The sequence below is a fragment of the Argopecten irradians genome, chromosome 14 (genome assembly GCF_041381155.1).
Source record: "Argopecten irradians isolate NY chromosome 14, Ai_NY, whole genome shotgun sequence".
NCBI classification, from domain to species: Eukaryota; Metazoa; Mollusca; class Bivalvia; order Pectinida; family Pectinidae; genus Argopecten; species Argopecten irradians.
In genome coordinates this window covers 10,715,930-10,788,018 of record NC_091147.1, presented here as the reverse complement: position 1 = coordinate 10,788,018, position 72,089 = coordinate 10,715,930, and the positions used below count along the sequence as shown (strand labels likewise).

Here is a 72,089-nt window from a genome sequence, read left to right as displayed (position 1 = left end):
TTAAACCATTTCAGAAACAAATTAATAGTTCTAAATGCACTGTGTGTACATCTACAACAGCAAGGCAATTTCACTTGGTAATTAAAGGTATTCTCAATCTGTAACAGATGTCAATGCATATGTGAATAGGGTAACACACTGGAATATCCATCACTGCACATCCTATATGATATTTTGGAAATTACTGTTTCATGATGTATCTAAATATTTGACTGATACACTGTTCGTGTAGTATGTCCGTCGCTGACCAATATTTTACATTTGCTGGATTTTCCTGTCAGAAAGGAATAAAGGTCCCTTGGAATCTATGGAACATATTTCTTCAGATTAACATTGCGGTGTGGGCAGCTATCGATGTCCTCTGGCGCAACCTTTCCTGGAATTTTCCCTCAGGTGGTGATACAATGTATCTGATGAGGTAGCTCTCGACAATGAGGTTGTGTGTCACACTTGGAACTCACACTAGCTGGAGCTTTTTACCTTTACTAAGTCCATAGCATACACTGAGTCAGTACAGAAGGATTAACTTTCACAGCTGGCTCACTGTCTGTGTCATCACTGAAGACTTGGACTTCTGTGGTATCACGTCAGCTGATGATTCCTGTTTACATGTATTTACGGTACAACTGTCCAGAGCTAAAACTAGCCCTTTCCATACATTTCTTTAAATGTGTGTTTCTCCATTTCTCGGCTCTCTGTCTATCATGCCGTTTCTGAGATGGGGATTTGGAGTGTTTAGGTTTTTTAAAATTCCGACGTTCTTTAAATGTACCTTGCACTTTGTTTTGTAGAGGATGTTGAATGGCATCGCCGTTTTTCAGGTTTTTCCCATGTGATATTAAGAGTTACCTCCCCTTCATTATCATGGAGCGAAAACGAGCATTTCAAATTTGGAAAGTCCAAATCAAAGGCCTCTAAAATCCTCAGTACATTATTAGGAATCATTATGAATTCAAGTGTTCAGATAAAATATTCAAATGTTAATAGTGAACAACCATTGCATAAACTAAAGCATCTTCATATCTGCCATTTCCACGCCACGTGGTCGACCTATGGGCGGCCACATACAAAACGATTACTGCACAACAGTCACATATTTGGATCAAACACCTACATGTACTTGAAATGTAAGTAAAACGAGTCCGAGTTTGGATTCTCAACCATGTTATGGTCTTATTTCATTGTTGACTCGGGGAATTGTTAAATGTATGTCGTCGCTTGGCTGCGAGGTAGAACACAGGCCATCTTCTTCTCATGTCATAACTTATTAGAGTGCTTCACATAAGGGGAGATAAACACATATGAACTAAAACTGTGAACAGCAGACAAAGGGAGACAACACATCACGATACAATAACATTTACACACGTGGATGGTTCTACAAATAAATATATATATCATATATATAACAGTCATCTTTTTCTTTGCTCATGGCAAATTTATGTATTGTAAAGACATTCTTAATATAATTTTTTAGTTATCTATAAAAGAATTCCAATGGAAGTAATACACAACTATAAAGACTAAATAAATGTATAATAATAAAAACTAAGTAGATATATATTTATTTAATTTGGTATTCTAAAGAAGTAATAAAGAACTAAACGTAAAGCTATCAAATGTGCAGAAAACAATCAACCATCAAACTTAAGATTTAATTAGATTTATCCCTTTATGCTAATCATCATATGACGTCCTTGTTTTCCCATTCAATTAAACTGAATAGTCGGGGAAAGAAATGCATTGGCCATTCAATAGTCCTTACAGATCAACACGACGGTCCAATAATGCTTACGTTGTACAGTTTTGACAATTGAAGTTATGGAAAGGCCCCATCTTGCATATCTATGAAATAACTGTTTGAAAACGAGGCTGTGCGGAAGTGACAACACGGACATAGCCAGCCGGAAGGACATGTTAGGATTCCTACAACATACACTGACTTCTCAAAGTTATTATGACAGGAAACTTTATTTTTTCTATTTCATAAGAAATTATACTGGATATATTAACACCATTTTTACCGATTTAGCCTTCCTTTGCCCGACTATTTACTTTAACCCATTTCATAAATTATGTTTATTTCACACGTGTAATATAATCCATCTCCATTGTGATTGGTTGATTTCGGCGAATGGGACGTATTTTTACGCATGGGGAATGACCTTTGTTTTTACTACAACTATTTACTACGAAACGATGAATAGCGCTCATCGGCTGCATATTTTGTCGTTAGGTGGCGCGCGTAATGTTCAAAAAAGACCGAAGAGTTTCAGAACACATGTTGGTAGCTATGCCAAACGGTACACGTTTTATTTAGGTTAATTTGCAATGCCGTAAGGCTACTACTTTTGTGTTCCCGGTTGCAAATCGGATGGACGTGGTCATACATTCCCTTCCTAAGCACTTGTTCAGTACTTATATTTAAAAACATTCCGGGAATCAATGAAGAAAACTAAAAATGTATCAAACTAAAAATTGTTGTTGATTATGTATATATATGGGAAAGTCTAAAATTAATAATAATATTTCAGAAATGTTGATAAACTCAAAGAAAAAGGAATTGTATCAATTTATCATGATCAGAATATTTTTATTAACTCAGTTAAATTTAAGAATTGATATTTGAACTACAGAATACGGAGATATATTCAGATTGAAAGAAATGTAATAAATGAGCATTGTATGATTTTTTCACATAAATAATGTATCGCAAATGCAATGGATGATATTTCGAATGAATAGGTGAAGTATTTGAATGTTATAGAATATATTGAAATATAAATTTATGAATGTTGAATGAGTATTTAGATATGGTATGTTGTTATAGGTGTATTATATATATATGTTTGTCATCTATCTATTACCGTAAACCGACATTTCTTGGCGTGCGATTTATTTTCGCGAATTTCTGTCATTTTTTTTTCTTTTGTGCTCAGATATTGGCTCATTACACCTGTATCTAATCTCATTCATATAGTCTCAGGCGTATATAAAACAAGTATTATATTTTCCGTTTTTACTCTTGGATTTTACACATTCATTTCCAATACAATTCTTATACATAAATCACGGCATGCTCTCTACTTATCTCTCTCCTCTCATCCCAACTAACATCTCGTACATGTATCAACCACCATCTCACCATTTCATTCTTTTCATCTCGTCTCATCCGCAATATAACTCCACCATCTTGTCTCACCTGCTATCTTGTTGTCATTTGTAATTAATTTATTTTTACGAATCTGGTGATCAAAATAAATTTTCGAAATTTCATCTCTGCGAATTGATATGTTCCATAACTCATGCATAATTAAATCCGCGAAACTAAATTTTCGTGAAAATGTTTTGAAATGGAAATTGCAAAATTTAGTAGCCACGAAAGAAAGTTGATTTACAGTAAAACAATAAACAATAAAATTGTTGTCATTTGTTGTAAATTTGTGGTACAACAAATAAAAACTAGTCATTAAAATATATCAAGATTGTTGAATATGAAATTTATTTCACACGAGTGAGTTTTCTTTTCTGAAAGTTACATAATACACTAGTTTTAGCAAGTGTCTTTTGTTACTTTAAAAAAAGACTTACAAGTGTGAAATAAATTCCATATCCAATAAGCCGGAGTTGTGTTACCTGTTTTTACCACAATGGAATCTTCTACAACATGGCCAAAATAATATTACGTTATTTGTCGAAAAAGGTGTAATGATAGCATCATAAGCAAATAGCAAATGATTTTAATTATGAACAACTGTTCCATGCATTCCTATTCACCGAACGTCTTTTTGAATCTAGATTTCTATACGTACTTGAACAATAAACTAATCATTGTCGAACTACTTTCGGACATGTTTACAGGAAAGTGACATCTGCTTCCCACCAAATAATCAACAAACCATTGTAACTAAGTTAGCTCTTTAAACTGGTTAGTTTGCACGAGGGGAGAGTGACATAAAATATGGCATTAAGGTTTGAAGACTCCTAATTACTATGATTAGTTATTAAGGATAAAACGTTTTAATACACTTTGTATCAAGTGTGCCATGGTACATCTATTGACTAAATTTCAACGAAATTGATCAACATTTATAGCAAACCTGTCATTAACTTTTCTTTGCTACATCTATATTTTGTTGAAATTAGTCATCATATACTGTTTGTAGAAATTGAAAACAAATCGGAAGTCAGATTTAAAAGTTCCTCATGAATATGCGAGATTTATGATTTTGCAAAAGAGCTACGGGTAATTCAACGTGATCTACAGTATCCCACATCTACTGGTCATATTATGTTGAAAACACACATTACTTAGTACCCCCGTTTCGGTGAAAACAACAGTGAGAGATTATGGCGATTTTATCAGCGTATTCAGGAGTATAAGATGAGTATAGGTACTGTTAAATGTGACTGTAAAAGTGATATATGATATAACGAATATCTAAAAAGTCTTATGTATGGTTATTCCTTACCGAGGGTTTCTGCCTGACATATAAAAGGCTTCGATATGTAACAGCCCCTTTCGACATAAGTCGACTCCAGGTCATGTAACATGTAACACGCTTCACTAGATCTATATGTAGGAACAGGATTATACCCAGAACTCAGACCAGCGTAGTCATCTTGCCAAAGTGGCTGTTCCGACCTCATCTTGTGTAAACCGATCCACATGGTGGGTCTGTAAGATATAAGTTATATATAGAGGGATAAGATTACACTGGTATTTGGAGAAAGGTTTTGTTGTAATATTATATTAAACACAATAACTTCAGATAAAAAGACACGTTCAGTTGATAATATGAGGGATATTTCGAGTTCTCCTTTTCCAACTTAGGGATATTTCAAGTTCTACGTTTCCATATTAGTGTATTTCGAGTTCTACTTTTCCATATTAGTGATATTTCGAGTTCTACGTTTCCATATTAGTGATATTTCGAGTTCTAATATTTTCCATATTAGTGATATTTCGAGTTCTAGGTTTCCGAATTAGTGATATTTCGAGTTCTACTTTTCCATATTAGTGATATTTCGAGCTCTACGTTTCCGTTTTTGTGATATTTTGAGTTCTTCTCTTCCATATTAGGGATATTTCGAGTTCTACGTTTCCGTATTAGTGATATTTCGAGTTCTACTCTTCCATATTAGGGATATTTTGAGTTCTACTTTTCCATATTAGGGATACTTTCAGTTTAACGTTTCCATATTAGGTATATTATCCGAGTTCTTCTTCTCGAGTTTCTAATCTAGCAAAAATGTTCAATTCGAATAATATTGTTTTCGTATCTCAAAGATGTTCGCTTTGTGGGTTATTTTTTATTACCAGTGTTGTAACGGATTAGTTCTGCCCTAGCATTCTTTGTATCCCATACCCTCAGAGTATTACTACTAAAGCTATACATGTATATACTAAAGATATGCTTTTATGTTCTACTTGTATGTTTCTACTGAAGCTATACTTGTATATACTAAAGATATGCTTTTATGTTCTACTTGTATGTTACTACTAAAGCTATACTTGTACGTTTTTACTTAAAGTTTTACTTGCATGTTTCTACTTAATTTATTTTTGTATGTTTCTACTAAAGCTATACTTATATGTTTCTACTAAAGCTATACTTGCAAAAGCAAATCTTATTTTTAAAAAAGCTGAGAAATGTTCCGTCAGCAATTATCGACCAATATCCATTCTTCCTGTTTTATCAAAACTTTTAGAAAAACATGTCGTCCACTTTTTATGAATTTTTAAACAAATATAACCTTCTCCTTGAGAATCAGTCAGGATTTCGTATTATGCACTCTTGTCAGACTGCCTTAACTGCTCTCACAAACAAATGGTATGATGAGCTGGACAAAGGTAATCTGATAGGAGTTATGTTTATTGATTTCCGCAAGGCTTTTGACCTAGTCAATTACAAGCTATTACTTCAGAAAATGAAACTATATGGCTGTTCTGAAAATGCTATAAAAAATTTTCTATTCCTACTTAACACATCGATGTCAGAAGGTATCTTTTAGTAATGTTCTTAGCAATCCCCTAGAAATCAAATCTGGTGTTCCCCAAGGATTATGTTTATTGATTTCTAGGGCCCTTAATGTTTTTAGTGTATGTTAATGATCTCCCTCTCTGCTCCAAACAATGTCAACTTTTTATGTATGCAGATGATACTTCTATGCAAAAAGCAGATAAACACTGAAATATCATTAAAACATGTCTACAAAATAATTTTAATAATGTTAAAAACTGGTGTAATGATAATAAAATGGTAATAAACACTGAAAAAACCAAAACCATATTGGTACAATGTAGTAAACAGAAGAAGCACAGACTTACAGAGGAACTAAGTATAACAGTATTATCAGTTACAAAATGTCAAGAAAGAAAAGCTTTTAGGTGTGATTATCGATGACCATCTATCTTGGGATATACAAGTGCAAGGTGTCTTGAAAAAAATAAATTCTAAACTTTATCAACTGTGCAGAATCAATAAATTCCTACCAATGTCGGCTAGAATAACTTACCACAATTGTTTTATTTTTCCATATATTGATTATTGTTCCAACATGTGGGGACACTGTTCACAGAAATTTGTTAAAAAACTTGAACGAATCCAGAAAAGGACACTACGAATTATTCTAGATGTAGATTATAGTGTTCCAGGTGAACAACTGTTTGTCAAATTGAAATGGCTGCCTTTCACTCACAGGGTTGAATACAACGAATGTGTCTTGATGTACAAAATTATGAATAATTTATGTCCTGCCTACCTAAATTGTAACATCTTAGTCAGTAATGTACATCCCATTCAAACTAGATCTTCCACAATGGGAAAAATTGTTTTACCACGGCATAAAACATTGGAATAACCTTCCTGCAAGAGTCACGGCTAAACCGTCTCTTAACACCTTCAAGTTCGAATGCAGAATGCATTTCTTCGAAGTTTATAATAATAAAAATAATCATTGATTTTATGTATGGACTACAACTGAAATTTCTTTATCCGCAGCTTATTATGTGATGATTTTTAAAACCTTCTTTTAGTATTTCATGTTATCAAATAACATTCACTTCTTGTTTTAATGTATACTATATTAGTGTATAATCTGTCAAATTTTATTTTTTTGCCATATTGGCATATATGTATACAAGACAATTATTTGTGTTTATTATTTCATTATATATAATTGCAGCATGAGATTTTATGTTTGCATGGCTTTTATGCGTAAATTATAGCAATTTTCTAGACTGTGATATTATGATTTTGTTTTTGTGAAATGATAATTTAATCTGTGATATGATTTACTTATTCTGTGATATCTTTGATTTCATTTTATATAATTACTGTATGTTTATTAACTATGCTGTAAATACTGTACATTTTATATGTTCGACCACATGTGAGAAGAGTCTTTGACTCAATGTGCAATCGAATGAAAATAAAGTCAATTATTATTATTATTATATGTTTATACTAAAGCTACACTTGTATGTCTATACTAAAGCTACACTTGTATGCTTCTACTAAAGCTACACTTGCATGTTTTTACTAAAGCTACACTTGCATGTTTATACTAAAGCTAAAGTATACTTGCATTGTTTTTATACTAAAGCTACATTTGCATGTTTATACTAAAGCTATACTTGTATGTTTTTACTAAAGCTACACTTGTATGTTTTTACTAAAGCTATACTTGCATGTTTCTACTAAAGCTACACTTGCATGTTTATACTAAAGCTACACTTGTATGTTTCGACTAAAGCTATACTTGTATGTTTATACCAATATCTACTTGTATGTTTCTACTAAAGCTATACTTGTATGTTTATACCAATATTACTTGTATGTTTCTACTAAAGCTATACTTGCATTTTCTACTAAAACTTACTTTTATGTTTATACTAAAGCTATACTTGTATGTTTCGAAAGGTTTGTATTGCGATTTCAACGTTGCTATGTGTTAGTAGAATCGGTCCTGATTCGAAAATGATGATACATGTGCAAGAATAAATATGTTTGAAAATATGTTTTAATTATAAAACTGTTTGATTCCATTGTCAGAGTTGAAGTCATAACAACATCTGATACCCTAGAGGATATGCGTAGATAGCTGGTAGACTGTTCCGAATCAGCGATGCAAGGTAGTCATGCTGTGATTGGTTGTTGATGTGGGCCAATTCCATTGTCTGATTGTTCTGTCGACATATATCTTGTGCCTCGTGCCAGGACCTTGGGTCAGTGTAGATCCGATACCAGCACCATCTATAATCTAAAGCATACATGACATAGAATCGAAGTTGATCTCTGAAACCTAAAATGTTTTGTACACCACTTTCTGTTAAATTAGTAGATATCACGGTGTAACTGTGAGCATCAACGTTTCATATCAGGATGAATCCTGCAATGCTGACGTATCAGCTACAGAATGTGTCTGATTTCAGTGAAATTAATATATGGGGCTTATGGGATGGTACTCTGTCGAAAAGCTCCGTTACCAAAGTAACGAAATAAATCTCTCTGATTAGTCATTATTCAGATATTAGGATATTTAGTGACTTTTAAGGATGTCGAATGCCGCTACTTTCTAGAAAATATGGTGATTTTGTTTTTGTTTTTGAAATAGCGGTTTATGATTGGTAAAAAATGAGCAATCACTAAAGACGAATGAAATTAGATGTATGAGAGTTTTTTACTGACGAATTGCCGAGACCAATCGTTAGACTATGGGGTTGTTTGGTCACATATTATAACGCTTGTTTGTACTGTTTCAGTTTGGCATATAAATAGTGTAATTAACGATCATATTAGTATTTAATAAAGAGTCATGAAAATATATTACCACTAAATGATATTTCATTGAAAGTTTGTAACGTTAAGACATTGAAGTACCAATGTTTGTATCGTTAAGATATTAAAGTACCAATGTTTGTAACGTTAAGACATTGAAGTACCAATGTTTGTAACGTTAAGACATTGAAGTACCAATGTTTTGTAACGTTAAGACATTGAAGTACCAATGTTTGTAACGTTAAGACCTTAATGTACCAATGTTTGTAACGTTAAGACTAAAAGTACCAATGTTTGTAACGTTAAGACATTGAAGTACCAATGTTTGTAACGTTAAGACATTGAAGTACCAATGTTTGTAACGTTAAGACATTGAAGTACCAATGTTTGTAACGTTAAGACATTGAAGTACCAATGTTTGTAACGTTAAGACATTTGAAGTACCAATGTTTGTAACGTTAAGACTTAAGTACCATGTTAACGTAAGACATTGAAGTACCAATGTTTGTAACGTTAAGACATTGAAAGTACCAATGTTTGTAACGTTAACTTAAGTACCAATGTTGTACGTTAGACATTGAAGTACCAATGTTTGTAACGTTAAGACATTGAAGTACCAATGTTTGTAACGTTAAGACATTGAAGTACCAATGTTTGTAACGTTAAGACATTGAAGTACCAATGTTTGTAACGTTAAGACATTGAAGTACCAATGTTTGTAACGTTAAGACATTGAAGTACCAATGTTTGTAACGTTAAGACATTGAAGTACCAATGTTTGTAACGTTAAGACATTGAAGTACCAATGTTTGTAACGTTAAGACATTGAAGTACCAATGTTTGTAACGTTAAGACATTGAAGTACCAATGTTTGTAACGTTAAGACATTGAAGTACCAATGTTTGTAACGTTAAGACATTGAAATACCAATGTTTGTATCGTTAAGACATTGAAGTACCAATGTTTGTAACGTTAAGACATTGAAGTACCAATGTTTGTAACGTTAAGACATTGAAGTACCAATGTTTGTAACGTTAAGACATTGAAGTACCAATGTTTGTAACGTTAAGACATTGAAGTACCAATGTTTGTAACGTTAAGACATTGAAGTACCAATGTTTGTAACGTTAAGACATTGAAGTACCAATGTTTGTAACGTTAAGACATTGAAGTACCAATGTTTGTAACGTTAAGACATTGAAGTACCAATGTTGTAACGTTAAGACATTGAAGTACCAATGTTTGTAACGTTAAGACATTGAAGTACCAATGTTTGTAACGTTAAGACATTGAAGTACCAATGTTTGTAACGTTAAGACATTGAAGTACCAATGTTTGTAACGTTAAAGACATTGAAGTACCAATGTTTGTAACGTTAAGACATTGAAGTACCAATGTTTGTAACGTTAAGACATTGAAGTACCAATGTTTGTAACGTTAAGACATTGAAGTACAATGTTTGTAACTAAACATTGAAGTACCAATGTTTGTAACGTTAAGACATTGAATACCAATGTTTGTAACGTTAAGACATTGAAGTACCAATGTTTGTAACGTTAAGACATTGAAGTACCAATGTTTGTAACGTTAAGACATTGAAGTACCAATGTTGTAACGTTAAACATTGAAGTACCAATGTTTGTAACGTTAAGACATTGAAGTACCAATGTTTGTAACGTTAAGACATTGAAGTACCAATGTTTGTAACGTTAAGACATTGAAGTACCAATGTTGTAACGTTAAGACATTGAAGTACCAATGTTTGTAACGTTAAGACATTGAGTACCAATGTTGTAACGTTAAGACATTGAAGTACCAATGTTTGTAACGTTAAGACATTGAAGTACCAATGATTGTAACGTTAAGACATTGAAGTACCAATGTTTGTAACGTTAAGGCATTGAAGTACCAATGTTTGTAACGTCAAGACATTGAAGTACCAATGTTTGTAACGTTAATGACATTGAAGTACCCAATGATTGTAACGTTAAGATATTGAAGTACCAATGTTTGTAACGTTAAGATATCGAAGTACCAATGTTTGTAAGGTTAAGACTTTGAAGTTCCAATGTTTGTAACGTTAAGACATTGAAGTACCAATGTTTGTAACGTTAAGACATTGAAGTACCAATGTTGGTAACGTTAAGACATTGAAGCTTGGCGTCTTTCATCTTGCAGTAAAAACTATTTGTTAATTACCTTGGGATATCGCCAGTCCACTAAGGTTGAGGGCCAGTGTTAGAAAAGCCAACTGTGGCCAAACGGTCATCTGAAACATGTTGAGAAACCGTTTTATTCCCTTCTACCTTCTTAAATACAGCAGATTCTTCAACGTCTGGTGCTACAATGTACTAATTACAAGACCCCCAAAGTTGGAAGTTATTAGTGTTTCTCCACTTCGTCTTCTTGATGTCCAACATTCCGTATTTGCATATTACAGAGTTATCTGCCCTTGCGGGTAGGTATTGATTGTGATGTCATGTGTTTTCGAGCGTAACGTCATACTTTTCGGAGAAAATGACGTTAATTGCGCTCACAAAATAATGACGTAACAATCGATACCTACCCGCAAGGGAGCTAACTCTGTAATATGCAAAGACGGAATACGATCCGGGCAAATACTGTGTAGCGTAAAATCGGTGGGTCCATATTTCACGGTTACTAAACAAAACCTATTCATGAGTTTCATATTTCACGGTAACTAAACAGAACCTTTTCACGGGTCCATATTTCATGGTTTCGTAATAACCACATCTCTTTCGAAGGGTCCATACAATGTATCTCACGGTGTCGTAAACTTAACCTTTTGGTGGGTCTATATTTCTCGGTTATTAAACAGACCTATTTACGAGGTCAACGTTTCACTGTTTCGTAAACAGAACCTGTTCGCAGGGTCCATATTTCATATTTTTAGATGGCTGTCTGGTCTGCTTGCTACTGATTGGCTGAAACTACACTACTTAATATCGGGGAGAGGGGCTACTCAATATCATGAAGAGGAGATGCATGCATATATGTACATATGCCCCTATATAGTCAATGAGAGGGGAATACAAACCCAGTGCAGGAGACTAATTCTAGGTCACACTTCGATATTCGATAAGACTTCGGGTAATATGATTATCTAAATAAGCTTTAATTGCTGAGTTTAATTGTTACCTTTTCCCAGTTTTCTCGTAATAAGTTGACGAATTTAAAAACAACTGTAGTTGTTATTAGATCCAAATAATATGTATTTGACATTAAAACAGAATATGTGTTCAAACACTGTTACTGTAATAAAAACAACTGTGACCTTGTAAACGACCAATAGGTTAACAGATCAAGTACACCATGCAAACTTTTTTCTAACATCCATTTCGATTTTAGAATATATATATATAGCTATTAATGACAATGAGAATTGGGCAACAAGCAACATGCCTATACACGCCCTCAGCTTACATATAATATATATAAATATAAATTAATGTCGATCACTATTGTATCAAATGATGATGATAGCCTAAGGCATTAAACTAGACTTTGATAAACATCATACCATGCAAAAAGTCTCGTAATTTATATATTCATTACTTATAGAAAAAAAAAATTATGCATTGTATTGAACTAAATTAACGAAATATATCGGTATCCCTGACAAAGTACTGAACTTTATCCAATATAACTTCATTATTATTAATACATTGTCTTTCAGATCCATGCAAAATGTTTGTATGGTCAGTAGTTTATCATTATCAAGTATCAAAATAGAATTAAAAAGGAGCAGTCTTGGGTTGACGTACATTTGTATAAAGGACATCATAAAAAGTAGTGTTCACAATCTTCGTTTAGAAAACCACACAAGCAGATGGACTGTCACTGAGACGACCATTAACGAAATCTGAATTAAGGTCAATAGCACAATTGCTCAACTGACATTAAAAATATTTAACATACGATCACAAGTATATTTAAAAATATCGGAGCAATGAGTTAGATGATGGATCTAACAGATGACATTGATAGAAGTGGACAGGACGGCTGTTTCCACTCGGACATAATAGAAGGAACGAAACAGGTTTTATATTAACTGGATTCTATCAGTAGCAGGAACATTAAGTTATATGTAATAGATATGCGAAGGGCATTTTTTTAAAAAGATATGTTAGTTATGTTTCGATGCAGATGTCTTCGTTTAATAAGTGGTACTATACATTTGAATAAAGATCGAATCAATGTTTGACTTTAGCTTGGTCACGACAAAGATCGAGCGGGTTAGCGAACGAGTGACTACTGCGCTACATTGAATATGTCTGTATCCAGCTGCGTTCAAACCACGTTTAATGAAATCAAAACACTGTTCAATCTCTATATGTACTTAAGAATTTTGCGATACAATGGTTGAATGTTCATGTCAATTTGTAAGACAGGGACGGTTTAAGCCTTCCAATGCCAAAGCTGAAGCAATCATAGATTTTACAACTTCTGGAAACAAGAAAGAGCTGATGATGTTTTCTGGTATGACTGGAACTGTAGACATTATGGCAAATCTGTATTATCACTAATACCGGTACCACCATCGAGAAGTTGGAACTTCTTAATTGACTTCAAAATGAAATTATTAAAAACAATAAATTACGTCCCGAAAAATGCCGTAGAATTATGTCTTGTATTATGTCTTATATGAAATGAAGAATTGATTACGCATGCACCAAAAACAAAAGACATTATTTTGTATTAGGTTTGTGTTAATAAGACATATGTATAAACGATTAAACCCAATAACTGTTACAATAATGGGTATCGTTTATACTCTGTCGGCGATGAAACATATTTAATTTATATTATTATCTAATATGTGTATACTTAAAATAGTTTAAAGCTATAACGTTTATGTAACTGAATATTATATTGTGTGGAACGAAGTTTTCTTTAGTTTATTTTATAAAAAAGTTGTCTCCCCTGGCTTAAAATTTGCATAACAAACAAAATGCTGAAAATTAATTTAATACAAATCAAATTATTTATGTTGCAAGGATGTGAATGAATGGGGTGTAAAACAGTGTAAATGCGGATCATATCTGTAATAAAGTGAAAGTGTTGTATGTTTGTGTTCAGAATTAAAATGATTAAACCATTAAATTATTCGTATGGCTAATTAAATGAATAGATATATCATTTGCTGCTCTACCTTCACGATAATACGAAATATTGATTCAGAATAGAAATGTCAATTTACAACAAAATACCGTCACATATATATAAATAATTCACACATGTTGAGGAGGCTACTATGTAAATTGACATGTACTTCCCGTCAACAATCTGCCACGATAGGGATCTACTATTCAACTCTCAATGTATCAAATGAATATTGCAAACGTTGAATAAAAGTAAGTGTATGAAAAGAATCATCGCGTTTTCATTGACTGAAAGAGTTAATCGCTTTTTGTGGTGTTAATTCACTATTTGTCACTAGCAATGAAATCACTAAGCAAATGACGGAATACAACAAGTCATTTAATGACTGTTACAACCGAACATGAGATGTGGAACACGTCACAGTGTCAAACCAACAGTATAAAATCGACCCTTAATATCAATACCCAGTATTATCGGTACAGTGGCGTACTATTTATTTGGACAAATCTCGTGATCATTGATGGGACATGAACTTGATCAAAACTGGTATTTATTATAATGAGGGCAATAAATGATACAATTATACCTCATGTTTATAACAGTGTCTGTGATTAGTTGAAACACATCGCATGACAGGGAAATGAAACGTCGTATTTACCTCGGGGAAAATAAACCCTGAGGCGCGTGCCCCTATGTTATTCATAGCAAATTTAAGTAATATTTAACCCAAAGTAGCTGACACTGGACTTCAAACTGAATAACGAAAAACGATCTAAGGATGTGTTTTAAGGTATTCAAGTCTGTAACAATTTATCGAGGTATTTAGGGTTTTTTGTGGGTTTTTTTGAGGCTATGAAATTATGTTTTTATCTGTTTTTTGTGTTTTTAAATTGTTACTTATTTTGTATTTTTGAATAATGAATAATGTGCTTTTATTCGAATCCCGAATCCGATGCTAACGTCGCATTGCCTTTTGATAGGGGTCACTGACATTATACCTTTATTTGATTAAGCAATAAACTAGAAATTTGGAATTGCAAGGTAACTTCACTCATACATGCGGTGTTTTACAGTGGTGGGGTGATACGGATATATATTATTTTAATTAAAGTATATACATATTCAGGCGAGTCATAAGCAAATATTTACATTTGATTATGTAATTATGGGCCCACCAGAGTGCCCTGTGACTCTTTTTAGGCGTTTAATGGGTCTAGATCAAAAATCGGTAAAAATCATATTCTACATATTACTACATACGTGAGGGATGGAAAGCGCCCGAACTCAACACTTCTAAACCAACTAGCTTTAGCGGCTAAAAACCACGTTTCTAACACATCTTCATAAAAACGGTTACTACTGTTAGAAACACTGGATAACACTGTTAAGATAATTGTTTCTAAATAAAAGTATAAGAAATTTGAACATTTGCGATATTTGAATTTAATGATGAACTTTTTTTCGTCTCTCGTTGTAGACTTGCCATTTCTGAGACTAACACAAATTTTAATACAAAAAAATACAATTGAATTGAAATATAAGGATTGAATATTGATTTTCTCGATTTCATTAGGTGATGAATTGAGTTCCTCTTGAAATAAATTCAACAAGAACTGCGAAATAAATTCAACATGACATGTTAAATTTATGGACACGATATCGTTTTTCCAATAATTTACGGGAGTTAAATTTATACAGTTTTCGAATCTGGTAATATGGCTTTAAAAGAATATTTTTCAAACATGTGTGATTCGTCATTAGTATATATACATTTATAAATAAATAGATAATAAATCGTGTTTCTGATAACCAATACCTGTTAAGATGAAAACAGAAAACATATCTATTGAGTTGTTTCATAATTACTCCATTAGATCACTGTTTACATAAGCCGTACGTACTATTTTAAAAAAGTTTTCTTCGACTAAGCAAAATTAAAGCCTATACACCGTTTACTTAGTAAGCATTGTATTTTTCGAAACGTAAGTAAATTTAGATTGTGAAATAATAAAATGTACTAAACATTCTTGATTCAATAGTATGGATTTACGGTACGTGTACATTATAGTTGTGTCTGCCTTACTGCTAGTAAGTGTGCAAACATGTTATTTTGTGTCTTCTGTAATTCATTGAAAACCGTCAGTTTTGATGAATTAAGCTATGGAAATCATTCAAAGGCACAGAAAAACATATAAGTTATAAACATTCTTGCGCTGTGAAAGTTATTTTATGCTTTATGTCTGTTACATGAAACATATCTGCTGATGAGGCACTCTAAAATTTAAAAAATCTGCAGATAAGTTACTTTACAATTACTGATATGAGAAAGTGTAGGCCATTGACAAAAATCCAATGATGTTTTGTGCCATAATTCATTTTGAGCTCTTATTTGTTTATATAAATTAAAACTTATGCGCTATAAGTATTATATACTCCAAATGTTGATAACGTTTAATTGATGGTGAATCACACATGAATAACACATGATAGTATGAAAATTACGGCACATATAATTTAAATGTTACTTTTAAGACTGAACACAATGACGTATTTTACAGCATATAAAAATGGCGTGATGTTTAATCCAAAATGTTTCAAAAGTATTTATTTGTAGACTAATCTGCAGGCAAAAAAACTGCAAAGGAAACATTATTTTTACTCTTATATTCAATTAATTAGGACTTACACAATAAGAACATACACTTTCACGATTTGAACTTTGGATTTTGAACTTACCATGGGCACAGAGTTCTGAAAATCATCCGATATGCAGCTGACTCTAACGTACACGTATATTGATTAGTTTGTTTATATCCGAGTGGCCGATCAACGGCCCTCATTTTTTAACTAAGACTACGAAATAATATGCAGTGTATAAGTATACATACACATATATTAACTACATAATATTATATTTAAGATGACATCATATATCTCAGCAACGCCAATAAACATCCATTCGCCTGAAGACGCCTGGGAAGGCAGAAAGGCCTGGCGACAAAGTCTAGTGTTTCTTCTTTTTTATATGTATACCTTCACAAGGTACATTCTTTTTTTTTTTGCTATATTAACTACATATATATATATATATATATACATACCGTACAAACAACAAACAATTGATCGAAGACATTGATCATCAAGAGCAATTTTATGTCAAGCTCCTTTATGCTGTTTTCACGTTGAGAATAGTTAAGTAAAATAAACGTTTGGAAAAACTACCAATTCTATAGGTGTAGATATAATACATTTGTAACTTACCTTTTTGACCTGCTTATACTCTTTAAAAACACCTCAGCTTGGTAAATGTGAGGAATTGCTGAAATTAAGCACAATTAATCCATTCCTTATTTAGTGAACGATACAGATGTTAAATGATCGTATGTCATAACAAATTAAGCAACTATCAGTTAATGGAACATGTAACACAATGGATTGTGATGTTGATAAATGTGTTGTTACATATAATGTCAAGCCTCTTGTCGTCAGGTATATGGCTTCATTGTAAGCATCTAGCTAGGGCAACAAAACTAATGGGCAGATCAATGGATACTGTATTCGAGTATTTTTTTCGCGAGGTGGAATTTTACGCTGATTTAACGAAGTCTAGTGTCCCGAGTGTAACCGATTACACTACATCAGAGGTGTATTATGAGCAGTTACATATACATAAAACTTTACACAAAAACAAGCAATGGTTCATCCTAAATCAATTCTACAGTTTGAAGAGTTTGCAATAAATATTCGCAGAATAAAAATAAAATCATAATTTTTTTGAAACCTTTTGAAATTACTGAAGGTTGATATATATAGCATATCAACTCAGTGCGTTAAACTGCACATAACGGTACACACCAATTACATTGTATGTATGTCTATGTCTAAACTGACTACCATTTATATCTGGACATTGGATATAGATGCACGTCTGCTCCATGATCAGTATGTGATGGTATATTGCATAAAACATGGTGATATTTAACCTCTGTGTGCTATCAAAGGTTATAAGAAAAGTTCAATACATTACAAACATCTTGTATTAACCATGATTCTTAATGATAAACTTGTTTCGTGCTCATTATAGACCTGTTTAACTATGTAGTATACCATATCAATATATCATACTGTATAACATAAAATGGACAATTTTACCAATTTTACACCTTTTGTGTTTGGAATCATTATTTTTTTAGTCAATTCAGCTGCGTAAGAAAATAATTGCAATTATCATGAATAATACGAAAATTCTGCATTCAATTTGGAAAAATTCCATGTTAAACAAGTATCATTTATCAAACAAAACCTGAGAAAAACATTCTAGTCAAACACATTCCATAGATCACTGTGGACAATCGTACTTTTCGCTCGGTTCCCTCCACACATTTACACATTTGTTGTAAAACCATTCCATGTTGCAACTCTTACCGTCATATTTGTCCATATGCAGGCTCTTGGAAGATACAGTATTGTTTATCCGACTCTATGCTGTGTTCTCTCTCCAACAAAATGTAATTTCAATATGAAATATATTTAGAGAAAAAATGTCCAATTTCTGCGCTGATCTAAGCTTGTGAAAACCATGGTAACTGCATCAAATTCCCCGACAATTAGCAAAATATTACAATATTTGGAAAAAAAGCAGGAAATTTTTAACAATTTATGTCATTAAACCAACCTTAAATTAAGGGTTTCTATCACGATGGTATATTAAGTCAATTATTGTATAGGTCAATATCACATATTGAATTTTCAATATTAATTGTTTTGTCTTAATCAGCATTGCCAGTCAAGAAGCACTTCCGATGGATTCCAAAGTTGTAATTTCTAACCCATATTAGTGGCATATTTTTATTTAAAATTAAAGGTATTGAATGCATCAATTTCAAAATATTTTATTTTTATGTTTTAGGTTGAAAACAGACTTCTCGTCCAAGTGAGGTAGACACTAGGTTATGTCCCCTTGCCGAGACACACAATAGCGTTCAGCATTTAGGAAGTGGAATGACTGTTGTGCCCTTATTATGACAATTTTTTAACATTTGTGTGAAGAAGAAAAATCATAATCTATAGAAATTATGTTTGCAATCCAGATATTCAACTACTACGGCGGCGTATTAGGGCCACTATATAATTTGATTTATCTTGTACGTACAAGTTAGTATCTTGTACGTACAACTTAGTATCTTGTACGTACAAGTTATTATCTTGTACGTGTAACCCTGGTCAATACTAGCCGCAATATATCGCTCGGCTAGAGAGAACTTCTCTTTAGCTCGATCGGTTGAGCGTCAGACTAGTAATCCAGAGGTCCCGAGTTCGATCCCTGGCAGAGGCAGGTATTAAATTTATTGTAAATCCTGCACCCTGTTACATTGGCGCCCATGTAGGGACTCGGGAATGATACTTCACGATACCTGCGAAGGAATCGTTGTGACCCCTGGAAACTCGAGGACGAGTTGATTCCTGGAGGGGGAGTATGTAACCCTGGTCAATACTAGCCGCAATATATCGCTCGGCTAGAGAGAACTTCTCTTTAGCTCGATTGGTTGAGCGTCAGACTAGTAATCCAGAGGTCCCGAGTTCGATCCCTGGCAGAGGCAGGTATTAAATTTATTGTAAATCCTGCACCCTGTTACATACGTAAATGTTACTATCTTGTACGTACAAGTTTTTATCTTGTACGTACAAGTTACTATCTTGTACGTACAACTTATAGTATCTTGTACGTACAAGATAGTATCTTGTACGTACAACTTAGTATCTTGTACATACAAGTTGAGTTGAACTGCTGTTCATCACCGCAGAATTGAGTCACCCGCCTGATATTTTTCGTAATTAAAGATAGTCTGTCTACTTTGCATTGCTTCAAGCACGATCACAGGTTCATTAACTTATTTGACAATATTAAAAATATAAATATATATTAATGAGGACAATATCTTTTTCACAATCGTAATTTGAAATTGAAATATGAGTTGAAACTGTATAGTCACTTGCATTATTTTGAAACTGACACTGTATAGTTCCTTTCGAGGAAACTGTATAGTCGCTTGTTTTATAGATAAGATATATTTAGTGATAAAATGGATATGATACATCTCCGATGAATGATAAGTTTTATCTATTAAAAAGAGGAGAAAACAAATTCGTAATTTTCTTCAGTAATTAAAGTTAAATACTTCACACTGGTGCCATTATTGGAAATGTTGGAGCATTTATTTTACTTCAGAATAGTAGTATTTAAAATAGTTAACTGCCTCCGAAAAATATCATAGGCATTATGCCCTAATTCGAACGAGTTAATGATTGCACTGACAACAAAAGCAAAACAAATTATTTCATATGTGTTTTTGTGTTTATTAGACATAATGACACACATCAATTATTGTCCAAATGATGATCATAGTCAATACTCCGTTATAAACATTTACATGTATATGTTCGGAAACTTATCACAGCATCACAACTCCACAAAATGTCGCATCACAACTCCACAAAATGTCGCAAGGTATTCTTTTTTTCCCATTTGGCTTAAACAAAGGGTACGTAATATACGTATAGCTTCATGCGATGCCATTGTGACAGTAAACCAGTCACAGCCTTTAATACCGAGAGTTTCAACATTATACTATCTTGTACGTACAAGATAGTAACTTGTACGTACAAGATACTAACTTGTACGTACAAGATACTAACTTGTACGTACAAGATATTAACTTGTACGTACAAGATACTAACTTGTACGTACAAGATACTATCTTGTACGTACAAGATACTAAGTTGTACGTACAAGATACTAACTTGTACGTACAAGATACTAACTTGTACGTACAAGATACTAAGTTGTACGTACAAGATACTAAGTTGTACGTACAAGATACTAAGTTGTACGTACAAGATACTAAGTTGTACGTACAAGATAAATTAAATTATATAGGGGCTCTAATACGCCGCCGTAAACTACAATCTGAAAAGTATCATGTTATTTTCATACATCATTTAGCCACTGACGCCCAATTATATCAATCCTATTCCCTTCTAATTTACTTCATTTTTTCGTGACGTCCTATATTCGTATATTATCACGCGATCCTGTATCCACTCATATTGACGTGTGAACCCAACCGTTCAGCAATAAATGATAATTAAAATAACATTTTAATGTACTTTATACATGCTAGGAGTTGTCGTTAAACGTAATCGTAAAGAAAGTTTTTTTTTTTTTTTTTTTTTTTTTTTAACATAAAAGTTTATTCATAATAGGCATGTTATCATGATACATTTAGTGTCCTCTCACAGGAGGAGATCCATTCACCATTCCCACTTTCATACATAGCTAGGCCTAGAACCTACAGATTTATGTCGTGATACCTTATATTAAGGGAGGTAACTCTTAATACCACCCGGAAGTCAGTAATTTCACGCGAAACACATGTACGGTATCCACATGTTGGCGTCTACACGTGGTCCACTAAGCTAGCTATAGTCTACACTTGGGTGGTAAAGATAAACAGTTGTCTACTATTTCAGGTAAGTGAACTGCTTAATTTATATTATTATAAAAAAGACCATTTTTCCAAATACATTTTTGTATTGTTATTACCATTTCTAGCACAGGGTCCTGGGAGTCTAGTAAACTTACACTCTAGCCCTGGCTGCTCTATACATGTAAATAAATCTTTCATACTCCAGCAGTCTAAGATACAAAGTTACAAACTACCGGTAAATTGTTATTTAAATAATTTCTAGGTCAATATCCAAAGTTCCTGTACAGTTTATACCAATTAATGTAAACAAAAGTACTTCACAGTGATTTTTACACATTGTCATACATGCAACTAAATGTAGTTCATATGAAATAATACAAAATTATATTCAGTTTAAAATTAAATGTAATTGACACTATAATTATTTTTGATTTGCTATTATTTCTTTTCAGCATCAGTTGGATTTATTCTAAAAAGTGCCTGTTGAAGCTATGCAGATGCTGTTTGTGTTATTTCAAGTGATCCATTGCCATTGGGATTTATTTTCTAAAGAAGTTAGTGTTGTTGATACTACAGACGAAGATCGGTGTATATCAAGTGGATATTCAAAATTGCAGCTGAACAATTAAATTATTACTTTGTATCACAATGTATTCTAATTATAATAGACCAAGTTGACTGAAATTCTTAGAATAAAATGTCAAGTCTGCTATAAACATACTATATATGTCAAGACTTTTTTGCCTTTTGTCACTGACATAGTAAGATTTATATATTGTGTATCCTGCAAGTGCAAGCAAAAAATTAAATTGTTTACACATCTTATTTTCCGGATAATAACCCAAAACTATATATTTAAGAGAGCGTACATTTATAAATATTCCTATTTTATAAAGATTCATTGTCAGTTTATTCCAAAACACATTTCCACATGTGTGCATTCTATGAAAAAATGTGTGTTGTCGTCCACCTTATTACAATATGGACACAATTCCGAATTTTCTATTCTCCACCTTTTCAGATTTTTTCTAGTTGGAATTATATTATGAATCAATTTCCATTTGAAAATTTTTAATGAATTGTCATGTAAATTTTTTAAATTAAATTTCAAAATTTCACAGAACTCATTGATATCACATCGAAAATGATATCTCCATTTTTCTAATAGGTTTGGTTTTTCTATTTTATGATTAAGTAAGGTTTTATATAAGAATTTGTTTGTATGTCCATTCAATACTTGAATTTCATCTTTATTTTTACTTGGCTCTGTTCTTACTTGTGTTTTCATTTTTTCTATCCATGTTTTCGGTATTGATTTTTTTAATTTGATAAGTTCTGCAATCCAGTTTGCTTTGCAAACTAGTTTTTCATAGATGCTAGCGTCATTAATTTTTCCAGTTTCATCAAATAAATCTTTTATTTGTATTATATTACTGTTGATCCAATTTTTAAAAATAATAGATTTACCCTCGTAAGTAATGCTGGAGTTACCCCATATTATCTCATTATGCACGTATGTTGGTAAAGCATTTCGCTCTTGTGATCTAAATTTAATCCAAGACTGTAGTATTTTTTTATAAAAAGCTGGGATCTCTTCAATATTATGTATCTTTTTAAGTGATTTGATATTCATTCTGAATATTAGTGAATTGTTACCAAATTTATCATAATAGAGTTTAGGTATTATTGTCCAGTTCGAAAAAGTATTTTTTGTGTCAAATAGTCTTTTCACCCATGTAATCCTAAGCATTTCTATATGCGTTTCAATATCTCTTATGTTCAAACCCCCATTATCTATTTCATTTATCAGTACATTTCGCTTAATTTTGTCTGGTTTATCATCCCATAAATATCCAAATATTATTTTTTCCAGTGTCTTTATTTGATCACTATTTATATGTTGAACTGTTGCCAGGAAAGTTATTTTAGGTATGATTAATGCATTTATTATAGTAGCTTTTCCAATTAGTGTCAGTTTTCTTTTTTTCCAGTTTTTTATGAGATAATTGATAGCATTTATATTTTTTTCCCAGTTCATTTGCTCTACTTCTTTATTTTTAACACCAAAAATCACACCTAGAGACTTGATGTTTTCTCTTGTCATCTTTATACCATAAACCTCTTTTTTGTTCTTGTTTTTACCTAGCCAAAGACCTTGTGATTTTTCTTTATTAAGCTCAAGCCCAGAATGTATACCAAAGTTCTCTATTTCTTTTATTGCTTCTTTTATATCACTTGATTTTACAAATAATGTTGTATCATCTGCTAATTGGGAAATTTTTATTATTTTTCTTTTAATTTTAACCCCTTTGATGTTTTGGTTTTCTCTTATATTTATTGCCATAATTTCAACTGCAATCACAAAGATCAAACAGCTTAATGGACAACCTTGTCTTATTCCGCGTGAGATTTTATATGTATCAGATACATAATTATTGTTGGAAATACACCCGTATATATCATAGTACAGTGTCTGTACCCAAGAGATAAAAGATTTTCCAAAACCAAATTTGTCTAAAGCTTCTAGCATGAAAGTAAGCTTTAAGTGTAAAAGTCATTTTAAATTTCGCGGTTTTTTTCGGTGATACAGAAGGGGGAGATGGGTAGGAGATTTATAATAGTCATTACGCATGCGCATCAGAGCTGCGACAGAGAAACAAAGAAAAGAAGGACGTTTTTCAAGGTCAGTCAGTTTTTTGATTTGTTACGTTTTTAACAAGTTGAATTGAAAGAAAATATGGAAAGGATATCGGTGCTTATTATGGGTCATCGTTTCGTGAGACGTTTAGAAGGTCAGATGTCAGGGTCGTGGTATAACCTTGGTTTTGATGAGTCATCAATGGCGATTCATTGTTGTGGTCGGGGTGGCGGTAAAGTAGGTCACCTTCTCCAGTCTGATATGTCTCGAGCTCTCGCGCGACATCGACCCGCTGTAGTAGTGTTACAGATAGGTGGCAATGACCTTGATTCACCTTTGTGCGAGGGATCTTTCTGGGCGATTGGCTAGAGATATATTTTCGATCGCATCATGGATGGTCAGTGGATTTGGGGTGGCCAGTGTTTGTGTTATGCAACTCATGTATAGGTCTAAGACCCGTCACGCACCAGTGGACAAGTATAATAGTGCTGTGGATGTGGTGAATGCTAATTTACGGACATTGTGTGCGGACTCTAGTGATTGTTTTTTCTGGCGACATAAGGGATTAAAGACTGGGATATTCTCGTGTCTGAGCCAAGATGGCGTCCATCTTTCGAGGAAAGGGTCTCGCAAGTATATTCTCTCGGTGCGTGGGGCTGTACTGAAGGGCAAGTCATTGAGCGCTTCGCGGAGTGCCATATAAGGTAAGCGTGCCCTCATTAACATAAATTATGCGGGACGGCACTTCCGCCCAGGTCATGTATCGGTTACTCTCGTTTATCGAACATTAGGCTAGTGCTGCGATTAATATCATTGTATGATTAACTTCAATTTATCACAATCTGAGACTTATTAAAAGGTTGAGTGTTATATAACTTTATATATTAACAATGACATTCTTTAATTGTTAAAGTTCAAGGTTAAGTTATGTGCAGTTTGTTTACGTCACATGTCGTCTATATATACATTGTATTGCACGGGTCAAGGCTACTACATAGAAATTCTTTGTTTACGTTGGAGTGTTAGCTTGTTTAGCATTCAATAGGTTACGGTCTAGCGGTCACGGTCAATAGGCCAGTTTCACAATCGCTGCTGCGCGTAAAAATAGCCGCAGTAGCCAAGTCAAAAGGAGGCTGGAGGTGTAAGACTTGCATCCGGTTTCTGTCAAAACATCGTAAACATGGCTAGTAACCAGGACATGCCGGCAGCTCTTGAGGCATTATGGCGATTGTCGTGCATTAAACTGAAAGATATTTTGAGAAAAAAAGATGAAAGTGTAACGGGTAACAAGGCTATGCTTGTCGCTAGATGTTATGCTCTAGATCAATCCCCAGTGACTGTCAAAATCAGTCAATCTGCCGAGGATAACGCAACGATCGTCAACCCATTTCCCTTACTGGACATGTCAAAGGATTTAACATATACGGACTTAAATGCAACCGCAAATGACAGACAGTGGCAAACCGATTTACGGCAGTTACCTCCGTGTAATTTTCATCAGTTGTTTGAATATCTAGTGACCAGGACGAGAAAACTTGGAGAAGGCGAAATGAAGGGCGTGTGTTACAAGAAGATGCGACCCTATCAGTTTTTTCAAGAGGGACATATTCGTCAATATGAAATTGCAAAAAATTTGAAAAACACATGGTAAAGTTTTGGTTCACTCGTTTCTCCTGTACCACGCCAATACTGTAGGTTTTTGGCTTTTGGTTCCAAATATTCAAACACAGACTGAAAAACACCATAATTTTGAAAACCTGTGTAGAACTGCATGGCATTTGGATCATCTTTAATTTTGTGAAGTCCAAATCTATTTGATTCAAAATAAGCAAGTTGCTCCCTGAGATCAGTAACAGTATTTGACACAGTTTCCAAATTGACATGAAGCATGTTAATTTGTCGAGTAAGACTGTCAATTGTACTCTTCAAGTGATCAATATTAGTATTTGAAACAGAACTGTCACAGGTGTGTTTAAAACTGTATGTATGTTCATTATTTTCCACAAAATGTCTCGGTCCAATATTGTCTGGATCTGTCTGCGTTCCCACTTCCTTGAACAATGGAAATACTCTTGTCTTCGTCTCATTACTTTTCCTTGTTTGGTTTTCAACATCAAATGTTCTTTCTCTTAAAGGAACTGAAAAGCTTCTATCCGTTGGTTTCTTTCGTGATGCAGCAACAGTTTTCAATGAAAACACTGATGGCTCCACACCTTTTTCCAGCGTCCAACGTTTGGAAACTAGAGAAACATTAATATCTTCAGGTCGGAAATGGTCCTGGCAAATGACTGTATTTTGGTGCAGGGAGAAACCATCTCGGCCATCTTGTCTTTTTATTAGAGCACACCACCGATCTTTCTGTTGTTTTGACTCAAGTACAGATTTTGGTATTTTGAAAAAGTGATGCGTATCTTTACAACCATTAGCTTGGTAAAAAAAGTTCATACATCCAAAAACACAACACTGCTTCCCTCTCGAGGTTTTAGTCTTTGTCGAGTCCATCTGTAATTTACAAAAAGAAATATTTTAATATTAACAATACAAATTTATATTAAAATTATACATGTATTATATACAGTGTAATATGGTCATACATTAAACCAAACTGAAAGTTTATCTTAATTACTGTGGTAGATCTAATTAAGATTTAATTACTGTGGTAATTAATCACTACAAGGTATATGTACAAGCAGTACAATGTCTGATCTGTTTCACCCATCATTTAAAACAATTTTTGAGAACGGCATTGACTCAAAACTTTTTTTGAACTTATAACAACATTTTATTTTATTTGAATTACTTAAAATTGATTGAAGCGAATAATAAATCTGCATAGACACTTTTTGGTATGAAATATTGTGTATTGTTTATCTCATAAATATGAAAAATTGTATATCCTGGTTGTCCCAAAAATAATTATGTAAACAATTTAGGCAGGGTGTTGTTTAAGCAGCTTGTAGACTGTAGGGAACCTGGTCATGTTACCTATAATACAGGTAAATAATTAAACCTGTGTATTACATTGTACATGTATCTGTATCCACACCTGTGACATGTGATAAGTTAGCTAGATTTATGATCACTTATTACCATGTCTGACACTTCCACAATAAATCATTAGCCTTTAGGTACATGTAATACACCTACTAAAAATTAAATAATGAAGTCAATGGAATAATGAATCACGATAAATTCAACATATGTGCAGGAAACTTTTTTTACTTGTTTATATATATATATATATGTGTGTACATGTAAGTACCACAGCGATGCATAACCGTTATAAATATAATGTATGTCTATCAGTTTTATTATGGGTATATTTAAAAATTAGATCTACCTTTCGTTTTGTTTACAATAAAACACAAGGCCCCATCTAATTGAATAAACAAACATTATTCCAGGAAGGTGTTTATTGCATGGGGATGGCGCATGGTATCCGGTGTTGTTTGTGCACGTATGTGTCAAGTACGTTAGCTACATAACAAGGTAACGTCGGGGTTACCTGTGGCGATGGTCAGGTACTTCAGGTAGGATAATGCTAGCGATCGGATGTGATCACTTATTAAGAGTCTCACGGTTCAATTAAAGTATCATCTTGCATTGTAGATCTCGTACATATCCCACAAGTTATCGAAGAATGTACTTAATTTATTGCCGGCCACATACAGAAGTGTAAGTGACTTTAAAACTCCGAAACTTGCGTCGCACACATGTGCGCTCCGGCACCGACAAAAACCAGTATGATATTAAATATTGCCTACGATGCCAAGTACAATATACTCTTTCATTAGTACTCACCTTTACATGAGGTCATGATTGACTTGTCTATGTCAATAAAGTTCGATTCAGGACTTGTCTGGTGTGCATTTCGCGTGTACATACAGATGCAATCAGCGTCCGTGGTCAAACAGGAAGTGATTGTTACACCCCTCGCCTCGTTCTGCATATCACTGCGGCAAGGGAGATAACAACAAAAATGATCGTGAAAAGGGTCTATTGTACTTCTCTCGCTCTCCTAAGTAAATATTTGGAATATTGTTGTTTTCCCCTTTGACATAGATTGTGATTTGTGTTACGATTTGAAATGATTTTAGTTAATTTTTAAGTATGTACAGGTGAATGGTGAGATAGGTAAATGTGGAGTACATCTAAGGTGTGTACAATTAAATATTGCCTTACATCATAGGTATGTACAGGTAAACTGAGTACATCTAAGGTGTGTACAATTAAATATTGCCTTACATCATAGGTATGTACAGGTAAATGTGAGTACATCTAAGGTATGTACAATTAAATATTGCCTTACATCATAGGTATGTAAAGGTAAACTGAGTACATCTAAGGTGTGTACAATTAAATATTGCCTTACATCATAGGTATGTACAGGTAAACCGAGTACATCTAAGGTGTGTACAATTAAATATTGCCTTACATCTCAGGTATGTACAGGTGATCATGAATGGCGAGTACATCTAAAGGTGTACAACTTAATATTGCCTTACATCACAGGTATGTACAGGTGAATGTTGATTACATCTCATGATCAGGTGTGTACAATTATATAAATATTTTGTCTTACATCATAGGTATAAATCATTGAATTTGCAATTTTTAACAATATGTCTATGTATTGAGTACCAACAAAAAGGTACCACCATATATAGTACTGATTACATTACCAAACAGGTTGGTAATTGGGTGCTTGGTCAATGCATAAAGCACCTATCTTAATATGATATAAGGGATACATATTGCAGATTTCAACTCTTACCCAAGGTGGTTTCGAGTAGTAATATGTATCGGGTGTAATATAGGAAATATTCACAATCATATCAAGTTTGGAACAAAGGTTTTTCTTTATTTATCACTTATTTCAGATATGGGTCCAATAAGACGCCTACCAAGGCGACAGGCAGCCCTAAACAATAGGGCTGTCAGAGTTCATGAGAGCCAACAGGACACTGTGGAACCAAACTCAACTGTAAATGAATCAAATTCTGGACAGTCACAATTCCTACTGCAAGAGAAATAGCATCGGAATTAATGCAGCAAATGTTGGAAAAGGGTGTGGCAACGGTGTTGCCTGGTGCCACATTGCCTTCATTACATACAGCCCAGAGTAGAGCACCACCTTCGGCCGCACTGGGGGCACCACCTGTGGTACCAACTGCTGCGACATCATCATCAGCTGCTATCGATGCACCACCTGTGGTACCACCTACTACACCACCTTCGGTAGTCCAAAGTGCTCCAGTTGTACCAATGCCTACGATGCCTCCATCGGCTGCCTTGGGGGCACCACTTGTGGTACCAATTGCAACATCATCTCCTCCCACAACCCAGCTGTCTGCAACACCTGTAGTACAATTGCAGGACGAGACTGTTAATTTGGTAGTTTCGCCACCTTGTAGTATCCAGCCACCATTACAGTCTGTTGTTAACAACATGACAGGTGAGACTAATAATGTGTCACCTTACAGCAGCATCTCCTTACCTCTGGGGCTAAACTTAGATACAAAAATTGTGTCAAAAATTCATAGCCATGAATTTGTTGACTTTGGGAATTTGCTTTTACCGGCAACAAAAACAAAAGAATGCCAACTACGGCTTCAAGGAACCGAAATTTCTGTCGTTCCAAAACAAAAGCATTTTCAAATTCGAACCATTGAACAATGGCTTCAAGCTTTTCATATTTTTGCATCAGTGTACATCAAGAGCCATGCTCACCGAATAGCTAGTCTACTGAAATATGCAGACACTATTCAAACACTTGCCCGGAGGTCAGGATTTGCTGCTGCAATCTTTTATGATTCACAGTTTGGTTACTCATGCAACACAATAGTAATATGGCATGGGACGTAATCAACAAGGAGTTGTATTTACATGCCCTGGCTATAAGTTTGAAACCTGTTCAGAGACAGGTGCCCTTTCCATCAACCCCAGCCCAACCATATGGTAATGGAAACAAAATTAAAGGTCGGTGCTGGGAATTCATGCAAACCGGTTCATGCAACTATGGGTCACAGTGCAGGTTCCTTCATGTCTGTGCCAAATGTGGGGGTAACCACCACGTCAGACAATGTAGGGTGCAGGGCAACAAACACCAAAACAAATCATCCATTAACCCAAATAATGGGACTTCACCAAACACTCAGGGCAACACCGGGACCTCCCAAACAAACACCTCGGGCAGACATAACGCCTCAAACAATCCCAGGGGTCGTCCGGGAAACAGTTCATAACCTTCCTACGCCAGTAAAGTTTGATATATTAAAACAGTATTTGGGAGGGTATGACTCTGATAGATTGATGAGCTTACAAAAAGGTTTTGAAAAGGGATTTTCATTACAACATCAGGGTGAAAGAAGCTTTCGTGAATCTAGAAACCTCAAATCAGCAGAACAAAATCCTGTTATTCTGAAACAGAAAATTGACAAAGAAGTATCACTAGGTAGGATCGCAGGGCCTTATGATTCTCCTCCATTCACAAATTTTCAGGTATGCCTTTGGTTATTCCTAAAAAGAGAAAAATGAGTATAGGCTTATAATCACTTATCCTACCATAAGGGATCATCAATAAATGATGGGATTTCTCCTGAAGATTCATCGGCAATATCAAATATCAGATGCTGGTTTGGTTAAATATTTTGGGACTGGTACATTACTTGCCAAAACTGTTATTGAGAATGCCTTTCGTATTCTTCCCATATCCCCGAATGATTACGAACTCTTGGGTATGAAAATGGGTGGGAAATATTACTTTGACAAAGTTCTTCCGATGGGCTGTTCTATATCCTGTAACCTTTTTGAACAACTCAGCACAGCTTTGCAATGGTCTATGTCCAACCATTTTCAAGCTGCAGGCGTAGTGCATGTACTAGATGATTTTTTATTTGCCGGTCCCCCAGATTCGGATAAATGTAAAAATGATTTAGTGTCATTCCTTGCATTATGTCAAAGGGTAGGTATACCCATCAAACATACCAAAACAGTACAGCCTACAATTGTCATAACCTTTTTGGGAGTTGAAATCGATACAGTTCAAATGGAAGCACGTTTACCACCCGATAAAGTTGAGAAAATTAATTCACTTTTGTCAGCCTTTGGTTCTCGCAAAAAAGTTACACTTAAAGAACTCCAATCTCTGATAGGCCTCCTCAATTTTGCATGCTGTGTAGTACTTCCAGGGCGCCCTTTTTTACGCCGCCTCATCAACCTTACCAAAGGAATAACTAAACCATACTTTCGCATTCGTTTGAATACAGAAGCAAGGTTAGACATTCGTGCTTGGCAGGAATTCATAGCATCCTTCAATGGGGTTTCTCTTATCTTGGCAGATAGATGGGAAACATCAAATCATCTTCATTTCTATACTGATGCTAGTGGACTAGGTTTTGGGGCCGTTTTTAACGATAAGTGGTTTTATGGGGAATGGCCGTCAAACATGACCTGTCATCATATAACTATTAAAGAACTTTTCCCTATAGTCATAGCAGTAGAAATATGGGGCGACGATTTGAAGAACAAATGCATACTGTTTCACAGTGACAATGCAGCTGTTGTTTCTATATTGAATAAACATACAAGCAAGGACTCAGTTGTCATGAAACTTGTACGTAGACTAGTTGTTAAAACATTACAGCTGAATATCCTATTCTGTGCAATGGGTAAAAGAAATATCTTGGCAGATTTTTTGTCTCGATTGCAGGTTCACGCATTCAAAGAAATAGCTCCACACATGACGAAAGACCCTGTATCAGTCCCAGCTCATCTGTTGCACATTTGATTACAATAGTGCAACATCTCCTGATGACTGCAATAGCATCCCAAACCAGAAAAAGCTACATGAGGGCTTTCGGTCAACTTCAAGATTTCGCTAGTACACATTTTAATTCTATAGCTTGCTTACCAACTGAAGTGGACCTGCTGGTCTATTTCATTGCTCATATGTATAGTGAGAACAAGTCTTCAGCAACCATTAAGTCTTATGTTGCTGCGGTAGGGTACATTAATAAGTTAGCAGGCTATGCAGACCCAGCCCAGTCCTTTATTATCAAAAAGATTTTGGCAGCCATTCAAAGAGGAACATATCAACCAGACTCTCGTTTACCTATTACTCCAGATATTTTGCGGAAATTGGTTGGGGCATTACCTAAAACATTATTACCACAATACCAACAGTGTATGCTACGAGCAATGTATCTTTTAGCTTTCCATGCCTTCCTGCGCGTAGGTGAAATGACAGTTAATACGTTTAGTTGCCATACATTGCAATATAACGACATAGCCATTATTCCAGATTGTCTTGGCCATCCAATCAAAATAGAAATTACTTTTAGATCCTTTAAAAGCAATTGTAATATACGTCCAATTGTCCTATCCATAGAGAAAAAGCAAGATACTTCCATCTGCCCAGTAATGGCATTAGTCCAATTTGTGACCATACGAGGCACTAATCCTGGTCACCTTTTTTCTTTTCCAAACAATCAACCAGTGTCTTATCAGTTTTTTACTACATGTCTGAAACAAACGCTATGTGCAGCTGGCATAGATTCTAAAGGCTATACTAGCCACAGTTTTCGAATCGGGGCTGCTAGTACGGCTGCAGCTCAAGGGGTACCAGATGAGGACATTCAACACATGGGTAGATGGAAGTCACTGGCTTTTAAACGCTATATACGTTTACCAACATTTTTTGACAATGCATAGAAAAGATTTGTACTTTTGAAAGACATGGGAAGTTTAAATTCCATACTGAGGTTATGCTGTACATGTGTATTGGAGGATTTTTGTCAACTTGGGCATTGGGTCGAAGTTGAATACTGCTTTGTCAAAGTTTAATATTGTATTCTATCATATTAGGTCAGTTCCTTTGTTTTAATTGAGGTCAACTTGGGCATAGGGTCGAAGTTGCACTCAATAAGACAGGATAATATTTTGTGCGTATGTATATTAATGTGTTACATTAATAAGACTTTTAATTGCTGTTATTTCAATGAGGGTATTTATGGTATGTGTTTTATCAACTTGGGCATTGGGTCGAAGTTGTGTGGCATGTTGTACATACCTTTTGATTTTTGAACTTTGTTTTACTGAATTACTGAAGTTGTGTGGCATGTTGTACATACCTTTTGATTTTTGAACTTTGTTTTTACTGAATTACATGTACCCTGGTACTCGCTTTCGTAGAAATTAGTACTATAATAATAATAAAAATTATTATTATTATTTATCAACTTTGGCATTGGGTCGAATTTGATCTTGTTGATGTACTTGTAATGTTTACATAATGTATATTGTGATACTGTTTTGGTGGCTGGATATGGTACAAATGAGGAAAGATAACCATAACTGGATAATGAACGTGTTTTATGATTTCACTGTTTCCAAGGAACTATCATATGCTATGCGCTTTTGTGACAGTGTACCTCATCAAAGTGAACAATTATCTACATATGGATGATGACTCGATAAACTTTTGAGAATAAAGGAACTAACATATTCATGAAAAAGGTTACACCATTCCATCCAACATGGTTTGAGTATGTTTCTTTGGACAGATACATCTGCTGTTAGCTCGGGCATAGGGTCGGAGCTATTTTTTGCTTAATATTGAGAATAGTTGAAATTTTATTTATATTTCTTGTTCATATGTTCAAATGATAAGAAAGATTGTCGTGAGGGCTTCGGGTGGGGTATGTTGTTGCAGAACAACATTGTGGCGTTTTTTATCCCCACCTAGAACCAAATGATGTCTTGTGGGGTCAATTGGTTTTTATATTGACTTGAAAAGTAAATATCTTCAAGTCCGGCGTTTATATTTAATAAACAGCCAATTTCAATCAGAACAAGTCTCTGCTTTGTTTTTGCATGTATTTGGTTCAACAAGCTCGCCCTCACGACGGTCATGTATAAATGATAATTAAAATAACATTTTAATGTACTTTATACATGCTAGGAGTTGTCGTTAAACGTAATCGTAAAGTAAGCTTTATGTGTAAAAGTCATTTTAAATTTCGCGGTTTTTTCGGTGATACAGAAGGGGGAGATGGGTAGGAGATTTATAATAGTCATTACGCATGCGCATCAGAGCTGCGACAGAGAAACAAAGAAAAGAAGGACGTTTTTCAAGGTCGGTCAGTTTTTTGATTTGTTCCTTTTTTAACAAATTGAATTGAAAGAAAATATGGAGAGGATATCGGTGCTCATTATGGGTCATAGTTTCGTGAGACGTTTAGAAGGTCAGATGTCAGGGTCGTGGTATAACCTTGGTTTTGATGAGTCATCAATGGCGATTCATTGTTGTGGTCGGGGTGGCGGTAAAGTAGGTCACCTTCTCCAGTCTGATATGTCTCGAGCTCTCGCGCGACATCGACCCGCTGTAGTAGTGTTACAGATAGGTGGCAATGACCTTGATTCACCTTTGTGCGAGGATCTTTCTGGGCGATTGGCTAGAGATATATTTTCGATCGCATCATGGATGGTCAGTGGATTTGGGGTGGCCAGTGTTTGTGTTATGCAACTCATGTATAGGTCTAAGACCCGTCACGCACCAGTGGACAAGTATAATAGTGCTGTGGATGTGGTGAATGCTAATTTCCATTGTGTGCAGACTCTAGTGATTGTTTTTTCTGGCGACATAAGGGATTAAAGACTGGGATATTCTCGTGTCTGAGCCAAGATGGCGTCCATCTTTCGAGGAAAGGGTCTCGCAAGTATATTCTCTCGGTGCGTGGGGCTGTACTGAAGGGCAAGTCATTGAGCGCTTCGCGGAGTGCCATATAAGGTAAGCGTGCCCTCATTAACATAAATTATGCGGGACGGCACTTCCGCCCAGGTCATGTATCGGTCACTCTCGTCTATTAATATCATTGTATGATTAACTTCAATTTATCACAATCTGAGACTTATTAAAAGGTTGAGTGTTATATATAACTTTATATATTAACAATGACATTCTTTAGTTGTTTAAAGTTCAAGGTTAAGTTATGTGCAGTTTGTTTACGTCACATGTCGTCTATATATACATTGTATTGCACGGGTCAAGGTTACTACATAGAAATTCTTTGTTTACGTTGGAGTGTTAGCTTGTTTAGCATTCAATAGGTTACGGTCTAGCGGTCACGGTCAATTTTACTTCTCTCGCTCTCCTAAGTAAATATTTGGAATATTGTTGTTTTCCCCTTTGACATAGATTGTGATTTGTGTTACGATTTGAAATGATTTTAGTTAATTTTTAAGTATGTACAGGTGAATGGTGAGATAGGTAAATGTGGAGTACATCTAAGGTGTGTACAATTAAATATTGCCTTACATCATAGGTATGTACAGGTAAACTGAGTACATCTAAGGTGTGTACAATTAAATATTGCCTTACATCATAGGTATGTACAGGTAAACTGAGTACATCTAAGGTGTGTACAATTAAATATTGCCTTACATCATAGGTATGTACAGGTAAACTGAGTACATCTAAGGTGTGTACAATTAAATATTGCCTTACATCATAGGTATGTACAGGTAAACTGAGTACATCTAAGGTGTGTACAATTAAATATTGCCTTACATCTCAGGTATGTACAGGTGATCATGAATGGCGAGTACATCTAAAGGTGTACAACTTAATATTGCCTTACATCACAGGTATGTACAGGTGAATGTTGATTACATCTCATGATCAGGTGTGTACAATTATATAAATATTTTGTCTTACATCATAGGTATGTATAGGTATAAATCATTGAATTTGCAATTTTTAACAATATGTCTATGTATTGAGTACCAACAAAAAGGTACCACCATATATAGTACTGATTACATTACCAAACAGGTTGGTAATTTGGTGCTTGGTTAATGCATAAAGCACCTTTCTTAATATGATATAAGGGATACATATTGCAGATTTCAACTCTTACCCAAGGTGGTTTCGAGTAGTAATATGTATCGGGTGTAATATAGGAAATATTCACAATCATATCAAGTTTGGAACAAAGGTTTTTCTTTATTTATCACTTATTTCAGATATGGGTCCAATAAGACGCCTACCAAGGCGACAGGCAGCCCTAAACAATAGGGCTGTCAGAGTTCATGAGAACCAACAGGACACTGTGGAACCAAACTCAACTGTAAATGAATCAAATTCTGGACAGTCACAATTTCCTACCGCAAGAGAAATAGCATCGGAATTAATGCAGCAAATGTTGGAAAAGGGTGTGGCAACTGTGTTGCCTGGTGCCACATTGCCTTCATTACATACAGCCCATAGTAGAGCACCACCTTCGGCCGCACTGGGGGCACCACCTGTGGTACCAACTGCTGCGACATCATCATCAGCTGCTATCGATGCACCACCTGTGGTACCACCACCTACTACACCACCTTCGGTAGTCCAAAGTGCTCCAGTTGTACCAATGCCTACGATGCCTCCATCGGCTGCCTTGGGGGCACCACTTGTGGTACCAATTGCAACATCATCTCCCGCAACCCAGCTGTCTGCAACACCTGTAGTACAATTGCAGGACGAGACTGTTAATTTGGTAGTTTCGCCACCTTGTAGTATCCAGCCACCATAACAGTCTGTTGTTAACAACATGACAGGTGAGACTAATAATGTGTCACCTTACAGCAGCATCTCCTTACCTCTGGGGCTAAACTTAGATACAAAAATTGTGTCAAAAATTCATAGCCATGAATTTGTTGACTTTGGGAATTTGCTTTTACCGGCAACAAAAACAAAAAGAATGCCAACTACGGCTTCAAGGAACCGAAATTTCTGTCGTTCCAAAACAAAAGCATTTTCAAATTCGAACCATTGAACAATGGCTTCAAGCTTTTCATATTTTTTACATCAGTGTACATCAAGAGCCATGCTCACCGAATAGCTAGTCTACTAAAATATGCAGACACTATTCAAACACTTGCCCGGAGGTCAGGATTTGCTGCTGCAATCTTTTATGATTCACAGTTTCGGTTACTCATGCAACACAATAGTAATATGGCATGGGACATAATCAACCAGGAGTTGTATTTACATGCCCTGGCTATAAGTTTGAAACCTGTTCAGAGACAGGTGCCCTTTCCATCAACCCCAGCCCAACCATATGGTAATGGAAACAAAATTAAAGGTCGGTGCTGGGAATTCATGCAAACCGGTTCATGCAACTATGGGTCACAGTGCAGGTTCCTTCATGTCTGTGCCAAATGTGGGGGTAACCACCACGTCAGACAATGTAGGGTGCAGGGCAACAAACACCAAAACAAATCATCCATTAACCCAAACAATGGGACTTCACCAAACACTCAGGGCAACACCGGAACCTCCCAAACAAACACCTCAGGCAGACATAACGCCACAAACAATCCCAGGGGTCGTCCGGGAAACAGTTCATAACCTTCCTACGCCAGTAAAGTTTGATATATTAAAACAGTATTTGGGAGGGTATGACTCTAATAGATTGATGAGCTTACAAAAAGGTTTTGAACAGGGATTTTCATTACAACATCAGGGTGAAAGAAGTTTTCGTGAATCTAGAAACCTCAAATCAGCAAAACAAAATCCTGTTATTCTGAAACAGACAATTGACAAAGAAGTATCACTAGGTAGGATCGCAGGGCCTTATGATTCTCCTCCATTCACAAATTTTCAGGTATCTCCTTTGAGTTTAGTTCCTAAAAAAGAGAAAAATTAGTATAGGCTTATACATCACTTTTCCTACCCTAAGGGATCATCGATAAATGATGGGATTTCTCCTGAAGATTCATCAGTTCAATATCAGACAATATCAGATGCTATTGGTTTGGTTAAATATTTTGGGACTGGGACATTACTTGCCAAAACTGATATTGAAAATGCCTTTCGTATTCTTATCATATCCCCGAATGATTACGAACTCTTGGGTATGAAAATGGGTGGGAAATATTACTTTGACAAAGTGCTTCCGATGGGCTGTTCTATATCCTGTAACCTTTTTGAACAACTCAGCACAGCTTTGCAATGGTCTATGTCCAACCATTTTCAAGCTGCAGGCGAAGTGCATGTACTAGATGATTTTTTATTTGCCGGTCCCCCAGATTCGGATAAATGTAAAAATGATTTAGTGTCATTCCTTGCATTATGTCAAAGGGTAGGTATACCCATCAAACATACCAAAACAGTACAGCCTACAACTGTCATAACCTTTTTGGGAGTTGAAATCGATACAGTTCAAATGGAAGCACGTTTACCACCCGATAAAGTTGAGAAAATTAATTCACTTTTGTCAGCCTTTGATTCACGCAAAAAAGGTACACTTAAAGAACTCCAATCTCTGATAGGCCTCCTCAATTTTGCATGCTGTGTAGTACTTCCAGGGCGCCCTTTTTTACGCCGCCTCATCAACCTTACCAAAGGAATAACTAAACCATACTTTCGCATTCGTTTTGAATACAGAAGCAAGGTTAGACATTCGTGCTTGGCAGGAATTCATAGCATCCTTCAATGGGGTTTCTCTTATCTTGGCAGATAGATGGGAAACATCAAATCATCTTCATTTCTATACTGATGCTAGTGGACTAGGTTTTGGGGCCGTTTTTAACGATAAGTGGTTTTATGGGGAATGGCCGTCAAACATGACCTGTCATCATATAACTATTAAAGAACTTTTCCCTATAGTCATAGCAGTAGAAATATGGGGCGACGATTTGAAGAACAAATGCATACTGTTTCACAGTGACAATGCAGCTGTTTCTATATTGAATAAACATACAAGCAAGGACTCAGTTGTCATGAAACTTGTACGTAGACTAGTTGTTAAAACATTACAGCTGAATGTCCTATTCTGTGCAGAGCATATAATGGGTAAAAGAAATATCTTGGCAGATTTTTTGTCTCGATTGCAGGTTCACGCATTCAAAGAAATAGCTCCACACATGACGAAAGACCCAGTACCAGTCCCACCTCATCTGTTGCACATTTGATTACAATAGTGCAACATCTCCTGATGACTGCAATAGCACCCCAAACCAGAAAAAGCTACATGAGAGCTTTCAGTCAACTTCAAGATTTCGCTAGTACACATTTTAATTCTATAGCTTGCTTACCAACTAAAGTGGACCTGCTGGTCTACTTCATTGCTCATATGTATAGTGAGAACAAGTCTTCAGCAACCATTAAGTCTTATGTTGCTGCGGTAGGGTACATTAATAAGTTAGCAGGCTATGCAGACCCAGCCCAGTCCTTTATTATCAAAAAGATTTTGGCAGCCATTCAAAGAGGAACATATCAACCAGACTCTCGTTTACCTATTACTCCAGATATTTTGCGGAAATTGGTTGGGGCATTACCTAAAACAGTATTACCACAATACCAACAGTGTATGCTACGAGCAATGTATCTTTTAGCTTTCCATGCCTTCCTGCGCGTAGGTGAAATGACAGTTAATACGTTTAGTTGTCATACATTGCAATATAACGACATAGCCATTATTCCAGATTGTCTTGGCCATCCAATCAAAATAGAAATTACTTTTAGATCCTTTAAAAGCAATTGTAATATACGTCCAATTGTCCTATCCATAGAGAAAAAGCAAGATACTTCCATCTGCCCAGTAATGGCATTAGTCCAATTTGTGACCATACGAGGCACTAATCCTGGTCACCTTTTTTCTTTTCCAAACAATCAACCAGTGTCTTATCAGTTTTTTACTACATGTCTGAAACAAACGCTATGTGCAGCTGGCATAGATTCCAAAGGCTATACTAGCCACAGTTTTCGAATCGGGGCTGCTAGTACGGCTGCAGCTCAAGGGGTACCAGATGAGGACATTCAACACATGGGTAGATGGAAGTCACTGGCTTTTAAACGCTATATACGTTTACCAACATTTTTTGACAATGCATAGAAAAGATTTGTAATTTTGAAAGACATGGGAAGTTTAAATTCCATACTGAGGTTATGCTGTACATGTACGTGTATTGGGGGATTTTTGTCAACTTGGGCATTGGGTCGAAGTTGAATACTGCTTTGTCAAAGTTTAATATTGTATTCTATCATATTAGGTCAGTTCCTTTGTTTTAATTGAGGTCAACTTGGGCATAGGGTCGAAGTTGCACTCAATAAGACAAGATAATATTTTGTGCATATGTATATTAATGTGTTACATTAATAAGACTTTTAATTGCTGTTATTTCAATGAGGGTATTTATGGTATGTGTTTTATCAACTTGGGCATTGGGTCGAAGTTGTGTGGCATGTTGTACATACCTTTTGATTTTTGAACTTTGTTTTACTGAATTACTGAAGTTGTGTGGCATGTTGTACATACCTTTTGATTTTTGAACTTTGTTTTACTGAATTACATGTACCCTGGTACTCGCTTTCGTAGAAATTAGTACTATAATAATAATAAAAATTATTATTATTATTTATCAACTTTGGCATTGGGTCGAATTTGATCTTGTTGATGTACTTGTAATGTTTACATAATGTATATTGTGATACTGTTTTGGTGGCTGGATATGGTACAAATGAGGAGAGATAACCATAACTGGATAATGAACGTGTTTTTATGATTTCAGTGTTTCCAAGGAACTATCATATGCTATGCGCTTTTGTGACAGTGTACCTCATCAAAGTGAACAATTATCTACATATGGATGATGACTCGATAAACTTTTGAGAATAAAGGAACTAACATATTCATGAAAAAGGTTACACCATTCCATCCAACATGGTTTGAGTATGTTTCTTTGGACAGATACATCTGCTGTTAGCTCGGGCATAGGGTCGGAGCTATTTTTTGCTTAATATTGAGAATAGTTGAAATTTTATTTATATTTCTTGTTCATATCTTGTTCATATGTTCAAATGATAAGAAAGATCGTCGTGAGGGCTTCGGGTGGGGTATGTTGTTGCAGAACAACATTGTGGCGTTTTTTATCCCCACCTAGAACCAAATGATGTCTTGTGGGGTCAATTTGTTTTTATATTAACTTGAAAAGTAAATATCTTCAAGTCCGGCGTTTATATTTAATAAACAGCCAATTTCAATCAGAACAAGTCTCTGCTTTGTTGTTTTGCATTAATTTGGTTCAACAAGCTCGCCCTTACGACGGTCATGTATAAATGATAATTAAAATAACATTTTAATGTACTTTATACATGCTAGGAGTTGTCGTTAAACGTAATCGTAAAGTAAGCTTTAAGTGTAAATGTCATTTTAAATTTCGCGGTTTTTTTTCGGTGATACAGAAGGGGGAGATGGGTAGGAGATTTATAATAGTCATTACGCATGCGCATCAGAGCTGCGACAGAGAAACAAAGAGAAGAAGGACGTTTTTCAAGGTCAGTCAGTTTTTTTTGATTTGTTACGTTTTTAACAAATTGAATTGAAAGAAAATATGGAGAGGATATCGGTGCTTATTATGGGTCATAGTTTCGTGAGACGTTTAGAAGGTCAGATGTCAGGGTCGTGGTATAACCTTGGTTTTGATGAGTCATTAATGGCGATCCATTGTTGTGGTCGGGGTGGCGGTAAAGTAGGTCACCTTCTCCAGTCTGATATGTCTCGAGCTCTCGCGCGACATCGACCCGCTGTAGTAGTGTTACAGATAGGTGGCAATGACCTTGATTCACCTTTGTGCGAGGATCTTTCTGGGCGATTGGCTAGAGATATATTTTCGATCGCATCATGGATGGTCAGTGGATTTTGGGTGGCCAGTGTTTGTGTTATGGAACTCATGTATAGGTCTAAGACCCGTCACGCACCAGTGGACAAGTATAATAGTGCTGTGGATGTGGTGAATACTAATTTACGGACATTGTGTGCGGACTCTAGTGATTGTTTTTTCTGGCGACATAAGGGATTAAAGACTGGGATATTCTCGTGTCTGAGCCAAGATGGCGTCCATCTTTCGAGGAAAGGGTCTCGCAAGTATATTCTCTCGGTGCGTGGGGCTGTATTGAAGGGCAAGTCATTGAGCGCTTCGCGGAGTGCCATATAAGGTAAGCGTGCCCTCATTAACATAAATTATGCGGGACGGCACTTCCGCCCAGGTCATGTATCGGTTACTCTCGTCTATTAATATCATTGTATAATTAACTTCAATTTATCACAGTCTGAGACTTATTAAAAGGTTGAGTGTTATATAACTTTATATATTAACAATGACATTCTTTAGTTGTTTAAAGTTCAAGGTTAAGTTATGTGCAGTTTGTTTACGTCACATGTCGTCTATATATACATTGTATTGCACGGGTCAAGGTTACTACATAGAAATTCTTTGTTTACGTTTGAGTGTTAGCTTGTTTAGCATTCAATAGGTTACGGTCTAGCGGTCACTGTCAATTTTACTTCTCTCGCTCTCCTAAGTAAATATTTGGAATATTGTTGTTTTCCCCTTTGACATAGATTGTGATTTGTGTTACGATTTGAAATGATTTTAGTTAATTTTTAAGTATGTACAGGTGAATGGTGAGATAGGTAAATGTGGAGTACATCTAAGGTGTGTACAATTAAATATTGCCTTACATCATAGGTATGTACAGGTAAACTGAGTACATCTAAGGTGTGTACAATTAAATATTGCCTTACATCATAGGTATGTACAGGTAAACTGAGTACATCTAAGGTGTGTACAATTAAATATTGCCTTACATCATAGGTATGTACAGGTAAACTGAGTACATCTAAGGTGTGTACAATTAAATATTGCCTTACATCATAGGTATGTACAGGTAAACTGAGTACATCTAAGGTGTGTACAATTAAATATTGCCTTACATCTCAGGTATGTACAGGTGATCATGAATGGCGAGTACATCTAAAGGTGTACAACTTAATATTGCCTTACATCACAGGTATGTACAGGTGAATGTTGATTACATCTCATGATCAGGTGTGTACAATTATATAAATATTTTGTCTTACATCATAGGTATAAATCATTGAATTTGCAATTTTTAACAATATGTCTATGTATTGAGTACCAACAAAAAGGTACCACCATATATAGTACTGATTACATTACCAAACAGGTTGGTAATTTGGTGCTTGGTTAATGCATAAAGCACCTATCTTAATATGATATAAGGGATACATATTGCAGATTTCAACTCTTACCCAAGGTGGTTTCGAGTAGTAATATGTATCGGGTGTATTATAGGAAATATTCACAATCATATCAAGTTTCGAACAAAGGTTTTTCTTTATTTATCACTTATTTCAGATATGGGTCCAATAAGACGCCTACCAAGGCGACAGGCAGCCCTAAACAATAGGGCTGTCAGAGTTCATGAGAACCAACAGGACACTGTGGAACCAAACTCAACTGTAAATGAATCAAATTCTGGACAGTCACAATTTCCTACCGCAAGAGAAATAGCATCGGAATTAATGCAGCAAATGTTGGAAAAGGGTGTGGCAACGGTGTTGCCTGGTGCCACATTGCCTTCATTACATACAGCCCATAGTAGTGCACCACCTTCGGCCGCACTGGGGGCACCACCTGTGGTACCAACTGCTGCGACATCATCATCAGCTGCTATCGATGCACCACCTGTGGTACCACCTACTACACCACCTTCGGTAGTCCAAAGTGCTCCAGTTGTACCAATGCCTACGATGCCTCCATCGGCTGCCTTGGGGGCACCACTTGTGGTACCAATTGCAACATCATCTCCTCCCGCAACCCAGCTGTCTGCAACACCTGTAGTACAATTGCAGGACGAGACTGTTAATTTGGTAGTTTCGCCACCTTGTAGTATCCAGCCACCATTACAGTCTGTTGTTAACAACATGACAGGTGAGACTAATAATGTGTCACCTTACAGCAGCATCTCCTTACCTCTGGGGCTAAACTTAGATACAAACAAAAATTGTGTCAAAAATTCATAGCCATGAATTTGTTGACTTTGGGAATTTGCTTTTACCGGCAACAAAAACAAAAGAATGCCAACTACGGCTTCAAGGAACCGAAATTTCTGTCGTTCCAAAACAAAAGCATTTTCAAATTCGAACCATTGAACAATGGCTTCAAGCTTTTCATATTTTTACATCAGTGTACATCAAGAGCCATGCTCACCGAATAGCTAGTCTACTAAAATATGCAGACACTATTCAAACACTTGCCCGGAGGTCAGGATTTGCTGCTGCAATCTTTTATGATTCACAGTTTCGGTTACTCATGCAACACAATAGTAATATGGCATGGGACGTAATCAACCAGGAGTTGTATTTACATGCCCTGGCTATAAGTTTGAAACCTGTTCAGAGACAGGTGCCCTTTCCATCAACCCCAGCCCAACCATATGGTAATGGAAACAAAATTAAAGGTCGGTGCTGGGAATTCATGCAAACCGGTTCATGCAACTATGGGTCACAGTGCAGGTTCCTTCATGTCTGTGCCAAATGTGGGGGTAACCACCACGTCAGACAATGTAGGGTGCAGGGCAACAAACACCAAAACAAATCAGCCATTAACCCAAATAATGGGACTTCACCAAACACTCAGGGCAACACCGGGACCTCCCAAACAAACACCTCGGGCAGACAAAACGCCTCAAACAATCCCAGGGGTCGTTCGGGAAACAGTTCATAACCTTCCTACGCCAGTAAAGTTTGATATATTAAAACAGTATTTGGGAGGGTATGACTCTGATAGATTGATGAGCTTACAAAAAGGTTTTGAAAAGGGATTTTCATTACAACATCAGGGTGAAAGAAGCTTTCGTGAATCTAGAAACCTCAAATCAGCAGAACAAAATCCTGTTATTCTGAAACAGAAAATTGACAAAGAAGTATCACTAGGTAGGATCGCGGGGGCCTTATGATTCTCCTCCATTCACAAATTTTCAGGTATCTCCTTTGGGTTTAGTTCCTAAAAAAGAGAAAAATGAGTATACGCTTATACATCACTTATCCTACCCTAAGGGATCATCAATAAATGATGGGATTTCTCCTGAAGATTCATCGGTTCAATATCAGTCAATATCAGATGCTATTGGTTTGGTTAAATATTTTGGGACTGGGACATTACTTGCCAAAACTGATATTGAGAATGCCTTTCGTATTCTTCCCATATCCCCGAATGATTACGAACTCTTGGGTATGATAATGGGTGGGAAATATTACTTTGACAAAGTTCTTCCGATGGGCTGTTCTATATCCTGTAACCTTTTTGAACAACTCAGCACAGCTTTGCAATGGTCTATGTCCAACCATTTTCAAGCTGCAGGCGTAGTGCATGTACTAGATGATTTTTTATTTGCCGGTCCCCCAGATTCGGATAAATGTAAAAATGATTTAGTGTCATTCCTTGCATTATGTCAAAGGGTAGGTATACCCATCAAACATACCAAAACAGTACAGCCTACAACTGTCATAACCTTTTTGGGAGTTGAAATCGATACAGTTCAAATGGAGGCACGTTTACCACCCGATAAAGTTGAGAAAATTAATTCACTTTTGTCAGCTTTTGGTTCACGCAAAAAAGTTACACTTAAAGAACTCCAATCTCTGATAGGCCTCCTCAATTTTGCATGCTGTGTAGTACTTCCAGGGCGCCCTTTTTTACGCCGCCTCATCAACCTTACCAAAGGAATAACTAAACCATACTTTCGCATTCGTTTGAATACAGAAGCAAGGTTAGACATTCGTGCCTGGCAGGAATTCATAGCATCCTTCAATGGGGTTTCTCTTATCTTGGCAGATAGATGGGAAACATCAAATCATCTTCATTTCTATACTGATGCTAGTGGACTAGGTTTTGGGGCCGTTTTTAACGATAAGTGGTTTTATGGGGAATGGCCGTCAAACATGACCTGTCATCATATAACTATTAAAGAACTTTTCCCTATAGTCATAGCAGTAGAAATATGGGGCGACGATTTGAAGAACAAATGCATACTGTTTCACAGTGACAATGCAGCTGTTGTTTCTATATTGAATAAACATACAAGCAAGGACTCAGTTGTCATGAAACTTGTACGTAGACTAGTTGTTAAAACATTACAGCTGAATATCCTATTCTGTGCAGAGCATATAATGGGTAAAAGAAATATCTTGGCAGATTTTTTGTCTCGATTGCAGGTTCACGCATTCAAAGAAATAGCTCCACACATGACGAAAGACCCTGTACCAGTCCCACCTCATCTGTTGCACATTTGATTACAATAGTGCAACATCTCCTGATGACTGCAATAGCATCCCAAACCAGAAAAAGCTACATGAGGCTTTCGGTCAACTTCAAGATTTCGCTAGTACACATTTTAATTCTATAGCTTGCTTACCAACTAAAGTGGACCTGCTGGTCTACTTCATTGCTCATATGTATAGTGAGAACAAGTCTTCAGCAACCATTAAGTCTTATGTTGCTGCGGTAGGGTACATTAATAAGTTAGCAGGCTATGCAGACCCAGCCCAGTCCTTTATTATCAAAAAGATTTTGGCAGCCATTCAAAGAGGAACATATCAACCAGACTCTCGTTTACCTATTACTCCAGATATTTTGCGGAAATTGGTTGGGGCCTTACCTAAAACATTATTACCACAATACCAACAGTGTATGCTACGAGCAATGTATCTTTTAGCTTTCCATGCCTTCCTGCGCGTAGGTGAAATGACAGTTAATACGTTTAGTTGTCATACATTGCAATATAACGACATAGCCATTATTCCAGATTGTCTTGGCCATCCAATCAAAATAGAAATTACTTTTAGATCCTTTAAAAGCAATTGTAATATACGTCCAATTGTCCTATCCATAGAGAAAAAGCAAGATACTTCCATCTGCCCAGTAATGGCATTAGTCCAATTTGTGACCATACGAGGCACTAATCCTGGTCACCTTTTTTCTTTTCCAAACAATCAACCAGTGTCTTATCAGTTTTTTACTACATGTCTGAAACAAACGCTATGTGCAGCTGGCATAGATTCCAAAGGCTATACTAGCCACAGTTTTCGAATCGGGGCTGCTAGTACGGCTGCAGCTCAAGGGGTACCAGATGAGGACATTCAACACATGGGTAGATGGAAGTCACTGGCTTTTAAACGCTATATACGTTTACCAACATTTTTTGACAATGCATAGAAAAGATTTGTAATTTTGAAAGACATGGGAAGTTTAAATTCCATACTGAGGTTATGCTGTACATGTACGTGTATTGGAGGATTTTTGTCAACTTGGGCATTGGGTCGAAGTTGAATACTGCTTTGTCAAAGTTTAATATTGTATTCTATCATATTAGGTCAGTTCCTTTGTTTTAATTGAGGTCAACTTGGGCATAGGGTCGAAGTTGCACTCAATAAGACAGGATAATATTTTGTGCGTATGTATATTAATGTGTTACATTGATAAGACTTTTAATTGCTGTTATTTCAATGAGGGTATTTATGGTATGTGTTTTATCAACTTGGGCATTGGGTCGAAGTTGTATGGCATGTTGTACATACCTTTTGATTTTTGAACTTTGTTTTACTGAATTACTGAAGTTGTGTGGCATGTTGTACATACCTTTTGATTTTTGAACTTTGTTTTTACTGAATTACATGTACCCTGGTACTCGCTTTCGTAGAAATTAGTACTATAATAATAATAAAAATTATTATTATTATTTATCAACTTTGGCATTGGGTCGAATTTGATCTTGTTGATGTACTTGTAATGTTTACATAATGTATATTGTGATACTGTTTTGGTGGCTGGATATGGTACAAATGAGGAAAGATAACCATAACTGGATAATGAACGTGTTTTATGATTTCACTGCTTCCAAGGAACTATCATATGCTATGCGCTTTTGTGACAGTGTACCTCATCAAAGTGAACAATTATCTACATATGGATGATGACTCGATAAACTTTTGAGAATAAAGGAACTAACATATTCATGAAAAAGGTTACACCATTCCATCCAACATGGTTTGAGTATGTTTCTTTTGACAGATACATCTGCTGTTAGCTCGGGCATAGGGTCGGAGCTAAATTTTGCCTAATATTGAGAATAGTTGAAATTTTATTTATATTTCTTGTTCATATGTTCAAATGATAAGAAAGATTGTCGTGAGGGCTTCGGGTGGGGTATGTTGTTGCAGAACAACATTGTGGCGTTTTTTATCCCCACCTAGAACCAAATGATGTCTTGTGGGGTCAATTTGTTTTTATATTGACTTGAAAAGTAAATATCTTCAAGTCAGGCGTTTATATTTAATAAACAGCCAATTTCAATCAGAACAAGTCTCTGCTTTGTTTTTGCATGTATTTGGTTCAACAAGCTCGCCCTCACGACGGTCATGTATAAATGATAATTAAAATAACATTTTAATGTACTTTATACATGCTAGGAGTTGTCGTTAAACGTAATCGTAAAGTAAGCTTTAAGTGTAAATGTCATTTTAAATTTCGCGGTTTTTTTCGGTGATACAGAAGGGGGAGATGGGTAGGAGATTTATAATAGTCATTACGCATGCGCATCAGAGCTGCGACAGAGAAACAAAGAGAAGAAGGACGTTTTTCAAGGTCAGTCAGTTTTTTGATTTGTTACGTTTTTAACAAATTGAATTGAAAGCCGCCTCCACCCCCTCCTCCTTCCAATTTGGTTATTGAGATTCTATATTTTTATTTTTTTTTTTTTTTGTATTTTTTACCATGTTAAGTATTATGTTAATGTATCTTGTATTATGTGAATGTGTCCATAAAATGGGGGCGTTTTTTATCCCCACCTAGAACCAAATGATGTCTTGTGGGGTCAATTTGTTTTTATATTGACTTGAAAAGTATAATATCTTCAAGTCCGGCGTTTATATTTAATAAACAGCCAATTTCAATCAGAACAAGTCTCTGCTTTGTTTTTGCATGTATTTGGTTCAACAAGCTCGCCCTCACGACGGTCATGTATAAATGATAATTAAAATAACATTTTAATGTACTTTATACATGCTAGGAGTTGTCGTTAAACGTAATCGTAAAGTAAGCTTTAAGTGTAAAAGTCATTTTAAATTTCGCGGTTTTGTTCGGTGATACAGAAGGGGGAGATGGGTAGGAGATTTATAATAGTCATTACGCATGCGCATCAGAGCTGCGACAGAGAAACAAAGAGAAGAAGGACGTTTTTCAAGGTCAGTCAGTTTTTTGATTTGTTACGTTTTTAAACAAATTGAATTGAAAGAAAATATGGAGAGGATATCGGTGCTTATTATGGGTCATAGTTTCGTGAGACGTTTAGAAGGTCAGATGTCAGGGTCGTGGTATAACCTTGGTTTTGATGAGTCATTAACGGCGATCCATTGTTGTGGTCGGGGTGGCGGTAAAGTAGGTCACCTTCTCCAGTCTGATATGTCTCGAGCTCTCGCGCGACATCGACCCGCTGTAGTAGTGTTACAGATAGGTGGCAATGACCTTGATTCACCTTTGTGCGAGGATCTTTCTGGGCGATTGGCTAGAGATATATTTTCGATCGCATCATGGATGGTCAGTGGATTTGGGGTGGCCAGTGTTTGTGTTATGGAACTCATGTATAGGTCTAAGACCCGTCACGCACCAGTGGACAAGTATAATAGTGCTGTGGATGTGGTGAATGCTAATTTACGGACATTGTGTGCGGACTCTAGTGATTGTTTTTTTCTGGCGACATAAGGGATTAAAGACTGGGATATTCTCGTGTCTGAGCCAAGATGGCGTCCATCTTTCGAGGAAAGGGTCTCGCAAGTATATTCTCTCGGTGCGTGGGGCTGTACTGAAGGGCAAGTCATTGAGCGCTTCGCGGAGTGCCATATAAGGTAAGCGTGCCCTCATTAACATAAATTATGCGGGACGGCACTTCCGCCCAGGTCATGTATCGGTTACTCTCGTCTATTAATATCATTGTATGATTAACTTCAATTTATCACAATCTGAGACTTATTAAAAGGTTGAGTGTTATATAACTTTATATATTAACAATGACATTCTTTAGTTGTTTAAAGTTCAAGGTTAAGTTATGTGCAGTTTGTTTACGTCACATGTCGTCTATATATACATTGTATTGCACGGGTCAAGGTTACTACATAGAAATTCTTTGTTTACGTTGGAGTGTTAGCTTGTTTAGCATTCAATAGGTTACGGTCTAGCGGTCACGGTCAATTTTACTTCTCTCGCTCTCCTGAGTAAATATTTGGAATATTGTTGTTTTCCCCTTTGACATAGATTGTGATTTGTGTTACGATTTGAAATGATTTTAGTTAATTTTTAAGTATGTACAGGGTGAATGGTGAGATAGGTAAATGTGGAGTACATCTAAGGTGTGTACAATTAAATATTGCCTTACATCATAGGTATGTACAGGTAAACTGAGTACATCTAAGGTGTGTACAATTAAATATTGCCTTACATCATAGGTATGTACAGGTAAACTGAGTACATCTAAGGTGTGTACAATTAAATATTGCCTTACATCATAGGTATGTACAGGTAAACTGAGTACATCTAAGGTGTGTACAATTAAATATTGCCTTACATCATAGGTATGTACAGGTAAACTGAGTACATCTAAGGTGTGTACAATTAAATACTGCCTTACATCTCAGGTATGTACAGGTGATCATGAATGGCGAGTACATCTAAAGGTGTACAACTTAATATTGCCTTACATCACAGGTATGTAAGGTGAATGTTGATTACATCTCATGATCAGGTGTGTACAATTATATAAATATTTTGTCTTACATCATAGGTATGTATAGGTATAAATCATTGAATTTGCAATTTTTAACAATATGTCTATGTATTGAGTACCAACAAAAAAGGTACCACCATATATAGTACTGATTACATTACCAAACAGGTTGGTAATTGGGTGTTTGGTTAATGCATAAAGCACCTATCTTAATATGATATAAGGGATACATATTGCAGATTTCAACTCTTACCCAAGGTGGTTTCGAGTAGTAATATGTATCGGGTGTAATATAGGAAATATTCACAATCATATCAAGTTTGGAACAAAGGTTTTTTCTTTATTTATCACTTATTTCAGATATGGGTCCAATAAGACGCCTACCAAGGCGACAGGCAGCCCTAAACAATAGGGCTGTCAGAGTTCATGAGAGCCAACAGGACACTGTGGAACCAAACTCAACTGTAAATGAATCAAATTCTGGACAGTCACAATTTCCTACTGCAAGAGAAATAGCATCGGAATTAATGCAGCAAATGTTGGAAAAGGGTGTGGCAACGGTGTTGCCTGGGTGCCACATTGCCTTCATTTCATACAGCCCAGAGTAGAGCACCACCTTCGGCCGCACTGGGGGCACCACCTGTGGTACCAACTGCTGCGACATCATCATCAGCTGCTATCGATGCACCACCTGTGGTACCACCTACTACACCACCTTCGGTAGTCCAAAGTGCTCCAGTTGTACCAATGCCTACGATGCCTCCATCGGCTGCCTTGGGGGCACCACTTGTGGTACCAATTGCAACATCATCTCCTCCCGCAACCCAGCTGTCTGCAACACCTGTAGTACAATTGCAGGACGAGACTGTTAATTTGGTAGTTTCGCCACCTTGTAGTATCCAGCCACCATTACAGTCTGTTGTTAACAACATGACAGGTGAGACTAATAATGTGTCACCTTACAGCAGCATCTCCTTACCTCTGGGGCTAAACTTAGATACAAAAATTGTGTCAAAAATTCATAGCCATGAATTTGTTGACTTTGGGAATTTGCTTTTTACCGGCAACAAAAACAAAAGAATGCCAACTACGGCTTCAAGGAACCGAAATTTCTGTCGTTCCAAAACAAAAGCATTTTCAAATTCGAACCATTGAACAATGGCTTCAAGCTTTTCATATTTTTACATCAGTGTACATCAAGAGCCATGCTCACCGAATAGCTAGTCTACTAAAATATGCAGACACTATTCAAACACTTACCCGGAGGTCAGGATTTGCTGCTGCAATCTTTTATGATTCACAGTTTCGGTTACTCATGCAACACAATAGTAATATGGCATGGGATGTAATCAATCAGGAGTTGTATTTACATGCCCTGGCTATAAGTTTGAAACCTGTTCAGAGACAGGTGCCCTTTCCATCAACCCCAGCCCAACCATATGGTAATGGAAACAAAATTAAAGGTCGGTGCTGGGAATTTATGCAAACCGGAACATGCAACTATGGGTCACAGTGCAGGTTCCTTCATGTCTGTGCCAAATGTGGAGGTAACCACCACGTCAGACAATGTAGGGTGCAGGGCAACAAACACCAAAACAAATCATCCATTAACCCAAACAATGGGACTTCACCAAACACTCAGGGCAACACCGGAACCTCCCAAACAAACACCTCAGGCAGACATAACGCCTCAAACAATCCCAGGGGTCGTCCGGGAAACAGTTCATAACCTTCCTACGCCAGTAAAGTTTGATATATTAAAACAGTATTTGGGAGGGTATGACTCTAATAGATTGATGAGCTTACAAAAAGGTTTTGAACAGGGATTTTCATTACAACATCAGGGTGAAAGAAGTTTTCGTGAATCTAGAAACCTCAAATCAGCAAAACAAAATCCTGTTATTCTGAAACAGACAATTGACAAAGAAGTATCACTAGGTAGGATCGCAGGGCCTTATGATTCTCCTCCATTCACAAATTTTCAGGTATCTCCTTTGGGTTTAGTTCCTAAAAAAGAGAAAAAATAGTATAGGCTTATACATCACTTTTCCTACCCTAAGGGATCATCGATAAATGATGGGATTTCTCCTGAAGATTCATCAGTTCAATATCAGACAATATCAGATGCTATTGGTTTGGTTAAATATTTTGGGACTGGGACATTACTTGCCAAAACTGATATTGAAAATGCCTTTCGTATTCTTATCATATCCCCGAATGATTACGAACTCTTGGGTATGAAAAATGGGTGGGAAATATTACTTTGACAAAGTGCTTCCGATGGGCTGTTCTATATCCTGTAACCTTTTTGAACAACTCAGCACAGCTTTGCAATGGTCTAGGCCTATGTATGTCCAACCATTTTCAAGCTGCAGGAGTAGTGCATGTACTAGATGATTTTTTATTTGCCGGTCCCCCAGATTCGGATAAATGTAAAAATGATTTAGTGTCATTCCTTGCGTTATGTCAAAGAGTAGGTATATCCATCAAACATACCAAAACAGTACAGCCTACAACTGTCATAACCTTTTTGGGAGTTGAGATTGATACAGTTCAAATGGAGGCACGTTTACCACCAACTTAAAGAACTCCAATCTCTGATAGGCCTCCTCAATTTTGCATGCTGTGTAGTACTTCCAGGGCGCCCTTTTTTACGCCGCCTCATCAACCTTACCAAAGGAATAACTAAACCATACTTTCGCATTCGTTTGAATACAGAAGCAAGGTTAGACATTCGTGCTTGGCAGGAATTCATAGCATCCTTCAATGGGGTTTCTCTTATCTTGGCAGATAGATGGGAAACATCAAATCATCTTCATTTCTATACTGATGCTAGTGGACTAGGTTTTGGGGCCGTTTTTAACGATAAGTGGTTTTATTGGGGAATGGCCGTCAAACATGACCTGTCATCATATAACTATTAAAGAACTTTTCCCTATAGTCATAGCAGTAGAAATATGGGGCGACGATTTGAAGAACAAATGCATACTGTTTCACAGTGACAATGCAGCTGTTGTTTCTATATTGAATAAACATACAAGCAAGGACTCAGTTGTCATGAAAACTTGTACGTAGACTAGTTGTTAAAACATTACAGCTGAATATCCTATTCTGTACAGAGCATATAATGGGTAAAAGAAATATCTTGGCAGATTTTTTGTCTCGATTGGCAGGTTCACGCATTCAAAGAAATAGCTCCACACATGACGAAAGACCCTGTACCAGTCCCAGCTCATCTGTTGCACATTTGATTACAATAGTGCAACATCTCCTGATGACTGCAATAGCATCCCAAACCAGAAAAAGCTACATGAGGGCTTTCGGTCAACTTCAAAGATTTCGCTAGTACACACATTTTTATTCTCATAGCTTTTGCTTACCAACTAAAGTGGACCTGCTGGTTCTACTTCATTGCTCATATGTATAGTGAGAACAAGTCTTCAGCAACCATTAAGTTCTTATGTGTGCTGCGGTAGGGTACATTAATAAGTTTATCAGGCTATGCAGACCCAGCCCAGTCCTTTATTATCAAAAAGATTTTGGCAGCCATTCAAAGAGGAACATATCAACCAGACTCTCGTTTACCTATTACTCCAGATATTTTGCGGAAATTGGTTGGGGCATTACCTAAAACATTATTACCACAATACCAACAGTGTATGCTACGAGCAATGTATCTTTTAGCTTTCCATGCCTTCCTGCGCGTAGGTGAAATGACAGTTAATACGTTTAGTTGTCATACATTGCAATATAACGACATAGCCATTATTCCAGATTGTCTTGGCCATCCAATCAAAATAGAAATTACTTTTAGATCCTTTAAAAGCAATTGTAATATACGTCCAATTGTCCTATCCATAGAGAAAAAGCAAGATACTTCCATCTGCCCAGTAATGGCTAATTAGTCCATATTTGTGACATACGAGGCACTAATCCTGGTCACCTTTTTTCTTTTCCAAACAATCAACCAGTGTCTTATCAGTTTTTTACTACATGTCTGAAACAAACGCTATGTGCAGCTGGCATAGATTCTAAAGGCTATAACTAGCCACAGTTTTCGAATCGGGGCTGCTAGTACGGCTGCAGCTCAAGGGGTACCAGAGAGGACATTCAACACATGGGTAGATGGAAGTCACTGGCTTTTAAACGCTATATACGTTTACCAACATTTTTTGACAATGCATAGAAAAGATTTGTACTTTTGAAAGACATGGGAAGTTTAAATTCCATACTGAGGTTATGCTGTACATGTGTATTGGAGGATTTTTGTCAACTTGGGCATTGGGTCGAAGTTGAATACTGCTTTGTCAAAGTTTAATATTGTATTCTATCATATTAGGTCAGTTCCTTTGTTTTAATTGAGGTCAACTTGGGCATAGGGTCGAAGTTGCACTCAATAAGACAGGATAATATTTTGTGCGTATGTATATTAATGTGTTACATTAATAAGACTTTTAATTGCTGTTATTTCAATGAGGGTATTTATGGTATGTGTTTTATCAACTTGGGCATTGGGTCGAAGTTGTATGGCATGTTGTACATACCTTTTGATTTTTGAACTTTGTTTTACTGAATTACATGTACCCTGGTACTCGCTTTCGTAGAAATTAGTACTATAATAATAATAAAAATTATTATTATTATTTATCAACTTTGGCATTGGGTCAAATTTGATCTTGTTGATGTACTTGTAATGTTTACATAATGTATGTTGTGATACTGTTTTGGTGGCTGGATATGGTACAAATGAGGAAAGATAACCATAACTGGATAATGAACGTGTTTTATGATTTCACTGCTTCCAAGGAACTATCATATGCTATGCGCTTTTGTGACAGTGTACCTCATCAAAGTGAACAATTATCTACATATGGATGATGACTCGATAAACTTTTGAGAATAAAGGAACTAACATATTCATGAAAAAGGTTACACCATTCCATCCAACATGGTTTGAGTATGTTTCTTTGGACAGATACATCTGCTGTTAGCTCGGGCATAGGGTCGGAGCTATTTTTTGCTTAATATTGAGAATAGTTGAAATTTTATTTATATTTCTTGTTCATATGTTCAAATGATAAGAAAGATCGTCGTGAGGGCTTCGGGTGGGGTATGTTGTTGCAGAACAACATTGTGGCGTTTTTTTATCCCCACCTAGAACCAAATGATGTCTTGTGGGGTCAATTTGTTTTTATATTAACTTGGAAAGTAAATATCTTCAAGTCCGGCGTTTATATTTAATAAACAGCCAATTTCAATCAGAACAAGTCTCTGCTTTGTTTTTGCATGTATTTGGTTCAACAAGCTCGCCCTCACGACGGTCATGTATAAATGATAATTAAAATAACATTTTAATGTACTTTATACATGCTAGGAGTTGTCGTTAAACGTAATCGTAAAGTAAGCTTTATGTTTAAAAGTCATTTTAAATTTCGCGGTTTTTTCGGTGATACAGAAGGGGGAGATGGGTAGGAGATTTATAATAGTCATTACGCATGCGCATCAGAGCTGCGACAGAGAAACAAAGAAAAGAAGGACGTTTTTCAAGGTCAGTCAGTTTTTTGATTTGTTACGTTTTTAACAAATTGAATTGAAAGCCGCCTCCACCCCCTCCTCCTTCCAATTTGGTTATTGAGATTCTGTATTTTTATTTTTTTTTTTTTTTTTGTATTTTTTACCATGTTAAGTATTATGTTAATGTGTCTTGTATTATGTGAATGTGTCTATAAAATGGGGCGTTTTTTATCCCCACCTAGAACCAAATGATGTCTTGTGGGGTCAATTTGTTTTTATATTGACTTGAAAAGTAAATATCTTCAAGTCCGGCGTTTATATTTAATAAACAGCCAATTTCAATCAGAACAAGTCTCTGCTTTGTTTTTGCATGTATTTGGTTCAACAAGCTCGCCCTCACGACGGTCATGTATAAATGATAATTAAAATAACATTTTAATGTACTTTATACATGCTAGGAGTTGTCGTTAAACGTAATCGTAAAGTAAGCTTTAAGTGTAAAAGTCATTTTAAATTTCGCGGTTTTTTCGGTGATACAGAAGGGGGAGATGGGTAGGAGATTTATAATAGTCATTACGCATGCGCATCAGAGCTGCGACAGAGAAACAAAGAGAAGAAGGACGTTTTTCAAGGTCAGTCAGTTTTTTGATTTGTTACGTTTTTAACAAATTGAATTGAAAGAAAATATGGAGAGGATATCGGTGCTTATTATGGGTCATAGTTTCGTGAGACGTTTAGAAGGTCAGATGTCAGGGTCGTGGTATAACCTTGGTTTTGATGAGTCATTAATGGCGATCCATTGTTGTGGTCGGGGTGGCGGTTAAAGTAGGTCACCTTCTCCAGTTCTGATATGTCTCGAGCTCTCGCGGCGACATCGACCCGCTGTAGTAGTGTTACAGATAGGTGGCAATGACCTTGATTCACCTTTGTGCGAGGATCTTTCTGGGCGATTGGCTAGAGATATATTTTCGATCGCATCATGGATGGCCAGTGGATTTTGGGTGGCCAGTGTTTGTGTTTATGCAACTCATGTATAGGTCTAAGACCCGTCAACGCACCAGTGGACAAGTATAAATAGTGCTGTGGATATGGTGAATGCTAATTTACGGAACATTGTGTTGCGGATCTCTAGTGATTGTTATTTTCTGGCGAACATAAGGGATTAAAGTCGTGGGATATTCTCGTGTCTCTGAGCCATGATGGCGTTCCATCTTTCGAGGTAAGGGTTCTCGCAAGTGATTATTATTCTCCGGTGCGTGGGGCTGCTACTGAAGGGCAAGACAATTGAGCGCTTCGCGGAGTGCCCATATAAGGCTAAGCGAGTTGCCTCATTAACAATAAAATTATGCGGGACGGGCCACTTCCGCCCAGTTCAGGTACGGTTACTCTCGTTTATCGAACATTAGGCGTAGTGCTGCGATTAATATTCATTGTATGATTAAATTCTAATTTATCACAATCTTGAGAACTTATTACAAAGGTTGAGTTTTATATGAACTTTATATATTAACAAATGACATTCTTTAGTTGTTTAAAGTTCAAGGTTAAGTTATGTGCAGTTTGTTTACGTCCACATGTCGTCTATATATACATTTATTGCACGGGTCAAGGTTACTACATAGAAATTCATTGTTTACGTTGGAGTGTTAGCTTGTTTAGCATTCAATAGGTTACGGTCTAGCGGTCACGGTCAATTTTACTTCTCTCGCTCTCCTAAGTAAATATTTGGAACATTGTTGTTTTCCCCTTTGACATAGATTGTGATTTGTGTTACGATTTGAAATGATTTTAGTTAATTCTTAAGTAATGTACAGGTGAATGGTGAGATAGGTAAATGTGGAGTACATCTAAAGGTGTGTACAATTAAATATTGCCTTACATCATAGGTATGTACAGGTAAACTGAGTACATCTAAGGTGTGTACAATAAAATATTGCCTTACATCATAGGTATGTACAGGTAAACTGATGTACATCTAAGGTGTGTGTACAATTAAATATTGCCTTACATCATAGGTATGTACAGGTAAACTGAGTATATCTAAGGTGTGTACAGATTAAATATTGCCTTACATCATAGGTATGTACAGGTAAAACTGAGTACATCTAAGGTGTGTACAATTAAATATTGCCTTACATCATAGGTATGTACAGGTAAACTGAGTTACATCTAAGGTGTGTACAATTAAATATTGGCCTTACATCTCAGGTATGTACAAGGTGATCAATGAATGGCGAGTACATCTAAAGGTTTACAACTTAATATTGCCTTACATCACAGGTATGTACAGGTGAATGTTGATTACATCTCATGATCAGGTGTGTACAATTATATAAATATATTTTGTCTTACAATCATAGGTATGTATTAGGTATAAATCATTGAATTTGCAATTTTTAACTAATGTCTATGTATTGGAGTACCAACAAAAAGGTACCACCATATATAGCACTGAGGTACATTACCAAACAGGTTGGTAATTGGGTGCTTGGTTAATGCATAAAGCACCTATCTTAATATGATATAAGGGATACATATTGCAGATTTCAACTCTTATTACCCAAGGTGGTTTCGAGTAGGTAATATGTATCGGTGTATTATAGGAAATATTCACAATCATATCAAGTTTGGAACAAAGGTTTTTCTTTATTTATCACTTATTTCAGATAGGGTCCAATAAGACGCCTACCAAGGCGACAGGCAGCCCTAAAAATAGGGCTGTCAGAGTTCATGAGAGCCAACAGGACACTGTGGAACCAAACTCAACTGTAAATGAATCAAATTCTGGACAGTCACAATTTCCTACCGCAAGAGAAATAGCATCGGAATTAATGCAGCAAATGTTGGAAAAGGGTGTGGCAACTGTGTTGCCTGGTGCCACATTGCCTTCATTACATACAGCCCATAGTAGTGCACCACCTTCGGCCGCACTGGGGGCACCACCTGTGGTACCAACTGCTGCGACATCATCATCAGCTGCTATCGATGCACCACCTGTGGTACCACCTACTACACCACCTTCGGTAGTCCAAAGTGCTCCAGTTGTACCAATGCCTACGATGCCTCCATCGGCTGCCTTGGGGGCACCACTTGTGGTACCAATTGCTACATCATTTCCTCCCACAAACCAGATGTCTGCAACACCTGTAGTACAATTGCAGGATGAGACTGTTAATTTGGTAGTTTCGCCACCTTGTAGTATCCAGCCACCATTACAGTCTGTTGTTAACAACATGACAGGTGAGACTAATAATGTGTCACCTTACAGCAGCATCTCCTTACCTCTGGGGCTAAACTTAGATACAAAAATTGTGTCAAAAATTCATAGCCATGAATTTGTTGACTTCGGGAATTTGCTTTTACCGGCAACAAAAACAAAAGAATGCCAACTACGGCTTCAAGGAACCGAAATTTCTGTCGTTCCAAAACAAAAGCATTTTCAAATTCGAACCATTGAACAATGGCTTCAAGCTTTTCATATTTTTACATCAGTGTACATCCAGAGCCATGCTCACCGAATAGCTAGTCTACTAAAATATGCAGACACTATTCAAACACTTGCCCGGAGGTCAGGATTTGCTGCTGCAATCTTTTATGATTCACAGTTTCGCTTACTCATGCAACACAATAGTAATATGGCATGGGACGTAATCAACCAGGAGTTGTATTTACATGCCCTGGCTATAAGTTTGAAACCTGTTCAGAGACAGGTGCCCTTTCCATCAACCCCAGCCCAACCATATGGTAATGGAAACGAAAATTAAAGGTCGGTGCTGGGGAATTCATGCAAAACCGGTTTCATGCAACTATGGGTCACAGTGCAGGTTCCTTCATGTCTGTGCCAAATGTGGGGGTAACCACCACGTCAGACAATGTAGGGTGCAGGGCAACAAACACCAAAACAAATCATCCATTAACCCAAATAATGGGACTTCACCAAACACTCAGGGCAACACCGGAACCTCCCAAACAAACACCTCAGGCAGACATAACGCCTCAAACAATCCCAGGGGTCGTCCGGGAAACAGTTCATAACCTTCCTACGCCAGTAAAGTTTGATATATTAAAACAGTATTTGGGAGGGTATGACTCTGATAGATTGATGAGGCTTACAAAAGGTTTTGAAAAGGGATTTTCATTACAACATCAGGGTGAAAGAAGCTTTCGTGAATCTAGAAACCTCAAATCAGCAGAACAAAATCCTGTTCATTCTGAAACAGAAAATTGACAAAGAAGTATCACTAGGTAGGATCGCGGGGCATTATGGATTCTCCTCCATTTCACAAATTTTTCAGGTATCTCCTTTGGGTTTAGTTCCTAAAAAAGAGAAAAAATAGTATCAGGCTTATACATCACTTTTCCTACCCTAAGGGATCATCGATAAATGATGGGATTTCTCCTGAAGATTCATCGGTTCAATATCAGTCAATATCAGATGCTATTGGTTTGGTTAAATATTTTGGGACTGGGACATTACTTGCCAAAACTGATATTGAGAATGCCTTTCGTATTCTTCCCATATCCCGAATGATTACGAACTCTTGGGTATGAAAATGGGTGGGAAATATACTTTGACTACTCGCATAAGTTAGAGTACTAGTGGCGATATTCGGTGTCTGCCATCTAATGTGAACCATCCGTTTGTAAAAATCGATTTTGAAGATACTGTAAAAGTACCAGTTTTCGTCACACGCGCGAGGAATTTCCACACGTGTACGAACACACCGTCACTGTGTAAGGTCAACCCAGGTTCGGGGGCCCAAGGTTCTGTCCGGGCTTAATTTGTTAGCTTTACCAAAAAGGATACCAATGGATGACAGAAAGACTAAAGGCAATGCAAATGTGTATGACACCTATATTTATTAGACATAAATGTAACTGTGGTTATGCAGATATATAATAATGATACAATGCCTACCTACACCGCTTATAGCCCCTATCCTCCAAACGACACACCTATAACAGCCCCATCTACCTATAAATAGATGTGATTAATGACCTTCTCAGCTTCATCCCCCTACTCCCTACACACGGCTACTACACATACGAGTTAGCTTATCAATGAATCCCTAACCACCACTACATGGGGTATACACTACACTGGGAGAAGGGGAGGGGGTCATAATACTCACCTTACTAAAATATACAGGTCCACACGGGAGACCTAAGGGACACAGCCAAATGGAGGCTTTTGGGAGGGGAGGTGAAGTCAAAGCTAAATGGAAGCCTTAGACTCGACTAGAACTGGCTGGAGTAGGCCTTTTTATAGCCCTACCCAGGGAAGCCCAACTCCTACGCAAAAAGGTACATACAATTATCCAATCACCAAGGGTTTTACTCCCTAACTTTGGTTAACCCTAAATTGAGATGCCCGTATGAGGGACAGCTTCCTGTACAGGTATCTATACTGTAAATATATATTTCTAATTCTAAAATATGGATATATTCTAATATCTAAAATCTAATTCTTTTACAATACAAATACCTGTGTACATGTCCGATACCTATTTAATATCATCCTCAATCACAGATATGAGTTTGGAATATGCATGGAAATAGGGATTTATACCATATATATATTGATGTACCTGTCGTAGATAAATGAACATCTCTGCGCGATTACTGCATAATTATACACAATAAAATGTATATAATAATCCATGTACGTTGTTTATCCGCGGTGATTGGGACCATATATACATGAATATTATATCAAGGACGTATATGTTCTTGATTATGTTACCCAAAACCCAACTCGGGTCGTCTAATGTCAACTGGTCAAATAAATCCTTGAACCCACTTTACAAAATTCCGACTTTTTCATAAAACCTGCCCATACGACTTAAGGTATGATTCTAAACAGAGTTTTTTGCACATGTGCAAATGCATCTAGCTACTAATTGTGTTTTGTCTGAAATCGATCGTGTGACTTAATACACATTTAATACCATTGTTTAATTACCAGTAAATATGTTTGTCATTTAATTCTACTGTGAGTTGGTGGATTTAATTCTATATACTAAGTTTTGAGAACCGTAACACATATTTAGAATTTAGATGGAGTGATATTTTCCGATCTAATTGTTTTTTGACGAAATGCATTCAGCTTTCATATACACGTAATTACGGTACATCCGACGACTTGTTGATATTTCGCTCAAATTCATTCATTAGTGTCTTTAATAGAATAATAAATCATGCACGGGTCAGACGAACTGAAGATGTCTATGTCTTTTCCAAATATCAGATATCAAGTTTCAAAATCAGTATACTTTTTATGTCGTGCTGCGTTAATCTCTATACCAGTATACCACAGTAACTAAAGCGCGTGATCAACCCTGGCTAATGAGGGGATTACGTAAGAAAGGTGTTAGTGACCTGCCACGCTTTGTTGATTAGCACACGTCACGTGTCAAAATATCAGTTCACAGGTAAGTTAGCGATAGGCCATCCTGTTATTGTTGTATAATGTCAAATTTGTAAACACTTATAAATTTTTGTTTAAAAATAAAAGTAAAATATACCGTTTGTACGTAACATATAACAAGTGTGTCAAGCACTACATGTATATACTTCAGAAACACCCATGCATACATTTGTACATAATAAATGTTTCTGGTTACATGTATATGTATTTTTGTAACAAAAACTGCAAAATTATTTACAAATGGCATATAGAGAAAGATTAATGCAAATATAATGCACAATGTCAGAATTTTGATACATCTGATAGTTACTAGATCTCAGATGTCCAATTCTTTGTGAATTTTCGTCAATATCGATCATTATTATGATACCAAAAATAATAATCTATATGATCAATAAATGTACTGTTGAAGATTGTTTAAATAACACATGTCGACATAGATTAAAAGAGAAGAGAAACACGTTAAAGCTATAAATGAATTTTATATTATAAATTCAAACTCTCAAGTTTTGTTTTATTGTTTACCCCCAATTTATGTCTATGATGGCTACTGTATTGAACTATAAAATACATTCAACACATTTTTTTTTTTTGTTATGTTGGTTTTTGAAATTCATAGCAGTGAATCTTTATTTATACAGAAACATATTCAAATGGATAATTATATGACCATCATTTTCCGAATTTGTCTCTTTTAAGATTACATAGTGAAAATTGAATATTCCCGAAGTTTGATAATTTAGTGATTTGTTGAAACAGAGATTAGATCTCTAGTAAAAATGTACCGAGGCGTGCACGTATAAAAGTTTACACAAGGTACACAAAGTGATGCTTTTAGACTGATTATAAATATGTATTTTAGCCTTATTTCAGTTGCAATATTTCCTAATATAATATATGATCAAATCGTCATCATAAATGTATATTTATGCATGCTCCACATAAAACTCGACACAAATGTGTGAATTGAAAATGACCATCTTATAAAGATGATAACTTCTTATATAAGATGACGGTTTATTAAAACTAAACCATGTTATATGTGTAAAAATCACATGAAAGTTATCAATTAACACATACAAAATAATGGAATGGTCAAAACATCATAATAATTAGTACTCCATATTCAATCAACACATACATTGTAACTGGAGACTCTAAAAATGACCATTCCAATAAACATAGCTGTTCTCTTTTCAAATAGAGAACAATAAAGATAAAAAATTAAAATTTACAAATTATTACAAAATATTTTCCCTATTGTGGGGATTCGTCAGAATTACGCCTCAGAATTACGCAAAAGAGTCAGATTCGACAGAAATATGCCAAAATGACGTCACCCAAGATGATGCAAAAGAAAAGCTTGTATTAAAGGGAGGGAAGTAGGGTGGGTTTAAAACTTTCCGAAATTGTAAAAATTAATCGTAAAATGAGGTGAAAATGATGGCGACTGTGAAAATTTTTTGCAGAGATGAAGCTTAATATAGCAACCAATCAGCAATCAGTATTAATATAACATCCAATGAGAGAGCGCCTTATACTGGGGCTCTACACAGGGTAACTATAAGAGGCCACATAAAGGGTGCACATATGTATATATGGCTTAAAACAGAAAAATACTAACTTTAATTATCAATAATAATGGCATGTGTCGCTGCATAAAATAAGCTATATGCATAGCTCGCATATATTTGTCAAATTATCGTAACCCCATTTCAGGAATATATATATGTCCACCTTTGTGCTATAACCCCACTACCAAACATATACAGCTCACACTGCCGTTGTCCTCGTGACGTCACATCCTGTTATTTCCCAAATCAGGGTGAGCGGCCGATACCCTGATTAGCAGTCGTTATACAGGTAAAAATCGAGCACTTCGGAGGGCGGTATCTCGGTACTGAAGCGGCCGATTTTGATGCGGTTTTCAACATTCTTGTCAGGAGATCAGACAGAATAACATATCAAAATATAATTTTCCGTTCCGTGTACATTTTTACACTTCGTTTCCTTGCAATAACTCTCACATATGTAAACCGATTTTCTTCAAACTTAGTGACTAGGTTAAATGCCTTAAGGGCTCGGCCAAGTTCGATCGCAACTGTCGATGGACCTTATTTAGTCGTTTTCTGCCATTTTCCATGCAATAAGTGTAACAAATGTCAACCGATTTTCTTCAAAGTTGGTATCAAGGTTCAATACCTTAATGACTTGTCCAAGTTCGATCTTGACTTTCAACGAACCTTATTTAGCGGAGTAATGGCCCTTTGTTTAAATAAAAAAGTCATTTTCTGCCACTTCCGTACAATAACTTTAATACATATTAACCGACCTTCTTCAAACTTGGTAACAAGGTTGAATGCCTTAAGGTCTTGGCCAAGTTCGATCGCCACTTTTGGCAGATCTTAATTAGCAGAGTTATGGCCCTTTGATTTAATAAAACAAAATTATTTTCTGCCATTTCCCTGCAATAACTCTAATAAATATTAACCGATTTTCTTCAAACTTAGAAACAAGTCAAATGCCTTAAGGGCTCGGCCAAGTTCGATTACCACGGCATGTTTCAACCAAGGTTAAACCTAACCACAATAATGTTTACCTAAAATATGTCCTGTTTAGAGGGTTCAGGATTAGAATATTTCTGTTGATAAAATGCATCTCATCTTAACAGTCTCTCTGTTTACAAAAGATGATTCATTCTTGAAAAGCAAATTCCAGATAACGAACAACTTCCTAACTTCGTTGCATTGTCGTAAACGATGTATCAGTTAAGGATCCAATTGTTTTTTTCTTCTTAAAATTATTTCTTTATGCCATGGCCGCCATCTTCAAACACATTTTGAACGTCTTTTAAGACACAAAAAAAACAACATTATTTCGTCTATCCAGAATCTGCGATGAATTTTTGATCATTTTGTCTTAAATGTTATTAAGCTATTCACTTTGTAACTCGATTTATATTGTATTTGCACCAAGAGGGAAGAATCAAACATTGACGATTATTAACACCAGTGTGAAGTGGCCGCGTTATACATTGTACATTTTACATAGTTAGTGTTATATATATTTAAAGTGAATAGTCTGGCAAAAGGAAGGATAAAGTCGGTAAAATGGTGTTGATATATCCAGTATATTTTTTATGAATTAGAAAAATAAAACTTCCTACAAAAAATTGCTCTGCATGCGAAGAAATTAACTTTAATTATTGGAATCCTAAAACGTGCTTGGCTCGGTATGTCCGTATTGACATTCCTACGCCGCCTCGCTTTCAGAATTTATTTTACAAACTGTGCTATATTGTAAAACCTGGACATCGTAAGCAGAACCTGACTTTTGGAAGGCTAAAGAACACATTTAGACTGGCTTTATTGCCTGACTTTTCATTTTAATGTGTTGTGTTTTTTACTGATATTTGTTGAGAATTTCATTATTTCCAAAACGACTGATTAGAAAGGGACCTCAACTAAATTGGCTGGTCAAGATGTAATACTTAATTTTCAAAAATGTATTTTGTTTTCGTGTGCCACACATGTTTTATATATATGAAAGTCATAGAACAAGTGAGGATAATTTGTGTACATGTATATGGACTGTTGTATATGAAATCAAATTTGAGCTCTATACTTTTGGTTTGTTTAGTTTTACGTCCTATTAACAGCCAGGGTCATGTAAGGACGTGCCAGGTTTGTTGGTGGAGGAAAGCCGGAGTACCCGGAGAAAAACCACCGGCCAGCGATCAGTACCTGGCAACTGCCCCACATGGGATTCGAACCCGCATCCCAGAGGTTGAGGGCTTGTGGTAATATGTCAGGACATCTTAACCACTCGGCCACCGCGGCCCCATAAGAGCTCTTTACAGAATCCACTATATGAATGTTCGTTCTGCCAGATGTTGACAACACGTGATGAGAGTACACAGATGTAGTAAAATATAACCGCTAAATACACTGGTTTAACTGTGACTTATCCGTGCAGGTATGGTATAAATCACTCTTAAAATAATTTATTCTTGCAGATCTTTAGGTACTCGCAATATATTAGTCGATATCATTATTTGTGTGATATCGGCACGTACGCCATGGAATGATCATTATAAAAAGGGCAGTCAGAGAGAATTCGGCCCGACTCCTCCTTTCGAAATGGAGATCTCAATTCATTGGCCGCAGATACTGATATACCTATGCCCAATTATTTGGACTATTGTTCACGTCTCAGGTAAGTTTAATATCTCCGTTTTCATTTGATTGTAAAAAGTAATATTGAATAGCTTATGTCATGGAAGTGAAAACAAATCGTGTTATTTAGTGATAACAGTATAAAAAACTTAGCCAATGGAAGTGCTTCATACAATAGGAAATAATCAGCTTTAAAATACGATAAACGTTCAATTTAAAAGAATCCATGTCCTGAAACATAGCGTATTTGTCTATTGCTTCAAACTAAGTTGATATGAAATATATTATATTGATGAGTTTCTCGATACTCTATTGTGTTTTTGATTATGGATATTTATATGGTTTACTTCGAAATTTTATCTGAGGATTTTGTCGGTTATTGTGCATGACACTCAAAACATAACTATTTTGACGTCATCAATGTTGAAATGGACACATTAACTGTGGCTGTTTCTTCTTGTGGAATAAACACTTTAGAGGAAAGACCCCAAAATTAGTTAATATAATTATAAACAATACACTTTTTTTTATCAAGATAGCAAATTAGGTCCGGAAATATGTAGCATCTATATAACATAATTATACTCCACAAAAGAAAGCTTAGTGCTTAATGGGCTTGTCGATAGTTGATGAAATGAATTAACGTTTTTTGATAATTTAACATTTTGCGATTTCTTTTACGTTTTTTTCTATCAAATTTCAACTTTATCTAACTTGCGGATCACCAGCTATCAATGAAAACACCAAGATACCTCGTGCGACGCATATGCACCGATAATGAATATATGCATGTTGTGCAACTAATATAACGTAAACGGTTTTACATTATATGTTTGATTTGATTATAACTGATTACATTGCATATGTTCACTGTCAAGTAGAAGGCGGTATTTCGCATATCGACTCGGTGTTTCCATGCTATCCGATTATTTTGAATACATAACGTACATTTCTCTCGATTTCCAGCCATTATGGTATAAATGGAAAAGAGACAGCGAATTATATCAATTATCACTATCTTTCCTATATTTATCTCCATTATCATTATCACCATGATTGACAAGGATTTTGAAAAAGAGGATAAGGGAAGGTTATGTCTTGATATATAATTCACCATTTTATAAATATCCAGGTCAGAAAAGATTACATCAACTTGCACAGAAAAGGCCCATACGAAGGAACCAAATGAGATGTCAGATGGAATTTCGTGGTATGTTGTCCCTTCTCAAGGATGGAACGACAAAAACGCCGCTGTAGCGTGTCGGATGTTGGGATATACAGGGCAAGGTCATGATCATATTTATAATCGATTGCTAATGCGATGCTAGTATCTGAATTCATTTCGATATCTGTCTATGACTCTTTGTATCCCGTCAAAGTTTATAGTTATTTGAATATAGTCTCAGCCATATGGAAAAATATAATTTACAGTAATTTCGCCGTGGTTTGATAGATTTTGGTGGTAATTTGCATCACATTTCTGCTGTGTTGGTTTTGACAAAGCCGTGAATATCAAATCAATTATACCATAGGTTATTTTTATTTTTCACAATAAACTCACGCATATTATGAGTAAAAACGTTCTGTTAATTTTTATCCTGCAACTGCATATACTGACGGATAAAATTGTGCTTTATCCGTCAATATGAAATACTTCATCCGTCAAGAAGACCACTTGAAGTAATTTTGTTCCACATCTAACCTGATTCCGAAATGTCAAATTGTATGTGCCGTATCAAGAAGAGCTTTTAATATGTTTTTCATTATCAAAAGTTACCAACATTTTGAAAATTATTAAACACACATAAACCATAAAGAACACCAATTTAACAGCATACAAATGCGTTGTAACTAACGTTTATAATTATAGGGCATCAGAAGCCATTTGAATGTTTTTGACAGCTTAATTCATCATAACTTATGATTTGTTTAGATTACTAAAGAAAACATAACATGTCCAAATTCTTGCCCAGTTACCAGGGGGTCGAACGTTTCTTGGTATGCGATAGTGTAATTTGGTATGCGAAGCAAATATGGCGTCGAAAACTCCGCTTCGAGTGTCAATAGTGACAAGGGAATCACCCAAGACATGTTCGGTCCCCTGGTTACGGCACATTAACTTTAAATTTTCTTTGAATGAAACGTCAGTTAGTCCCGCTAAAATGTGACGTAACATTCATCGAAATGACGCCATTTTTACGATATCGCAATTCTCATAATATTATGTGCAAAGTAGTAGTTTTCTTGGTTCATCGCAAATGCGTGTATTGTAAAGTAATTCTGATGAGTAATTATTGCTTTTTAGTATTTTCATATTGTTTCATTGTTATTAAATGTTGATCAGAAATACTAAAATTGTTTTTGAATACGCTTACATATTCCCCGGGGTAGTAATAAGAAGCACACTCTCATTCGGTTTAGTGAATGAATCTTTTCTTGTGCCTTCCTTTGAATGAAAACAATTAAATAACCGACAGTTTGCCTTTGTTTTGAATTTCATTTATAAGGAAATGGTTGCAGGATACATTAGAATACATTGTTAGTATCTTACAATACAAGGTTTATTTTGGTGCTTGACACATAAAGACGAGATGACTCGGCAAAGGTTCTTCATCTCAGCTTTCCATAATCTCGCACCAAAATAAACATTTTATTGTATGATACTAACCATGTATTCTCTATGCCTTTATCTCTGTTATAATGATTGTTTACACATTAAGTTTAGTTCCCGTTTGCTCATTTCGATTTTATTGATGAATAATGATCTTAATATGTTTTAATACAAAGACGAGACTGCATACAAACACTAGATCTTTATTTGAAGTAATATGTATTTGCTAACTTCGATAAATATGCGAATCCATCCAAACTCGAGAAATTTAATACTTACCCAAATTTTTCAAACATCATGGTTTCACAAATCGAACCGTGTCAGTTGAAAAAAAATTTCAACATCACAAAAAGTGATCGCGCAAATAAAACCAAATGAATACTTAATAAATTCCAAGCAGTTAATCGCGATATTTATATACGCACGAAATTTAGCAAATATCCAGTATATTAAGTTTCTTTATTTTACGGCAAATTATTTTAAAACTATGCTGTGTTACATGATTTATTTGCAGTAATAAAGCAAGAGCTTCCTTTGACTATAGACTACCAGAGTTATCTCGTCCTCTTTGGAGCTTCCAGTTCCTTTGTAACGGAAATGAAACTTCTCTGTCAGATTGCGACACCATAGATCTGTCCGGAAAAAACTTCTATCCGTAGCGACGACATTTAGTGAATTATGTCAAAGTAAGTTAGCAAACATACATGTTTTCCTAATTTAAAAATCTTGATAATTTAACATCTGTTCTTCTCTAAGGGTGGATTACTACGTGTATCTACCTGCTGCACAATTGTAGCACATCTAACGTTAATATTTAAAAACACATGTGTACACATGTCCCGTAATTCAAAGTAAAAATGGCCACTAGATATCTCCATTCAGAAAAGAGAAAAACCCTTTTTTGTAGCGTTGCCTAAATTCTTAAACGGTTGGCAAAATAAGCTTCCATAAACTTAGTGATAACAAATAAGGAAAATTAAGCATGCCTAGGTCTGGACACAACTACCAGTTGTTCTATTGGTCTATGAAGTCGAACTTTATATTATTTATATGACAGAAGTTGATACAGATTTATAGTGATATTATACAAATATAGCATTTTGGTGAGGTCGATACATGGTTATATCGACCAAAGAAAAAATATTGACCGAGGACGTAGTCCGAGGTCGATATTTTTTCTGTGGTCGATATAACCATGTATTGACCGAAATCAAAATGCTATAATTGTTTTATTATTTTTTTCTGAAATTGTTACATTTTGAAATGAGTGTGAAACTAAATGAGCATCGCATTTTAAATTCTGCTTCGTGATGACAGTTACAATCCTATGACTTTGTAACAAGTATAATTAAAAAAAAAACAAATTAAAACAGTATCAATTGCTGCACTTCAAGCTTTTATTACATGAACCCGGTGCATGCGTGATTGTGTAAATTGCATACATGTACATGTACTCCATTATACATGTAGCTCCATGTCTTAAGGACAGTCAAATAAATGTATAGTTTGTTCTCCGTTGAAATAATACACTTCGACGTCAAACATATATTAACAGATTCAGATTGACATTAAGATGCATTATCTTATGCTTAGTACTCCATTCCGTAAAATGAAAGTCGTATACATACAGTAGGATTAGCCTAGGCCTAATGTTGTAAGTAGCTTAGGTGTAATTTTAAAAATAAATATCAAACGTATTCACTATTCAATGGCTCCAGACGCTGTTATTCGATTGTTTCCTACTCTCCTATACCGTGTTTATATTAGAACTTTAAAAGTTTTAAACTGTAGTCATCAGCTGGAAGTCGTCATCATCTTTGTTAGAAACCTAAACAATCAAACGTCGTCTGACACATTTTGTGGTTACGCTTCAAACTAAGGTCATCAAAGCGTTTGTTTCAAAGCGCCAGGAACACTAAGCGTTTTGGTAACGTCGACGATAACGTTATCTAAAAATAACCGTGCAATATACTTTTTCTATAAACTACTTCCGGAAAAATCGTGCAATATAGTTTTTTTATCGGTGATCACGTGGCGTGTTTTTGACCAATGAGAAGTGACAAAAAATCCAGAAAAATAATAAATGTGTATATATATATATTATTGTGCTTTCAAATTAGAAAATACAGAAATAAATAACATTCAGCAAAGACTATGTTCTAATATATGTAAAATTTTACTCAAATATGAAATAAGGAATTGGCCCCCCTAAAAAACTTACTATGTAAAGCAATGCAAATAATAGAAATTAATACATGCATTTCAAGGCCCTGACGTAACGGTGGTGATACTTCTGTTGCCTCTTGTATTTATCTAGCTTATAAAATGTACATGCAAATGCAATTTACATGCACAGGCACAAAATACGTAAGATCCTGAATAAGACTGGATCCTATGGAGTCTCATTTTCATATTATTCTAGCTATTGATAAGGCATTGTACAATATATTACTAAATCATTCTCCATGATAAGAAAATATTTATGGTCCTTTTATGCAAGCTACATTACAGATATATAACTCAAAATGAAACCAGTGATATATATTTGTTAGTCACGGTGTACTTGATTAAAGTAAAGTTCTTGTAATATATCAAATGTTCGGAGTATTGCCCCATGTTTCAATAACACACCTGAATGTTAAAATTCCTATAAATTCAAAACCAGTTATATACTATCTGTAGAGTTTCTGTAAATATTGTA

The 72,089-nt window shown here is 35.8% G+C and overlaps 3 protein-coding genes and 2 pseudogenes across 3 annotated transcripts; all 5 read left to right on the top strand.

The window, feature by feature from the left end:
* Positions 1 to 29,078: 29,078 nt before the first annotated feature.
* On the top strand, positions 29,079 to 36,607 carry LOC138307032 (proline-rich protein 36-like). The gene is made up of 2 exons (XM_069247658.1): positions 29,079 to 29,487; positions 36,057 to 36,607. The coding sequence occupies exons 1-2, from the start codon at positions 29,079 to 29,081 to the stop codon at positions 36,605 to 36,607; spliced, it is 960 nt and encodes a 319-aa protein (XP_069103759.1).
* A 4,804-nt stretch (positions 36,608 to 41,411) lies between these two features.
* On the top strand, positions 41,412 to 42,014 carry LOC138307031 (uncharacterized). Its single transcript, XM_069247657.1, has one exon. It carries the CDS (start codon positions 41,412 to 41,414, stop codon positions 42,012 to 42,014), a length of 603 nt encoding a protein of 200 aa, XP_069103758.1.
* A 2,049-nt stretch (positions 42,015 to 44,063) lies between these two features.
* Positions 44,064 to 46,177, top strand: LOC138307030 (uncharacterized; annotated as a pseudogene).
* A 3,004-nt stretch (positions 46,178 to 49,181) lies between these two features.
* LOC138307029 (uncharacterized) lies at positions 49,182 to 49,643 on the top strand. Its single transcript, XM_069247656.1, has one exon. The coding sequence runs from the start codon at positions 49,182 to 49,184 to the stop codon at positions 49,641 to 49,643; it is 462 nt and encodes a 153-aa protein (XP_069103757.1).
* A 2,520-nt stretch (positions 49,644 to 52,163) lies between these two features.
* On the top strand, positions 52,164 to 53,245 carry LOC138307028 (uncharacterized; annotated as a pseudogene).
* The last annotated feature ends 18,844 nt before the right edge of the window (positions 53,246 to 72,089 follow it).

Bases quoted from the DNA above. Each gene is read 5' to 3' on its own strand.
- LOC138307029 (XM_069247656.1), top strand. From the start codon at position 49,182: ATGGAGAGGATATCGGTGCTTATTATGGGTCATAGTTTCGTGAGACGT.
- LOC138307032 (XM_069247658.1), top strand. From the start codon at position 29,079: ATGCAGCAAATGTTGGAAAAGGGTGTGGCAACGGTGTTGCCTGGTGCC. The intron at 29,488-36,056 runs GTGAGACTAATA...CACTTATTTCAG, and splicing joins TGTTGTTAACAACATGACAG to ATATGGGTCCAATAAGACGC.
- LOC138307031 (XM_069247657.1), top strand. From the start codon at position 41,412: ATGGAGAGGATATCGGTGCTTATTATGGGTCATAGTTTCGTGAGACGT.